The 70,608-nt window shown below is 46.1% G+C and overlaps 2 protein-coding genes and 2 long non-coding RNA genes across 5 annotated transcripts in view; 3 read left to right on the plus strand and 1 right to left on the minus strand.

The window, feature by feature from the left end:
* Positions 1–3,348, minus strand: part of LGALSL (galectin like) — a 6,803-nt gene extending 3,455 nt beyond the window's left edge. The window contains exons 1-3 of the mRNA XM_026844695.1: positions 3,324–3,348; positions 3,049–3,248; positions 1–378 (exon numbers count right to left, since the gene is read on the minus strand). The exon at positions 1–378 is cut by the window's left edge and continues 3,455 nt beyond it. Coding sequence (XP_026700496.1) covers positions 235–378; positions 3,049–3,248; positions 3,324–3,348 — 369 coding nt within the window. The 3' untranslated portion in view covers positions 1–234. The remainder of the gene's footprint in view (positions 379–3,048; positions 3,249–3,323) is intronic.
* A 7,560-nt stretch (positions 3,349–10,908) lies between these two features.
* Positions 10,909–12,229, plus strand: LOC113478035. Its single transcript, XR_003397995.1, has 3 exons — positions 10,909–11,036; positions 11,507–11,599; positions 11,685–12,229. It is a non-coding gene; the product is annotated as an uncharacterized LOC113478035 (long non-coding RNA).
* Positions 12,230–31,354: 19,125 nt separating this feature from the next.
* LOC113478832 lies at positions 31,355–48,911 on the plus strand. Its single transcript, XR_003398146.1, has 3 exons — positions 31,355–31,369; positions 32,904–32,905; positions 48,066–48,911. It is a non-coding gene; the product is annotated as an uncharacterized LOC113478832 (long non-coding RNA).
* LOC113478831 lies at positions 33,519–47,464 on the plus strand. Of its 2 annotated transcripts, XM_026846335.1 has the most exons (10): positions 33,519–33,591; positions 35,591–35,670; positions 37,840–37,912; positions 39,896–40,007; positions 40,650–40,794; positions 41,827–41,940; positions 42,511–42,655; positions 44,374–44,522; positions 44,977–45,116; positions 46,999–47,464. In XM_026846335.1, the coding sequence occupies exons 4-10, from the start codon at positions 39,902–39,904 to the stop codon at positions 47,118–47,120; spliced, it is 921 nt and encodes a 306-aa protein (XP_026702136.1). In that variant the 5' UTR covers positions 33,519–33,591; positions 35,591–35,670; positions 37,840–37,912; positions 39,896–39,901; the 3' UTR covers positions 47,121–47,464. The 2 variants fall into 2 exon arrangements, with proteins under 2 accessions (XP_026702136.1, XP_026702135.1); XM_026846334.1 differs by lacking the exons at positions 33,519–33,591; positions 35,591–35,670 and having other exon boundaries at positions 37,593–37,912.
* Positions 48,912–70,608: the final 21,697 nt, after the last annotated feature.

Here is a 70,608-nt window from a genome sequence, read left to right on the forward strand (position 1 = left end):
TTATCCAGCACAGGTGGGCTATTTTGATCCAAGAAAAATGGCTCAATGTCTATTAACCAACGATGTTCTTTATCCTAATGAAGAACAGCCCGGTTCATCGGCACAGGAGGAAGAACTGCATGCGGAAAAGGAACAGGGCAGCCCTCCTACCATAGCTGTGTCCAGAGATGGCTGTCACTTCTCCAAACGGATGATGGCACCTGAGCCGGTTTGGAATCTGCAGTCCTAACAAGCTCAGCCAAGTTTTGTAAGCTGAAGATCTCCATTTATCTTTATCGTGTCAATTGCTGACAGTGTTTCAATACGGTGGTAAAAATCAAAGAGCTGATGTCCGTCCACAAATACTCTAAAACGGGGATGCTCGCAAAGTATCTCAACCTGTAAAAAATAAAAATGATGAAGCACGTTGTTCACAGTGTAACCAGGAAGTTATTTCATAGAATACAAAAAGCACTCCATTAGCCTTTCAGTAGTGTTGGTGTGGTTACAAGTTTTACTACTTCTGTGCCATGTAGCAGCCCGAGCTGAGGCCAGTTTGCCCACATGAGACCAGTGCCACTATGATGGATCTCCTCTGACTTCGCAGGGACACTAATCCAATCTCACACTGCTGTGGTGCGAAGGACTTTGGAACCCAGTCCCACTGGCATCAGGAGGGTTTTGCCTCTTGGAATAATGCCAGAAACAGGCTCAAACTGCTCATTACAGGGGGAAAAAATTCTATCTCCAACTCAAATCTTGCATTCCTTGCTACATAATTTTTTTTGCTGCAGAATGAGGGGGCAGTTCCCTCTGCAATGCTTTCCATGCTTCCGTTAATTTACTGGAAGGGAGCGAACACGAGAGGAGGGATAGGTTTGCCCTCCCCTCCCACATATACTCACAGAGCTGCTGCAAAACTAAAAAGCCTTCACTGTTGTGGCTGCAGACAGCCCAGGACTCCTTGTTGGGCCAGACTCCATACTGGGGCTGCAGTGATGGTAACATGGTGCAGTATGGCTTGAATTCTGCTAGACAGTTCGCACAAGGCACAAACAAGATCAGGGAGGGACACAGCTCATCCCTCCTCCTCCAAGCCCTGCAGAAATGCTCTGGAAAAGCAACAAAACCTGAACAAGCCTGGACAGGTTGGGAGATTCCTGATGTTAGGGGTGGCTTGAGAGGATGCCCTGTAGTCAAGCTCTGCTGGAGCTGCCCCGGCAAGAAGCAGGGATATGAGGGCACAGAACATGCGCTTCTTGTACAGGCCCTCAGAGACTCCAGGTCCGGGCAGGCTAAGAAGAAAATCTGCAGGGAAGCCACATGTAAATCCTGTGTCACTTCAAGAGGCTGGTAGTCTGGAGTGAAGTGCTGCTTCCAGGCACTTCACTCTGCTGCTATTACAGCATATAAAAATGGGAACGGGGCCAGTGACAAACTGACTAAACCGAAACCCGACTGACTTGGGGGGCACGTTGTGCTGGGAGAAGTGGCAGCTGACGGTCCAGGAGAGCTGAAGCTCCTGGGGACCTGGTAGTGCACCACGTAGCAGGGAAGTGCCTGTGCTGCCACATAGCTCCTGTGTCACTGCAGCAGGTGCATCCAGCCTTAGGCCTTGTTATGTAAAAGATATGGTTAGCCTCAACGCTGCTTACGATCCATTTTTTTCAGATCACCCTGGGCCACGCCAGAACGATAATTGGACTGGATCACAAGTAATTGGCAAGAACACTTGTTGAATTTATTCACCAAGAGGGTGACCATCAAAGGTACAAAGTCAATTGGGAGCCTAAATTCCATTTGTGCATTTGGGAAAAAAGGAGGTGGAAAAAAAACCCCACAAACAAAAAACCTGCCTTTCTACAGTATCTTGTGCCAAAAGTGCAATATTGCTGTCCTCTAACATTAATTGTCATTAGTGGGACACCCACAGAACATGCTCTGGTTAATTTGTCTGGCTTGTCTGAGGGCCCAGCCACCACCCTCTCAGCCAGAGCAGCACCAAGCCTCCAAGACTTTTCAAGTGCACTTCCCACGTGCACCAAAGGGTGTTGCCAGTTCCAATGGGAGAGTTCGCAGAAGCAAGTAGAGCACAACCAATTTGTGAGAAACTCAGTCATAAACACCCTTTCAAAGCCCGAGCATCTGGGGAGACAGTGAGGTTTTGGGGTTGGGGGAGATTATCTTGGGGGCAAGAAGGATTAAGAGAGTTTGGCAGCTGGTCAGAGCATTGGCATTTAGCAGAGGGGCCAGCAAAGTTTCGTAAGAGGGGCGGGGAGAAGGAGGGTTTTTCTGGGTCAGCCGCATGGAGAAGGCATGCAGCCTTTTTTCCTCAACATTGTGAAGCCACTGAGAGAAGCGGTCCTCTGCAGCTGCATACTTTGTTAGCCCTGATTTGCAAAGACATCTTCACATAACCATAAACAATACAGATGGGAATCTGCTTCTAGGTCAACCCAGTCCACCCCTTGCACTAGAGCATTTCCACGTACACCATTTTCAAGCGACTACAGCCTTAAATTTGACAGGCAATTTAATCCCAGGGTTCAGAAAAGAATACCACTATTGCTTAACTGTTTAATCTGCTAACATGAAGGGCTACGGTCAACCTCAGTGTAACGTCCCTGGAGACAAAGGATGAACAAGATCCTTATTAGCTGCACTAAATTGCAAACAGTGTGTCCATTAAAAAAACCATCAAAACATATGGCAGTCCCAGAGTATTTACATTCTCCAGTAATAACTTGTAATGCACTAATAACACAGAAGTACTTTTTAATTTATAGCTATAAAACTAAGCTCAGGAAGTGCACTTCATCACATGGTATTACAACCTCCGACCTGTCATAGCACCCCGGTGAGGTATTCACAGCCCCGTCTGAACTGCCTGCAGCTGCACATAGCAGCGGGATCTCCGCGCAACTTCTGATCAATGGAAACAATCCAGCAACCCATGTCTCAACAAGAGAAGCACAGGCTATGCTGTGATTTCACGAGAGGCAAGTCAGGTGCTGCTGTGACACTGATCATATTATACATGGTGCATGCCACTGTCATCCTGGTACTCACCCGAAAAGGCTGGTCCGGTATAAATGGAAAATAAGGAATAGATGATTGCTCTTCCCCCCATTCTCCAGCTACACAAGAGTTTCTGACAAACTGTCTGTCTGTAAACACAGCTTTCAGTTCAATAGCTACATCCGCAGGAGGATCTTCTGACTCCCCACAAGTCAGACTGATGCCAAAGCTGTAACACAAACAGAACGGCTCTCATTCAGCCAGAAACAAGCAAATAAGCCCCAAATGCCGCAGTTCTCATTTGTCAGCTTATTAAAGCCATTGACGGTATAGCAGCTGTCTCTTATACATTTATTTCTGAGCTTGGACACCCCGGCGAAGAGGCCGAGCCGGGCACCTTGGGTCGCTTCCCTTCTCCAGAAGTGCAGAGGTGGCTCAGCGCCCCCAAAACAAAGCGTCACCCCACTCCCCTCTGTGCTGGGGTGCCCTGCCCCACGGCGTAGACCCTCGGCGGGTCGAGTCCCTGAGCGGGTGCTTTGATGGGACACATCTCCCTACTGAGTGAGGGGTGGCATGGCCTGTGGCAGTGGGTGGCTGCTGAACGTGCCACTGGGTGAAATTGCAGCCTCTTGGCCAAGTCAGGCAGCAGCTCCTTTGAAATCCTCCCCACCAACCTCCTAATGAGAGGCGGTAATTGCATAAGTCGGTTGTCTGTTGATGGCTTGTTACGGAGCAGGAGCTCCTATTTACATGAAGTGGCCGTGGTTATGCAACATGGTGGTGTCCGTGGGTGTCCCGCTCTGCTGAGAGCATGGCAAACCTCTGACTGAGGCCACCAGCCCCGCTCACAGCTCCCGTGCAATGCCAGGAATCCCTCGCCTTCACCACAGCACGAGTGACTTGTCCCGGCAAGCATGCTGTAATGATCCTGTTGATGGCTTCAGGGTCCGGGGGTGGGGTGGGGAGTTGAGGAAGGCTTTCTTCTCACTTCCTCACCCCTGGGATTTGGTGGCATAACACCTGTTTAGGAACGTGACACAGCGACTGGGCTTGGCTGCCCTGCTGCAGGACCTCGCACGGATCGCTTGGCTTTTCATGCCTCTGATGTGCACATTGGGCTGGGTTGGGGAATGTCACTGTCCTTCCTCCTCCGAGGTGCTGTGAGGATTAATTACTCACCTTGAGTAAAGTGGAGTGGAAGAAGCTAAGTCACAGCAATATTGAGGGTTTCAATATCACAGTGTGTATCCGTTGGGAAACGCAATCAGTAGGTGATGCCATTTGAGAAATCAAGAGCTACGGAGAAGTAAAGATTGTGCAAGTGTCCAGATGCTTGGTTACTTTTTCAGTAGTGCCTACTAATTTGGGGGTGTTTTCATCTCTGGATACCCACCTGGAGATGGCTCATAGAAGATTATGTTTGTGCAAACACCTCTGCTGGAAGTCGCATACTGATGTCATGGCTTCTTCAGTTGTATCAGCACAGCTGGACGCAAAGGCAGCCAGCGGGCATCCCTGTGGCCCAAATCTCAGCATGGGAAAACCACTGGACTGTTTTCTTCATGCCAGAACATTGGGTGTCAGTCATCACCACATGGAAAAGCACCTTCCTCAAATACTGCCAGGAGACTGAATTCATAAACAATGCAGTAACATGAATCCATCACACATTAGAAACAGTTGGCTTTTGAGTGGTGAGTTCAGTGTGTTCACAAGTTCACCACAAAGAGGAACTAGAGTTAGCTTGATGGTTTTGTCAGCTCATGTCTCTTCTCACCTCACCAATGCCAATACCAGCTGTGTTATCCTTTTTTTCTCTTGGCCTAAGAGAGAACAGAAATTGCCCTAAGCTTTTTATTTTTATTTAGTGGTACAGTGTTACATGATGCCCAAAGAGCTCTTTTAAGAACACCTCATATTTTCCTCTACTCTACAGGGAGCCACTTTATGGGATAAGATTAAATTTATTGGACATAAAATCAGGCCAGCCAGTTGTTTGTGCCAAAGTGTGAATTCTTATGAGGAGAGAGGTCATCATTATGCCTTTGTTTTGTAGCTGGTTTTAATTGAACTTTTTCATTTTAAATAGCAAGACTTGGCCATTTGGCTAGCTTCTTCACCTTGTGTTTGTCTTCTTTGGCATGTTTTCCAAAAACTAGCACAAATGCAACATTTGTTTTGTTGGCCATGGAAAGATTGACTGGAACAACCTGCTTTGTGAAATTATGATGGGGGAGGACATTCCCGTTTTTTAAGGCATTGCTGGTCTGTGCCTTTCTGTTTGTGTGCCACATTCTCCTCTCACCCCATAACAATCCAGTAGCACATTGAAAATCCTGCTTGCACCACAAATAAGGTGAGGCAGCCAAAGCAGGAGCTTTGCCTCTGTGTGCCACTGTCCTGCCTGTGTGATGACTGCTCCTGTGGTTTCTCACAGAGAGGTATTCTCTAGCAGAAGAGGACTACCTACCTCTGCACTGCCCAGCAGTCCGTGGAGTAGGGTTGTGTTTCTGGGCAGCACTGTGCCTTCCACCCACAGAGGAGCTTCTTTGAGACCCAGCTTCTCAGCAGGTTCCTCTCTGCAAAGGGCTGCAGGGGGAGTGCTGCCATTTAAGATCCTGCATTTGTTCTGAAAAAGGGAAAGGTCTGAGCCAGATCTGTTCCTTCACTCATGAAGTCCTTGTTAAATCATCTGCACAAAATGGGCCCCATTCAGTATATTTACCAGCCTCCTCAACAGGAAAGTTCTTGAGATTTCGTGCTTGAGGGCCTGAGCTTGCAGACGTTGTGGTAGTAGCTGGAGCAACATGATGAATATTTGTGCTCCACTGAAATAATGCTGAAGTACAAGTTACTGAACTTGACTGGCTGACCAAGTACAAAAATATTGTGGATAGGTATTGTCTTCTGTTTCTGGGTTTGTACAGCCCTTTGCTCAGTGGGAGCCTAGAACTCTTGAAATACTGAGAACTGTATAAAGATTAAACGGAAGTGGCGTGGTGTGAACACCATTTAGGAACAGTTAATGACATGCCCAGCCCAGCCACCAAAGCCGTTGCTGAGAACTGGCAAACCCAGAACTTCATCTTAATCCCAGCACCTTGTATCTTGCAGCCACTCCCTTTGATGATTTAAAAAGGTGTATCTAATTCTTAGCCGGCCTTCACTGGAGAGGAATGCAGCATGGTTGCAATTTTGGTGTGGTATAATTACCCTGCCTTTCTTGCCCCATTACCACTGACACTGCTCTCCTCATGCCTGGGTTTATAGGCTGACTTGTACAACCTTTCTGGTTTGTTTTGCTTCTTTAATGACATTGGTGAGAAGATGGGAGGTGTTTGCTGGTTTCATGGAAGCTTCCTTTGGTTTCTGGGTGGCAAAGCACCAAAGTCGTGGTTTTTGTAAGACTCGGAAAAAGCTGAGTAATGCAATAAAGGAGAAAGTCTGGGAATAAGTTTGATTCGGTGGTTGGATCCAAGTGCATAATAGTTCAGAGGAATTCCTCTTCAGAATTACAGCAGTAAAACTGCAGTGCTGATAAACAATTATTTGGATTGGGTGTTTTTTTTGACCTTTGTAGCTTCACCACTGCAAATCCTCAGGCAGAGGTCTGGGAGACCAAACCCAGCCTTGCATAAATTTGCTCTGGGTGGGTGCCTGAGGCAGGGTTTGGGAGAGGATAGTGCTGAGGATGTGTCGTGAGGGGCTGGAGAGCAGAGTAGGAGATGTTGTACTTGCCCTTTTGCTGTGTGGCTTCAGAGTGTCCCGAGGACAGATTCCCCTGGCTCTGTGTACTGAGGCTGAAATGCAGGGTGCCGTGTACCTGTGGAAACGTTCATAAATCTGCTCGCCCATGCTCATCCGTGGGAAAGACAAATGACAGTTACCGGTACAGACAGTGCGGGGAGGGTGTTTAGCACACCTGTGTGCTTTCACAAGCTAGTGCTGTCACATCTTCATGGGCAGAGGAGGGAATCCAGGGCCAGTAGCAGCACCCCCCTCTTGACATTTATTTCATGTGGCTTCCTTGCTTCTTGTTGCCCCCTGAATTATTCTTGGTCTGAGTCTTTCCCCTAGGGGGTCAAGCTCTGGCTGTGCATGAATCCAGTGGAGAATTCAGTTTTCTGGGGCTCTTATTAACAGAGGCTGTATAAACTGGTGTTTAAGGAAATGGTCCTGGTAAGTGAGTCATTTAGTTACACACAGAACCACTGTGTGTCTGGTGCAGAGCACGTGCGTATCAGAAATATTTGTCTTTACAATTGTTTATTGGAGTCTGCACCAGGAACCAAGGGCACGTACATAAAGGCATGTCAGATAAGGCATTACTTGCTGCTATTTGAAGGCTGTTCACATTCAGGATCTTTCAGTCCTTTCTGCAGAAGATTGATGTCCAAATGCATCAGAGGCTGATCTTTCCTACTGTGCTTATTTGAGACTTTCTTGGTATTATCATATCTCAACAATTTTATCATGAATCTCATAATGTTGGTTCTTTTGTCTTTCAGTTTCAGATTTGATATCTTTGTCCTTTCACAAATACCTGGGGTTTTTTTGGTTTTTTTTTTCTTTTAGAGGCAGTTTCTAGTAATTTGAGAATCTGGCTCCTTTCCTAACAACTAAGTCTAGCAGCAAATAAAAAGGACCATTTTATACATATATTTAAAAATCTTGTGATTTTCCGTCCAACCTCATGATTTTAAAGATGGATATTCATGCCCATGATGCATCATGCCTGCATCACACCTACCATAGGATGTGGAAAAAGACTGCTAAAGGGCTTTTACCCACAAGTATCAGCATGTCAAAAGGCATTCTATGTCTATTTTAAATTATTAGTGACTGATGTTTATCCTCTTTCTCCCTGTCCCCTAATAACAGGTGGCCTTCACATTTTGGAAAAAGATGCACTTGTAATCCTCATCGCAGTGGCCCAGGGATACCTGCAGATATAGGGAGGGACTGACTGAACCAAGAATGGGCATGGGGAATCCAGGGAAAGCCAGACACAGCCCTGACCAAGGCACAATGGTTTGGGACCTCCTTGCTAAGCAGGTGGCAGCACCACATTGCTGCTGCTGGAAACCCAGCCACTGCTCCCCGCTAAACTGCTGACGGAGAAGTGAAAACTGTAGCTGTTGAGTACTACAAGGCAAAGGACACAGCAGTGAAAGTGATTGCGATGCTGAGTTCCACATGGCCACATGGCCACCATCATATGGTGACATTTTTAGGGAGTTATTTTTCTTCCTTTTAAAACTCTATAGAACTTCGCTAGGCTGCTGCCAGTGCTTCAGGCTGGCCTAGGTTCTGCCAGTCCTCCTGGGGCACAACGGCCCCGGCAATGTGGAGCAGGAGCCCTGTCCGCTGGCCAAGAGAGAGAGCACCTGGAAAGCTGCATAATGCAGCCGCTGGTTCCTACCTGCCTTGGGTGAGCCTGGGGGACAACTACTGGCAATGTCTGCTTTATTCACCTGGTGCTGTTCCCTCAGGGTGGCTGAGAAGTTGCCTGCGGCCAATCTCCTCCTCCTGAAGTGGCTGCTGTCCCTCCTCTGGCACATCAGCCACCACGCTGCCACCAGCAGGATGAGCTGCAGCAACCCGGCCGTCTGCATTGGGCCAAACCTGCTGAAAGGGAATGAAAGGGCTCAAACAAATGAATTTGTGACAATTATTAAGACTAAATTGTGATGTGATGTATGAAAGCTTTGCTTGTGCTTTGCTCCATTTATTTCAAAGGTTTGCTTGTGCTTTGGTTCATTTGTTTCTCAAAGATTCCTGATTCCTCAACTGGTTCCTGAGGTCTCTTTGTCTCTTTAGGTAAGGTTGAAATGCTCCTTAGGCTCGCTATGGAAATCACTGATAGCAGACTCAAGGCTTCCAACAGACACTTGGGCAACTCCTCTAATGAGATAGGGGGGGCTTGAACAAATAGACACAGAGACCCTATTATAGGGAAACTGTTTTCCGATTTAGGAGGGAGTCACCTGGACTTTACTTCACAGTGTACGCTCTGGAAAGAGGGTCAACTGCTTCACAAACACTGCTTGCTTCCTCCCTCAACCACCAAAGACCATCACCCTATTTTCACTACGCATGCTCGGACTATGTAAATACATTCTGGGAACTCATTATCATAAGGCACACCTTTGTAGGAAATCTAATGAATATGTATGATTTGCACGCATGTGTGTGTGTGTGTGTGTGTGTGTGTGTAAACTGATGTCCCTCGCTAATTCTTGGGAGCCCTTATGGTGGAGAATCCCCAGGGTGACCCCAGAGCTGCCAATAAAAGAATACCTGCTTAAAAATTATATTGGATTCTGACTGTTAATTTCTTTGTTTTACTGCAGAGCCCAGTCCACGAGGACCTGCTGTCACTGGAGGCCATGCTGGAGGCCACTGGCAAGGTTGGCTGTATTGCCCCGTGGTCCACAGCTGTCCCGGCCCATCAGAGCTCGGCTGTGCAGAGGTCTGTACAGGCCTCCTCCCGGTGAAAATGCTGGCGGGGTGGCTGCCTGCCACCGCAACCCTCCATGCGGAAGCAAGGCCCGAGCCTTGGGAAGGGCTGCTTGGTCTGGGTTCAGGTAACTGGCTTGAGACCAAGGGTTTGGTGTGTGCAAGGGAAGGTGCTGGTGGAATTTCTGGTGGAGAACTGCAGGGAATTCTTTGGGCAGGAGACAACTGACCTTCCCTGCCCGGCAGCCAAGGAGTTGCCAGCTGTTGCATTTAAGGTGATGAATCGATTTAGTAAGAAATAAATCCCCTTGTGTTCTAGCTGGTCCTCAGAGATTAGAGGGGCTAGGGGCAGCTGGACCTGTCTCTTAATAGGTAGGTATGCCAACTGAGGCCATGACTATAGGCCTGGCACTGGATGCACAAACAGCCCATGTGCTGTAGGGACAGTTGCATTCAAGAGAAGCAGTCAGGTTCCTGAATAGTATGGTTTCTTTTTACGCAACATCTACAGATTCTCTAAGATTGCCTGCAATAAATACACAAGCTACAGGTTGGCTGTATAGCACTACACAAGGAGAAAGACAACTGCAATCACACACACTTAATTCCTGAGTAATCACTCAGCATAGCCAAGGGCTCAAATCTTACCAAAAGGCATCCCTTCTGAGGGGGGCATGGGGCACAAACACATCAATCTGTCCCTCCAATTTGGTGTTGGATTATCGTCCCTCCAACTCAGACACAAACTCAGGGTAGTATTTATCTAAGTATGTATGTGTGAGTGGGTGGGACTGTGGTCAAGCCATTATCTTTTGAGTAATGACGCAGTACATTCCACAGTACATTCCTTGGTGCGAGGGGTACGCTGTTTTTTGTGGGAAAAGAGGGAGGATAAGAGACAAGGTGGGCAGGCTACTGCAAAAACTGTACTTGGGATAAGTGAAAGAACAGGACCATGTGGCCTCCACCTCGCTTCACATTCCTCCTTGGCACCATGACAAACACAATTCACTGGACCTCCATCCTGTCCTGTGTTTGTTCTGGGCACCTTGTGTCAAGGAAATGTGTGTTTTACAGATTTTATTGCTGTTTTGCTCTTCCCACACTTCCAACACCAGCCCCCACAGAAAGAACCCGAGGTAAGAAGAGGGGTGGAGGGTTGCCACAGGCTGGGGCTTGGGATGCCAGAAACCTCAGCCTTGTTTCTGGTGGAGCTGGGCATCGAGTGTTGTCCTGTCAGCCCCACTTGCCCTGTGGACTCCATTGGGGCATGGCCTCTCAGGGCATGAACGGTTTGCTCTGCACAATGAGCTGAAGCCTGCAGGCAGGGCATCAGAAGGCTGAAAAGAGAAGCGGTTTAGGGCTTCGGGTGGGTTTGGCTTGAGCTGTTTGTTACTTCCAAGAAGTCCCCTTGCTGCACACACTTTTTCTTTCTAGCTCTGTGTTTGGGAGAACAAAGTGTCCCTGCAGCCACAGCAGACAACGAGCCTTGAGCAGAAGCTTTGCCGCATGCACCCCTCTCTTCACTCAACAAACCTGGAGGGGATGCGGATGTGGTGGTGGAGTCTGAAAGGGGAGAGGTAGGTTAGGTCCCCAAACATGGTGGCAGTGTGTCTGGTGTAGGAGGGCAGTTTCTGATGAGGCCAAGTTGCTGCTATGCCTCTGCCTGGCCATATTGCTGGTGTGTGTTTATGTTATTCCTGCATCCCCTTCCAACCCAGGTGCTATGTAGTGAGGGAAACTGGTAAGGTAGTTTCTCAAATGTATTAAGCATGTGCTGAGTCAAACCAAATGCCTACAAAGTACCTAAAAAAAGCTAGAGGGGAGTAGCTGTCAACTTCAGAGGGGTTTTCCGCAGGTCCTACTTCATCAGAGCTTTGTCAGACCTATTTTGGGGTTGGGGGGAGTGGTTTGGGGTGACTGGATGAAATGTGATGCAAAGCTGCAGAAGGGATCTCCTCTGGAGAGCTGAGGTAGCAATTTGGCAAACAGTAGCTGACCCTTCCAGGTCTCCTCTTGCCACCTGCCAACTCTGGCATTTCTGTTTTAGGCACTTCCAGGCTTTGGCTCCAACCAGCCCTGAGAACTCAGCAGACTCCCTGGGGCGCCCAGAAGAGCTGATGGGTCTTTCGGGGGACAGAAGGTAAAATAAGCTTGCTTGGTTAAAATCAGAAGTGCCTCCAGTGGATCATGGCTTCCCTTAACTAGTCCCGCTGTGGGATGGGAAGGTTTGCAGGCTCTCCCTAGGACAAGAACAGAAGATAGCGAAAGAGAAAAGAGGCCTGAGGAGAGGAGAGTGAAACCTGGATGGAAAAGAGGAGGAGGAAGAGAAGAGAAGAGAAGAAGGAGGTGGAGATGGACCTGTGAGAAGCTGCAGGAAGGTGCAGAAGGTCAGGAAATCCAGGTGTGTGTCAGGCTCAACTGTTCATCCTTCCCAACTTGCACACTGTTCTAAGTCAGTGCAACTGGATGGCAAGGGGCGGTGAGGGATGGTGCTCCCCAGGGCTTGGAAGGCAATCCATGGCAGCTCCTCAGACCCCCATCGAGCCCTGCTGTGTGGCACAGGGGCACAGTGCACCTCTGCAGGGACACGCACAGGACATTCCCCATGGGGATAAGGCGTCAGAGCCACCCTGGAGCCAGTATCAGCAGTAGCTCTCTCCTCTGGGCCATAAACAGTTCCTCATCAATGGTGTTCCCCAAAGAAAGGGGAACAAAATCCTGCCTCTTTCTGCCTTGATGGATTTCTCACAGCTTTCTGACTCTATTGTTGCACCAGCTGAGCTGCTGGGACTGCTGGGCATCCACAGCTGATGTCCCCAATAAATTGATCTTTTCTTTCTTCTGTCTGTGTCTGCCTTAGGCTGTTCTGTTGTAGGGAGATGTTGTTTTGTGATGGATCCTCAGGGAGGAGTTTGGGACCATCCCTTGTCCCCACATCCCTTCCAGCGGGCATCAGGTCTGAGTTGAGGTGCTTTAGGAGGGACACCAGCCCACAGGGTCACACAAGAGGGTGGGGGTTGGAAGGGGCCTGTGGAGGTCACCTGGTCCAAATTCAGCTCAAGCAGGCTCTTCCAGAGCAGGCTGCCCAGCACCATGTCCTGGTGTGTTTTGGGTATCTCCTAGAAGCAGCACCATGAGGCCAGAGTGAGGGCAAGACGTGGGCAGGCATGGTGGCCAGGAAAGGCTGAGGGTCCGTATTCAGCCACCATCAACAGCAGCTTGCTGTCCCCTGCAGCCATCCTCCCTGCACACTGACTGGTGGGCAGTTTCCTCAAGACACCCCTCACTCGTAGCAATGTCAGACATAAACTTCCATGCTGGGTGTTGGAATAAACGTGTGGGCTCACCCAAAAAGCTTCAGAAGCGGCTCCAAGAGCAGCCAGACTGCTGTGGCTTTCGTTTGTCCCGGTGTGGTACAGGGGCTGCCTGCATCCTGACAGAGGAGGAAGGATGAGCACGCTCGCCATCATCTCAGGAACTATTTTGCTCACAAGTGCACATGATGAGTTATGAGTTACAGATTGAGAGTTATGAAGTAGAGAATTTGCGAGTTTGATACCTGATAAATTATGTGGTGGAATGAGTGAATTCATGTGTTAGAATAGTCCGTACAAAGGGGATTGAACTCTTGTTTGCTTTCTTTTTTGTTTTCCTAATGTTTCATAAAATATAATTGAATTTATAGAGTTGTCCTGTAAATGTGAGAGATCCAAACAGATCATGACACTGCTCAGTCCAGAAGACTCTTCCTGTTTCTTCACATGGTCTTCAGGACAGTGTGCGTGCTGGTTTGTATTTTGAGAAGCTGCACAGAAAATAATCTGTAACTTACATGACCTGCCTTAATATTTCTGTTTTTACAGTGCTTTCTGCAAATAAAATGTGGAACGTGGGAATCACATCTTTAGATTTTAATTGCCAGCCCTGGCAGTTAAAATTATATGCAGAGAAAATTCTGCACTCAATCCTGTGTGGGCAATGCAGTGCCTCCATAGATTTGCTGGACATCACTGGTTGGTCCAAACTGCTGTGATGGTTTTGGAGCATTTGGAGCAGAGTCAGCATCTGACTGAGTCCCAAACATCTGCAGGTACAGCATAAGACTGTCTCATGATTTAAACACAGTCAACAGCCAAACCCCTTGCTCACCCTCCCCTGCCCCGAGGGATGGGGAGAGGATTGGAGGGGTAAAGGTAAGGAGACTCATAGGTTGAGATAAAAACAGTTTAATAATTTAAAAGAAAATAATAATATTTTTTAAAAATAGAGAATACAAATAGGTAATGCACAGTGTGATTGCTCACCACTTGCTAACTGATACCCAGCCCATTTCCGGCTAGTGATCCCAGAGAAACCAAGATCCCAAAACCACAATCCTGGAAGCGAGTGCCCCTGCTTCCTGGCCAACCCTCCTCTATATACTGAGCATGACATTGTATGGTATGGAATATTCCGTTGGCCAATTTGGGTCTGTTGCTCTGGTTCTGCTTTCTCCCAGCTTCTTGTACACCCACATATGGGCAGGACAGGGGAAGCTGAAAAGTCCTTAATTTCTTAGCAATAACTGAAAACATCAGTGTATTATCAACATTCTTCTCACACCAAATCCCATACTGAATCCAAAACACAGCACTATTCTATCTACTAAGAAGAGAAATGGGCTCTATCCCAGCCAAAACAAAGACAGAGTGACAACAGCCCTTCATTCTCCAACAGGGCCTTCAGAAGACCCAGCTGAGTTGGCATATCTGCCCAGGCAGGTAACAAGGCCATTCCTGAGAAGAAAAGGAGAAATGGAAACTGCTCTGGGTGGCTGATCAAGCCTAGGTTTCACTGCCTGTGCACATCACTCTCACGTGCTATATTCTCATTCAAGACTTGCTGCAGTCTGAACTCCTCATCCCATTTGGATCACACAAGGTATCCTCCATTAGTGACACTTCACAGGCATCTTGCTGTGCATTGCAGCAGTTCTGAGCTACATAATTTATTTTGGAGGCACATTTTGTATATGACTTAGAAAATGGGAGGGAACAGGAATATTGCAACAGTGAACTGTGGAGTGGACAAATACATTCTTGCCCTACAGTTTCTAAGCATTGCACTGCCATCCATTGTTTCAAAACTGTTTTCTCTCCCATAATTATCTTCAAAAGAGAAGGCTGATCCAAAGTGTTGTTGGTTTGTTGGTTTTTTTTCAGGGTGGTTCATTGATTTCCATTTTTAATAATAAAGGTGAATAAACAAAGGAAAAGAAAAAAACATGACAATATATTACCTACCACTTAAAATAGAACACGCATATGTGCCACAGCACACTTCATCTGTGGACATCAAAGTGTCTCACAGAGGTCATAATCCTCATTTCAAAGATGAGGAAACAGAGGTGCTAAGAGGGAAAGTGGCTTAGCAGGTCAGTGGCAAAGTGGGGCAAGAGTCTCCTGAGCCTGTACTGCAGGCAGAGATGAGGGTGCAGAGGAGAACAAACCTGTCCTCAACTAAAACAGGTCCCAAGTGCAGTGAAGGCACAGCGAGACTGCAGGGAGAGCAGCAAACCATGCCACAAGCCATGGAGCCAGCGAAGCCTGGTTTCCTTCTGGTTTGTGTCTGAAGGGTAGTTGGGGAATTATCTGATACTGGCCTTTAATGGTGCAATCATGGGGTGGCACTGTGGCCTTTCCCTCACGAAGGGCACTGGTAAAGTCTGACTCCTCAGCTTTGTTGTCTGTTTTTCAGAAAGTTTTGGGTACTTGAGAATTTTGGAGCTTTTGTGTCAGGTGTGATCATGGTGAGCCAGTGGAGTCACAGAGAACATGTCCTTGCGTGCACACACACAGACATGTTTGTCTTGATATTGTAATATAGGGGGTACTTTATCCTATGGAACTATTCAATCAGTCAACATTTTAATATTGTAGATCTGCAGTTTTGAACTTTTTTTCTCTGTAACAGAGTTCTGAAGGTGGATAAAGGGTGGTACAGTGAGGATGTTCATGATGTTCGTTCAGTAGCCACTATTATTTAATCTTACAGAAATATGCTTCCCAAGGGGAGACACAAAATTGGACTTCTAACTCTGTAGATGCATGTTATTTGAGCCCTGAGTGACTTGCTATGAAGTGAGACTCATCTAGGTTATTCATTTGATGAATAACTTGAGTGAGAAGACTTTCTTATGCCTGCAGCCATGCTGCCTTGGGTCATGGTCCTGTCATATCTCATTACCGAGAGAGAGGTTGAATGGGAGTTTTGGTGTGAAATTCTGAAGTAGTGATTTTCAAGCTTTCTTGATTTGACAACTCTGAAAATACTTTGGGAGGTTGTTCAGCCTCCTTGATGGTAAATTGAAACCTACTGATAAGAGGTTGGTTTTCTTAGCTTTAACGGACCCGTTAAAGGAAGGCCATGGATGCCACAGGTCTGCTGGCCAAAAGTTGAAAACAATTGCTCTGAAGAACACCCCTGGTATTTCAGAGTGCTTCTCACGGTTCAAGAGAGAGCATATTTCCCTCTGAGGAACAGAAGACAGCCACTCCATGAGTCTATAGGGTTTCATGGCATGATGTGGCTATGAGTTAACTGAAGATCTTGGAGTGTTTTTCATTAAAGCATTTGCCTCTGAAAGGTAAACACAATTTGGGGGATTCTCCCTCTCTTACTCATATTGTTGGAAGCAGCAAAATCAATAGGAGCCAGGACCCAAGATCCTGTCTCTCTCTGTAGGAGAGCATCCATGCTCTGGTTGTGCCTGCATGCAGACGTCTGTCTGGGCTCACCCCTCATGTCTGTATGTGTGCAGGGTGCTGTTGGCCCTGCTGTCCTCGGGAGGTCAGCTCTTGGCTCAGGGAACAGACTGTTGACCTTTGTTGCACTCTGTGCTACACAACTGGTAACTACTAATCATGATAACTGCTTTGAAATGGCTTGCAGTGTAACCTTCTGATTAACAATGCATCACTGTCTGCTTTCTGCTTCTTCAAACGAGAGTTACAAAAGATGGGTAGTAGGGGTAAGTTGTCTAGCTTGACATTCACCCTCTTTGACCTTCAACTCTTTGTTCTTGATGAAGTCCATGTTACCCATCAATTAAAAAGACACAGCATTGTGTTCTTAGCCCACAGGAGGGTTGTGAGGGTTTTAATAATAAACTCTTCTAGATCATCAAGTGAAATGTGCTATATAAATGCAGATTAATGTTACCAGAAAGCCTGCAGGTTCTTTAACTTGTGTGTCTCTTCTGTGGTGTCTGCCAGCAGACCTGAATACATTTGCTGCTCAGATTACTAATCTCAGATGTAATATATCAACTGAACAGACTTTTGTTCCTTATGTTTTACATATTATAGTGCATTGTATCATGCAACCTATGGTAATACTGTTTAGCATCTCTGTTATTAGAGCATCTCTTCATTCTTTTGTTGTTACAGGTCCCAGAGGTATCGTGTATGGGCAGACCTCAAAGACCTAGTAGTACTTCAGTTTTCCAGATAGGAAAACTGAGGCCCATTTTCCAAGAAAAAACTCTTGAGCCAGTGGTGTAGAAACTGGGTTGTCTTCTACCTCTCACATGCTTTCTCTCCAAGCACTGAGAAACTGCTTTCAAAAGCACTGAAGACTATAAATTACAGGACCTAGACATGGAGTTTTCAAGTGAAAGTACGTTTGCTAAACAGAATTTTTTCTCCCTTCGTGTGCTGTTAGAGACATTGCCACTGGGAGCTGCAGTGGGTGAGATTCTGTGTGTCTGGTTACCCTTGGCATGATGATTTATCTGAAGGGGGAAGCCCTCACCGATTAGCAATGACTCCTATTCTACTGGTTGGATATTGAATGTTTTGCATCCCCAGGTGCTTTACTAATATTCTTCTCTTAACACTGAGCCTTTTCGCTGTTTACCAGTATGTTCCTCAGAGAAGCAAGGCTTTACAGGCTGCTGTTCAAAGAGAGTTATTTGGAGAACATACACAAATGGTGGTGGAGAAGGGATATCTGAAGATCCCTCTTCTTCACACCTTACTAGGAAAATACCCTTATTGCTGGGCTAGGTGGTCATGGTCGTCCATCTTTTCTTTCATGAACTTAACATTCTTCTCTGCTCAGTGGTCTGATGTCAAGAAGAGCCAAGAAATATTCGCTCCCTCCAGCCAATGAGGGTGCTTCAAAAGGAGGAGTTGACTTGATCTCTGTTAGACTGAAGATGGAAATTCCATGTCTGCCTTGCCTTTGGTGAGTGTCCTGGTCCCCTTTGGCTGATGCATGGCAGTGTGAGAGGTAAAGCAAGGAAAAATCCTCTTTTGTGCCCACATACTGGTGGGATTCAAAATCCACCTCAAGGAGGCAGGGGACTAAATTCCTAAGTTTTCTTATTGGCTATTTTAGATGTTAATTGCAACTACCTAGCAATTATGGCACCTCATATTGGAGGTGTAGCTGAATAGCTGGGTTTGGGCATTTCACTGCTGGAACCAGGCACCTGAAAGGGAGGTGTAGGAGTTGCTGTCACCACACCTAAACCCTTTCCCATTCTGGGGCCAGAGTGCCCAAGGTGAGTAATTGTTATTGATGGAGGAGCCGCCTCGTTTGTCCACGGAATAAATAAAGCAAGATTTTCCAGCTGTTCCCTCCTCCAAGTCTCTCCCAGCTCCTTCCAACTTCCCTACATCACTCCCTTTTCCTAATCTCCCCATCTTTTCTCTGTGGCTTCCTCCTGCAGTTTCAGCTCTGGCAGGCAACTCCCAAGGTGGTATGGACTTCCCAACTGGCAAGAGCTTTCCAAGGGCAAGCTGAACATCCCGAATGGTTACCTGTACAACCCTCTTCCCGAAATCATCTGTGTCAAAAAGTGATGTTTTTGCCTTGTGTTGCAATGATAATATTTAATTGTTAGTTAAATATGGAGGTCACCAGCCACTCCTAATCCTAAAGAAGCACTATGCCTTTTAAGTGAGCAGTGCTGGAGGGCAAGGGCATTTACTGACCATCTGCAGAAGAGCTGATCTTTCCATTTGCCCTTGAAAGCAAAGGTTGCCTTTTTTTCCCCGAGTCAGTGATGTGAACAGCAAGTTAGGGTTCTGCTAGGGTCCTGGTACTGAGGTGCCCATGTTGCCTGCCACTTGTTTCAGTAATTGCAATGATTTCAGCATCCTTATGAGAAACAATTCAGACAATCCATGGATCTTTCCAAGAAATCAGCATGAGGAGACACACTGTGGTGGTGAAATTCTCACCCCTCCCTGCCCTCCTTGTTGGGCTGCTTGGTGCCAGGTGTGATTCCATCCACATTCCCCCAAGCCATACACCAATCCGTGGAGATAAGGACTGATAACCTTGAGGAGCCTGGCTCCTGCCCCCCCCAGTTGCTTGGAAAAGGTTATAATGGCCCATCATCTCCTGATGGCCTGACACACCTGTGCCCCGGATGTGATCAGATGGAACAAGAACAGGGTTGCATGTTATTCAGATTCTTGTGCAACTGCCCGAAGGCACCAGATAGTATTTGACAAAAGTCAATTCTCTTGGATCCTATAAACTGCGACCACCAGAGAGACCCTTTGAGCTCTCCTGGATTGCAGCGGGCCTGTGACCAGCATCTCCCCTGAGCTGGGACGCCTCTCAGGTACCAAAACCCTTAAGGTGTCGTCTGCTCCAGACGGAAGGCCAGGGCGAAGTCCACCCGCTCGAGTCTCAATTATCGCCCGTTAAGGAATGCCAAGACATTGTGAGTATTTGCTCTAAACTCGAGAGGGAAATTTTCTTTGAGCTAGCTTCTATTTCACCTGTTTATTGGGGTGTGTGTGTGGGGGGGTGGGTATGTACCCTTACCCATGTTCCTGTGTGCTTGTCCCTTTTGTGTTCATTTTACCGAATCCAAACCCCTTTGTTTCTGTATGTATATGTCTGGTTTGTGTATGCGCATGTACATATGTGTATAAATTAAGGTACCGTTAAGTAAGTTAGAGTGAATATTGTCATTTTAGAACCTGAATAAGTCACTTTTCTTTCTGAGTTATTTTGTATTGACAAATAGTTGTTAGTTATTAATAAAAATTATTTTTCTAAATCATTACCGTGTCAATACTTTCATCCGCGACACACACCAAAACCCATTTTGAAAGCAGTACACTAGTTAAACGGACAGGCCCTGTGAACATTCTGGGTCAATATACAATAACAACAGTGCTGTACAAAGCTTTTATTCCATCGTAGCAGCTCTATCACATTGATTTGTGCCAGAGAATAGCTGAGTAGCTTTTTTATATGTAAATCCGCTTCCTAACCTGGCAGGCTTTACACCACAAAAGTGTCAGTGAGATATTGGTGCTTATTTCTTCCAGGTGTTCTGACAGGGATATGTATCCGGACTTCTTTTCTGAGGGTACAGCTCCTTTAGAAATGCTTTTTGTGGGAGAGCTTTACTCGGAGAAAGAGTTATTTTTAATGACAGTTTTATGCCATTCAAATGTTAAAGTCTTTGCATAGCAGAGGCACATGTGGTTATTCTAGCATAAAAATGCATATGTTTGCATGGTTCTGGGAATTGGTATAAATTATGCCAGCATGAACATGGTTTTTGTTTATATGTTGGGAAAGCTGGTACTGTAATTGAATATAACTCTAAACAAAATGAGCCTGGTGCTATTATTCATTCACAGGCCACCCAGTTGAAATATATCCTCACCATCACCATATCAATAAGGGCAGCTGTGAGGGGTCAAGTGAGTCAGAACCAGACTCATCCCACCACCTTCAGCTTTCCAACTCCTGCACCAAAACCTTGATAGCAGAGACCCTCTGTATAAAGGAATTTAGGATGGGATGAACCATGGTCTACAATAACCTCTTTCTATCTGCTGGGTTATAAAGGACCACAGATCTGCCACTCACAGTATAAATATCCAGTATCGGCTAGATAAATCCCACGTTTGAGCCCTGAGATCCTCAGTAGGTCTCCAGACTGCCAGTCTCACCTCCCACTCACCTGGGCACAGGGCCCACTGCAGGTATACGGCACCAGTCCCTGCTCAGGCTGCTGTCATTAAAAACAGCTTTATTATCTGATAGGTACCAACAGAATATAACCCCTGACACAGAAGGCTCCTGCCCTGAGGATGTTTTCCGGTAAACAGATGGCAAGCAGAAAACATGCCAGAAAAGCTCTGCCTTGGAAGGCTTGTGATTCCTTTCCCCTTCAGATGTAGCATCACTGCTGGCTGATGCAGGCTTCAGTTACAGAAGGGGTTTTCAAGGCTAAGGCAGTGTGGAAAGCCTGCAAGGGAAACCAAGGGAGGGAAAAAGATCCAACCAATTAGTATTCACCAGTGGGGATTTTATTACAGCCCATCCCTCTCTTACTGCTTAGCACACAGTACCTATACACCATGTAGGAGAGCAGCTCTGCCCAGGGAGACAGCATCCACACAAGCTGGAGAAGGGGTGGGGGACAGCACATGCTCAGCTTAATTTTACAGACTTGAAACAGATTTTGCCAGCTGACATCATGACTTGTACAAGGTTGGTGGGGATGTCAGCGGCAGAGGCGGTAATTAAACCCCCGGCATTCCAGCCAGAGGCACGGTCATGTCCTGCTTTGTCTGAAGCAGAGTTGGTCTGACACAGCAGAAGCCTTACATAACTAGACCAGATTTTTCATTTTTGGAGCAACAGTCTGAGAAGAACTACATATGAAGGATTTTTCACTATTTATAAGCTGGAGAACGAGCATACCTCTGTCCCCTCCTGTCTCACACTTCATTAGGTGACATGCACATCGGGGGAACAAGGGCTCGTCTTCCAGCTAAGTATGCAATGCTTTTGCTTGCATTCCCTCTTGTTTTGTGTTGGGATAGCAAAGGTTTGCACTGGCATGCAAGACATCTTCTTATTGCTCATCTACAACCACAGTCATATTTCAGAAGCATTTTGGCACATTGCCCTGCTGGCAGCCAATGACTGCAGTAGCAGCTTCTCTGGCTGAAATGTTTTTCTTGCAATGCATTAGCCCATCTCTGTTATTGCACAAGCTTTTCTTTTTTCCTCTCATCTCTTTTGGCCATATCAGAAAGTTTGAACTCTTTTCAAAGGATCTTTAATCTTTTTCAACATTTGGAGTGGTCTCAAATAAACACTCTGTTAGGGAAAAACTTAATGGGAAGGACTTAGTGTGTTTCTTGGCTTCTTATTCCAGCTGACACAATCTCTTGCAGATGCAGGATTACAATAGCAACAGTGCAGCAATATGCTTTACAATAGCATGGTGCATGCAAACCATGTTTTTTTGTAGTGGGAAGAATCACCCTGATGTACTTACCAGCCCCTGATGTGTTCATTGCCTATATATGAGAGGGCTTCCCTTGTAGACATACTCACCGTGTGGTTTCCTGGAAAATAGAGGCTTAAAACTGATAGGCATTTTCTATGACCATTGAATAACACTTAAAACCATGGGATAATTAAGGTTGAATGCTTTAATTCATTGGTTACCTTTTCAGGTAAAACTATTAATTCAACCAGAGTAAGGACAATAGATGACTACCTGTGAGTTCATCAGCCGTAAATCTAGGGTGTAAAGTAAAATAAACACATCATAACATTTCTGCCCTGTTTCTTCCCACCTATTCTTTAGACTATTCATCTATTTTGGGAAACTCATTAGTTCAAGACTTTAAAATCACAGACTACACACGAAGAGCAAGTACGATACGTACATGGAGAGGACTGAGGTCTTGGTCTAAAGCAGGGGTGGGAAAGGCAAGACGTTGGCATCCTTGGTGAGGAATGAAGCAAGCTAGAGAGTAGTAAGCTGGAGGTGTGGGGGGGTGCATGCGTGTTCTGGGAATCACTACCCAGCTTCAAAGCACTTATGCATATACTTGCCTGTAATTATGTATTTAAACCCAGACCCAAAGCAGTTAAATACCTGCACAAACGTAAAACTTGTGTCACCTAAACATGTGGCTCCGTGCATTGCTGAATGAAAGCCTCCAGAGTGAGGTGAGTTGTGCCAAGAGGATTTCTGTCTTCAGGCTTACACTGGCTGAGGCCAGCATGTCAGAGCTGGACTATTTTGGAGAAACTCAGCTAGGAATGTCAAAGTCTGTCAAATCGGTGTCCAATTAACACCTTTAATCTTACTATCTCAAGCCTTTTATCTTCAAATTTTCTTGGCTGTTTGTTTGTTTTCTTTACATCTGTTTACATATACGGAACTGAGAGTTTTTCTGGAAATGCTGGTATGGCTTTTAACTGTAAAAATGATTCACTGAGAATAATTAATTCAAAGATCTTGGCATCTCTTCCTTGTAATCTGTTGGTGGATATTCTGTGATTTTCTTGGAAGGTTTTTCCCCCTGAATGTGCATGTTTACACTCACACCCACATAGACTCACACACATTTGCAAATGCAGACACTTCCCTCTTCTTCTTTTGGAGCTTTTAAGTTCTGGAGCAGTACATCTGATCTGTATGATTAACCCTTTCTGCTATGTATTGCCTTTATTTGTGTCCAAAAGCATGACATAGGTTTTTGTCGACACCATAAACCCCTCTAAACTTCCAGCACAGAGCAGGCACACACAAACCACGCTTCCAGAAAGGTCTGTGCTCTGTGCTAATGCCTGCAATTGTTCAGGCTCCGTCTGGGAGACTGCTGGCTGGCCTGGGTCAAACCAGGCATTTTTCTAAGGAATTAAACAGCACAGATCTTCTCCCAGGGCCCAGGATTGTTCCCCGGTGTTAATTTATTAAATATTGTTGCTGATAGAGAGGTTATAGCTTGCTCACACTTCAGTATCTATTAGCAGCAGAAGCAGTGAGTTCTGTCTCAGAATTTGTAAGTCCTTGGGTGTATAATTTATGTAGAAAATTAAGCCCAGACCTTGCAGTCTGTGAAACAAGCTCATACAGACCATAAGGGGTAAGATTTCCCCACTGGCCCTGTACATGAAACTTCTCATGAAACTTGGAGTGGCTCATCACTGTAAACATCAGTATTACTTGAACTATTTGCTTTGTAAAGCTCGAGGTTTCACTTGAAATTTAGCACCTAAAGAGAAATCAGGGTGCTAAACACCTTTGAAGAGCACTACCTTATTTTTTTCCCTTGTTCTGAAAAAGGTCATTTATGCAATGCCAGAATCCCTGTGGCTTAGTACTTTGCACTGTTATTTCAGAAGTTAAAAGCTCTTATGGTGCTTTTTAATCACCAGCACAGCAGGACAAAAAACCTAGTTGCTTTGCAGTGACGGTCATATCATTCAATACTGACAGCTCCCTTAGGACCTGTGCAAGGTAACTAGCAGGCTGTAGGTGAGCTGGGTTTAGTCAAATGTAAGGAGCCTGCAGCAGAATATGGAGTCACTCTGTAATTATGCTCCTGGGTTTTCTGCCTTGTCTATGAAACAGTCACAGGAACAGGACAACTTTATAAATTCAGGGAGGGCCAAGATTATTATAACTAACTATAACAACACTTGGCTCTTTGAGAGCTTTTATCCAAGTGTCTCCAAGCCCTTGCTCTTCACAAAGAGAGATAAATGTAATTATCACAGTTGTAAAATGGGGAAAGCTGAGGTTTAATTAACTACTCATGGATATACAGCAAGCCAGTAGCAAAGATGGGAATAGAAACCAGTTTTCCTGACTCCATGACCGAGTCACTGGATCCTGATCCCATCTCTATCGGGTAGCAACCACAGTGGGATAAACAAGACAAAAAGTCCCAAAGCTGAGGGTGGCCCAAAGAGCAGCCAGACAGCCCCATGGCCAGCTGAAATGTCTCTGGGATACACCTATTGCCTACGGTGTGGCATTTCGTGAACCCAGACCAGCACTGGGAACCTGCACTTTTTATGTCTGAGAGACCAGTTTGTTTCTCATAGTTTTGTCCTTATAATAATCCTGAAGTTTGTTTGTAGGAAAGGGCTCCTTCTGTGGCATCACCCACCCAGCTGCTCTCTGCCTCTCCACCACTGCAGCTGTGCTAACCTGGGACTCCTGGCTTTATCCCAGTTGGGAAAGGCAGTGGCCTAGGATGAAGCCATAGCAATGTACACTCTACGCCATCCACTTATGCTTCTTTCTTTCCAGCCTGCATTGTTTTTGTTGGGATCTGCCCCCCACCATCCATGCAGGCTCAGCCAGGACCTGTGGCCACTGAGACCAGCGCTGGGCTACTCCTTGTTCTCAAAAGCCAAACTACACACCTGGAAGAAGAGGCTGTACTAAGAGGTGCAGAGATGAGATAAACCAGGCACTGATTCTTCATTTAGCCACTGTTCTCCCAGAAGGCTGAGGATGGAGGATAGCCTTAAAATTTTCTGTTCTGAACAAACAGTGCCAAAGCAGAGGATGGGATCTCTCTTTCACCCCTCTTGCTGACTCTGGGCCAGCTACATTAAAAGTCTCTGTTTCCTCAATGCCTACACAGCCTGGATGCAGAGCTGCGCCGAGCTGTGTCCTCCTTCTGTACCACCAGCTATCAAAACAGCTCTAGAAGTCAAGGTGCTGGTGGCATCTCCACAGGCTCTCTGGAGGTCTCTCCACCCATATGACTTATGCTTTTTATTCCCTGCAGTCGTGACAGAAGTTGTCTCAGCAGATGAGAATTCATTGCTACACAAGCGACATCCCTTTCCTGTTTTGGGTCAAAATGTAACCTTGAGCTTTTGCAAGAGATCAGACTTCTCTCCCTGTGGCTCCCTAAGCACAGTGGAGTATGTCTGCAGTCATTTATCTAACTCCAGGAAGCAAATCAAGTTAAAATGCCCAAAATGAGATTTTTTTTCTAGCATTTACTGATGACTTACTATATTGCAGCAGTGAGGCTTTCAAAACAGGAAGGTGTTTCTACTCCAAGCTGAAATAACATGCTTTAGCACAGCCAGCAGCTAGCTTGCTGCTCACACCCTGGGCAATACCTGCTTTTGCTCAGAGTAGAAGGGGTGACTCTGATGGCAGAGAGAAACCTGTAAATAGCAATCATCATTTTTGCTTCCAGACACAAGCAGAAGACCTATTTAGCATTTGCTCAGCTTACTACAGGACTATGTAGTTGTCATTTTTATCCCACTAAAGTTCAGGGGTGAGCAAGGATGGGGCTCCAGCCAGGCACTGTCTGCAGGAGAAACGTGGGATGGGGCAAAGGAATTAGCAGGAGCATAACAATATGAGGGCAGAAAATATGCAAAATATGCTGCTGTGCAGGGAATCACAAAGTGATAGAAAAGAAGGGAACTGGCTGTCTGTAGCGACTGGAAAAAAAGTCAAAGGAGGGCTGGAGCTGAGGCTCAGGTTAGAAAGGAAGTTCTCCGAGGCCACATCTATTCTAGTAAATTAATCACACCCAGGGCCTTTCTCCTGTGTTGAGGTCAGCCAGGAGAGAAGAGCTTGTGTCCATACCATCAAACTCTCTCAGCTGTCAAAAGATGATGGCTGATTCCACTCGGTTTCCTGGGAGCTCTCCCTGGCTTTTTCTAATACCCAAGCCATGCCCAGAAACCTTCTGGAGGACCATTAATTTGCACGAGCCAGAAACCTGACCGGAACAGCCCTAACAGTTGAATTTCAGTGCCCAGGTCTCGTACTGGTCTATGCTCGCGCAGCCAGTCTTTGCTTGGCCTTTGCTGTGGCTTCCCTTGCCTGGATCTGATTAACTCCTTCCTGTGGGCAGCTGCCAGCCCTCTGAGCCACCAGCTATGGGAAGAGGCACCGCAGGGATGCCTGTCTTGAGAGAAGCATGGGTTGGTTGCAGAAATGCACACAGCTGAGAGGGGTCTCCCTGTGTAGCTCCAGCAAGGGAGGGCTTCTGACATTACGAAAGGGTGGACTTGGCCAGAACAAGTATTGCATGTGGGCTGCTCATTGCAGCAGACTGACAGAGAGCAATCATGAGCCCTGGAAGCCATAATGGCTGGTGCTGGTGCTGGTGCTGTTGACAGCAAGGTAAAGTTGCCCTTTCCTGCAGCAACAGGCACTCCCCTCTGCCCATTTCACCAGCCAAAGCATCAAGCCAAGCTTTTACGGGTTTTCCATCCCAGTCCCTCCTCTTGCTCCTGGCCAGATCCCAAAGGCAGCAATGATCAGTTCTGCCTCTATGGCCAACAAGTCATGAGCTGTGGCTGGTTATGACACTGTCATGTGTTCTCCGGGACAGAAAGGCATGTGGTGGACACTTCTTCTGTTTCTGGTTTAAACGTACCTTTGAAAACTTATTGTCTTAACTAGGTTGAGCTGAAGTGGTCAATGACATTTTTGGATGCTACTCACATATACATGCATGTACCTGCATATATCTTCTATTTAAGAGTCTCCAGTATGACTATATTCACAGCTTTCAGTTCAGATGGCACTCCAAGACACCCACATGCTGGTTTTTTGCCTCAAGTGCTTAAAGAGAGAAATGGAGGCTCCAGCTCCTTGTTCTGGTGGCAACCTTCTTCAGATGAGAAACCTCCAAAGAGAGGAGCTTCAGGAGCAACGTCCAGTAAAGGTGCTTAGTTGTGTAAAACAGACTGAAGACTGGAGGAAGGTGGCAGCTGTCATCTGAAGGTGTTGTAAGTGGAGATGCCACTGCAGACCCCTGCATCCCTGTGCAGATGCCAAAGGCCGTAAGAGGAGCCCTGAGTGTAGCCCAGGTTTCAGTGGTATCTCTGAATCCAGAAGCTATTCTTGGACACCACCTACTGGCATTTTCCCTATTAACTATTCTCCAGATGAGCAGTTGTACAGGGTGTCAGTGACTTCCCAAGCTTGGAAGAAGAGACAAATTTGGCCTTCCTTGACCTTTCCAGTGAATGTCCTGCTTATTTTTCTGAGAGGGGAGCAGCCCTGGGGCCTTATGAAAGGCTCTGTTATGTAAGGAAGAGGTTTTTACAACTAGGAAAGGGGATGTCAGTGCCAAAAGAAGTACTGTGAATGGAGGTGGGTGAAAGAAACAAACAAAAAAAATTTAGAAAATAACGGAAAAATGTCTGCAGTCACTAGTGTGGAATAAACTGGAGTTCTCACTACCACAGCTCTGGAGGTGGGGGCATTTTATACCCATCAAGTACCAGTTTAGATTGCTTTTCAAGACACAGAGCATATAAGTCCATGATTTTTCTTTTCTCATCAAGGTTTACGTGCCACTGAGGAAAAGAAAAAAAAAAAGCTTTTTAGTTTTTTGGCTGCAACATTTTAAAACAGAAATGAAGAGGAGGTACAGCCTCTGACTGCTCTGCTTTTCGGCACCAATACCAAAAGCCATAGTGCTGATGCTTATAATTCCTGACATGACGATAAAAAAAAAAAAAAAGAGCAAAAGCCTATGGTGGTCAGTCGTCCTCGTCTGCACAGCAGACAAGGGCTGTGCTCAACCTCTGCACATGCCGTGGCATGCAATGGGAAGAAGACTCGCAGCTGTAATGGCTCCTCATGGAAAGAGGAGGCAATCCTGCGCTCCCTCCAGCTTTCTGTCTGTGACCTGCCACAGCTGTGGGTTTTCAGCAAAGCAACCCAAGCTCCTAGTGCACCCATGGGTCCTAATTGCTCTGAACAGCCTCAGCGGGGGCCTCCACCCATACCCTCTGCCCAGCAGCACTATTTAAGCCCAACCTTGGGCTGCATTGTATGTGGCTTGGTTTTTAGTTTTTTTTGACTGGTTTGGGGTTGATGAGTTATAGCTTGTCTCCAGCCTGTTTCATCTAACTGCAACCCCTGGACTTAGTGCACCCATTGACTGTGTCTGGGGCTGATGACAGAAGCTGCTGTCAGTACCCAGCTCCGCTCAGGTACTGCGGGATTGTGCTTGTGTGTGAGGGCACTGCCTGTGCTGGGGGTCTCCTTGTCCTTCTTTGCATGGCACTGCTGCTCCCTGATGTAGGTAAAAGCTATTACTACTCTTCCACTTCTTGTCACTCATGCAACTATCTCCTCCAGGGTTTTTCAATGCAAGTTTCTCTTGCTACATGTATGGTTTTTAATCCTGTTTATATTTGTCTCAAAAGCCACATTGTCTTCTCTGGGGATCAAGTCTAGATTTAAAATCATAAACTGATTTATCTTCCCATGAGAAGATGGAGAAGGCTGTCATGCCACCATCTGCCCAAGGCCTGTTGAGACTCCATGTTGCCTACCACAGGGTTCCTGAGCCTGTTCACCTCCTTGCTCCCTGCTAGGTTTTTGCCCACAGCCTGGTTTTTGCTTTCAGTTAGATGAAGACTTAAGCTCACTGATTTATTTTTTTTTTACATCTATATTCCTCTTTTGTTCTCAGAATGGTCTTGCAGGTTTTCTTCTTTTAAGTTCTGTGGATGAGATGGTTTCTCTGAAACATCTCTGCAAACTGTATTGACTGAGGATAAACTCTTGCTGTCTGTGACTGTCATGAAAGAGTAGTTTTGAGCAATAAGCTCTAGCCTTATCCAAGGCACAAAGATCCCCCAGATAGTCTACCTGTGAGGTCTTAACTAAGCACTCATCCTTCTGGCATGGTCAGAGCTCTTTTCCAAGCATTCTTACTTTAAAAGACCAGTGACCTTTTGGGCATGTCTGACTCTGACTTACAGTTGGGAAGGCAGAAATGTAGCAGGGCTGTTTTGGTGCTGTGCATCCAGGGGTCTGAGTCAACCATTAGTACCTGCAGAGAGAGTGGTGTAGGTAGGAGGGTCTACTGGGACTTTGAGGGTTTATTTTGCCTTTGAATACTCATCTGCTTTTCTGTTAGATGTGGAAGTTGATGTATAAAAGAGGTATGGTCAAGCAGCCTTTGGAAGTGGAGCTTCTTCAGTATGGTGTACGTGGGGTGTGAACCCATAAACATAATGGCTTCTAATATAAGGAACTTTATGAAATGATTATGATGCCTCTTCCTCCAGCAAAACTGGAATTATCTTCCTTCAAACACTTCTACTTTCTGTTGTATGGCATATTGCAAAAGAAGGCTTTCACTCCTGTGCCATATCACCCAGGGCTCTCCTTTCAGATGAGTCTTGCCAAGTGAGAGATGTGTTCCTGGAAAACACTTACAAGTCCTGAGAGCATGTCTCTGGCTGAACAGCTTTCTCTGATTGGGCAAGTACTCTTTTTATGGCAAGTAAAATCAGAGGAGACTTACAGCCTACACTGATATAATGTGATCTAGCCATGCCATACAGTCCTTTCATTATAATGAATGATGGATCTAGTTGTTATTACTTTGTTTTATTACTGTAACAGGTTTGAACTGCACTTGCTGCAAAGGATGAATGCATTAGGAAGGAAAACACTGGAACTCTTGTGGTTCAAACCCACTTAAGGAAAACTGTGCATGCCAGGCATGGACTAATACACTGTTGGAAAAAACCTTGCTGCTGGGGTTTGCTCTCTTCAGTGTGCATTTCCTAATTTTAAAGATGGAATTCATGTGTTATACTTCTCACCTTATTGATAAGGTCTCTGAGAAGGTATCTGTGGTCAGAACAAGTCTTTTCATAATTAATACTAGCCCTTGATTCCCAGTTGCTTACAGGTAGTTGTTTAAAGTAGATCTTGTATCTGCTGGTGTTTAGACTCAGGAGCTTTGCAGGGCCCTGTGGTAGACTGGCAGATTATATAGCCTATAGATAATCTGTTTGGCAGCAGTAACCTTTCTGTGTCTTAAACAAAAATATGCTATGAGAATGATGCTGTGTAGGTCTATAGGACCTGACTCTAACTTCCATAGACCTTAAAACAAGTCATAATATGCCTCAACTTGTGTGACAGTCTGAGTTTCTAATGCTGATGAAAGAGGTGTGAGGAGTAGGGATTGACCAGCCAGCCACCTGTATTAAGTATGGCCTATATTACATGACAGTAGGGTGCCTTAGACTCTAAGACTGCCAAAGCCCTGTGATCAAGGTGCTTCCAGATAATTGGGAAGCTGTAATGCAGAAAAGGATGTCTTATGATCCAGAGAGCTGACAGTTCAGCTTGCTCTTGTGCCTGGGAAGATGGCTTGCAGTGATGACACTACTGAGGCTTTGTGGATTTTGACTGTAGACAAGCCTCAACAGAATAACCAGATCAAAACTGCCAACACCATAAGTTTCACTAAAAATTAATTAGTAGGAAAGAAGAAAAGGAGGAAGGGCAGGCCCTGCTTTGAAGACTGAGTTGCAAATGGTAAAACCATGATAACCCTGAAGGGTGTTTGGACTAGGACAACATAGGTTTTTGGTATTCAGTGAAAAATATGGTAAGAGGCAGATGTTGCGGAGTTGAAGCTATCTCTTCAAGGTGCACAGGGCTGGGACTCTCGTTGGCTCCCTGACACTAGGAGCTCAGTCCTCGTCAATCTGCTGCTAGTGGTTTTCAAAAGAAGTGGCTGACCTTGCTGCTGACCTTTCTGGATGCCTGTTCTTTAGACACCTTCTGATGTTCCTTGAGAAAGGAATTATAGTCCCTCCAAAGAACAAGCCTCTTCTAAGGCATCTCAAGTCCAGAAGAGGTTACCCTAAATCACCATATGCACTGGGAGTAGGTCCTCATCTGCACCTGCAGGAGTGGACAGGACTCAAGTAGTTTGAGACAGGGCCTCGGAACCATAGACAAAAAGCTTCTGTAAGAAGCTGTGTTTTCCTTTCTTGAGAGGTAAAGCCCTTGTCTTCTGCCAGCTTTCCATGGGCACAGTTGGTACCTATCTTGAACGAGAGAAATCTACTGCATGACCCTGGAGAGGCTGGTAAGTGCTCTGAAGGAGGATCTAGATAGATGGGTGTGCACACTGCAGTTATTGCTTCCTTATGCTTTCTGTAGAGCTTCCTTTCTTCACTTCTGAGTAAACCAAAATTTCTTGTTTGGATGTAGTTTTTCCTTGTTGCCATTTTCCATTGTTTCTTGCTTGCCTCAGGCTTAGCTTGCTTCTGAGAAGTTATAGTACAAAAGGTCTTTCTTGTTTGGAAGGAAACATGTTTTGTTTTAAACTTCTGGCTGAAATAGCTGTTTGATAGTTTTAACACTTCTGTGTTCTGAAAGGCAGCCTGGAAATTCAGTTGGAAGATCAACCTGGAGCAAAGGGTGTGCTTTTTTTTGCCTTTGAAAATTAGCCATATAATTCTGAGCTATAGGTCTGAAAATACTTATTCACATCCTTGTTGTGGGAGGGGAGAGGGTAGAAGCTGGCAGAAACAGCCTTTAGAAATTATGTTTTTCCCTAAGAAGGGGACGAGACAGTTGTGTGGAATAATGGGAACTGAGGTGAGCAGATGGAGAAGCAAGGATGAGGGATGTGGGGAAGAGTGTGAATGAAGTTTGTATGGTAACATAAACACAAGAGAACCAGTTAGAGGGACTGCTGTCTAAAATTTGCCACAATATACAGAAAATGTCAGCCTTTGCATTTCTGTATGGCCAGCTGAAAGCTGTGTAACTTGCTGCAAAGGTTGTTCCCTGCCCTGGTCCACAGAGTTGACAGCTTTCTACTTGTATTAGCTGTGCCAGGATCTCACATGGTTAAGACCTGCCTGATGTGCATGTTTTTAACAAATACTAATATCAGTGTGAATGTAAATGCATGGCTGAAGACACCAGAAAAACAGCAGATGAAGGGTTAAGGGAGTGGCATGTATTAATTGCTTCAGAGCCACCCATGTGTTTTATGCAAATAACCAGAGGACAAAAAAAACAGGCAGCCTTAGATAAGGTGACTAGATGACCAAAGGTACTGAAGCTGTGAAATACCCAGATAGACTCAATTTGCCTGAAACTATTGAGGGGTGAGGCACAAGGTCGTAGTACCCACTGCTAAAGGGTATGAAAGATACATCCAGAAACAGAGGAGCCTAGGAGATGCAGTGAGGCTGCGATGGTGTTATCCCATGTGCTTCCTGCTGCACACAGGTGATCCTGGCCAGACTGATGGATACAGCTCTGTGCATGTGAGTATGGGGGACTGGTGTGGGATTGGGTAAAATCAACTTATTTGATTCTTGTTAATAAAAACTGCCTTTCCCTGTCTGTAAGGTCTTGCAGTGAGTTTTGTTCCACAGGGATGGAACTAAATGTTCCAGTTCTGCTAATGATTCATGTAGGAGGTGATATATATCCATGTGATGGCATTTTATATATACTCCAGTTGCTGTTAAGAAAATACCTAGATCATTAGATTGCTATGTTAAAGGGGTATTCACTGTAAAGTCAGGCACTCAAATGCTGCAAATCAAAGTTGTCTGTTTAAGCTTCATGCTGCCCACTTGTAGGGAAGCTACTGCAATCAAAATGCTTGCTGTGTTTCTCATTTTCTAAATGCTCAGCTCCAGCTGCATGTTGCCCATTTGTGAGATGCTGTCAATTATTGGTGACACCACTGCATTTAAGCATATAAAGTGCCACAAAAATGCCATAAAGAAAATCAGGCCACCCGAGTTTCAAAGCAGGCTTTCTGCATGAGAGGTTCTTGCTGACCTGGATGCTGCGGCTATAAAATGAAGGCAGCTCTCTGCTCTCACAGAAGTCAAGATTGTGCTCTGACTGCAGTCCAGGTGCCTTTTCTCCCTTCCTATCCATTTCTGTTCCTGACTGTGCTGAGTGGTCCTATGGGCTCTGCAAAATGGCTGTCTACATCCACTGAGGGTTTATAGACTGCTGTGCTACTGTCAGTGCAAGGGGCTTGTTTTCTGGATGCTTTTTGCTCTTTCTCATGGAGTTGTGGGGAGAAAAATTGTAAATACTTGTGTTGCATTCAGGGGTGATAGTGGTGAGGGTGGAGAAAAGCTACCTAGGAGGCCAATATTTCTGTATTCCTGAAATCAGTAAGGATACAGAAGTGATGCTGGCCAAACAAAGTACTGAATGGATCATTTTGGTCGTGTGTTACGCCTTCAGTGACAGAGGAGGACATGGGGGAGCCCTGTGAGCAGCAGTGGTGCCATGTGACTGAATAAAATTTGACAAAACAAAGGTATCTGGCCATGTAAATGTGTCCTTGTTCATTCCTGCTTAACTTTGCTGTTTTCATCATCTCTTCAGTCATCCTATTTGAAGGGGTGGGTTGCACTGGTGAGTTTCTAGTTTCTTGCACCAGTACTCCTCCTGCCAGCTCCAGAAAGTGCTGCCTGTTCCTGGTCTGATGCTGCCTGACAGACACTACTGCAGACTCTTGGGCTGCCCTTGAAGGTAAACTTACCAATGCTTAACCAGTAAGTGAGAGCATCTGGGGAGAATGTTTTCTGTTGTTTGTCTCATGAAACTTAGCTTAGAAGTCTATTGTCTTTTTTCCCCTCTTTCTCTTACAAGAGTGGAGCAAAGTTTATTTTTTTGAGTTATTTAAATGCTTACAGCAATGTCCTTAGAGTTCAGTGAAAAGGTTTGGGGATCAGTCAACGAATGTTAGCATGGTAGCTGCCTTAGTCTGGTTGAAAATAAGTGGGTAGTGGATTTCTATGACTATTCTTGCTCCCTTAAACCCAGGGAGATTTCTCTGCTGCAAAAGGGTGGATCTGTTCCCCAACAACAAAAAGCAGATTTTCCTTAAAATACCCAAAGGGTATTGCTAACATAGATCCTCTTCACTGTGTGCCTGTCAAATCCCAGCCCCTCTAGCAGCGTGGAAAATCTAATCCCTGGCATTGAAGGCATCCAGATTAACCCACTGCAGGATTAGGATGTTTGATCTGTTAGATTAGTGTAGTTGGTTGTCAACATTTGCTGAACTTGGCCTGAAAATGATTTGCAGTGAGGTTGCTGACGCTTGGGTGCCAGCTTGGCTGGCACATTAGGCAAGGCTGGAGTCAAAGGCTGTAAAGATTAAACTGGGGCTCTGAGTGTGCAGAATGCATTCTGGATTTAAACCCATCATTACTGATGGGGACAAAAGGCTTTGGCAGCCTGGTGTGGAGTTGCTGAGCTCCTGCCTTGCTAGGGAGGTGTTCAGGATAGCTGTGATGGCTGCGTTCCAGTTCAGTGTGTGTCAGGGCAAGGAGGATTTCTGATTTGACTCGGGGATTCCTGCTGGTGGCTGCATCTGGGACAAGGAGTTGTACCAGTTGTCTCACATCTGCATTTGGGACTTAGAGCTTCAGGTCAGCTCTTCCCTGCCTGTGCACATCCTTTGATGCTGCAAGCTTCTTTTCATAGGCTATTTTACTGAGTTGCCTGGCTGGAAGTGAATATAACTATTACCCTGGCGCTAGTTTTGTTCAATTATTTCTGCTAGTCTCCAGGTAAGAGATAAACACCACTGTCCTAGATGAAATTAGAGTCTGTCTTGGTGTGGAAAAGTGGATTCTCTGGTGCTTTGCTTTCTGGTAATGATGGTGTGTGCCATTAAGTGGGTGAGCTGCCCACAGATGAACTTGTCTCAGTTCCTTCACAGTGCAAAATGAGCTTGAGGGCAGGGTCTCCACAGTGGTATCTTTTAGGCAAAAAGCAATTGACTTCCACTTTATGTGCTGGGACTCAAGACATTATGAGCACAGTCAGTTTATTTCAGCTACTAGCAGGGGGATTCATGTTTAAAAAAATCTCCCTCCTGTCAGCAGGGTGTTAATTCCAGTGTAATTCCAGTCTGCTCATGCTAACTCAGCACCTTGTAAATGCTTACAGTGCTTTTAGTACACAGGGGAGTGACAGCAGAGCTGTGGTTCCATTGCAACCAGTCCTGCTACTGTGTGTGAATGGGTGTCTGAAGTGCACTGACGCTGGTGGAACACACCATTGTGCTGCAGGGAGTGTGTATGGGGATGGATGGGCATGGTAGATCTCTTCTTGAAAAGCATCTTTTTTCCTATTTTTTCCTCTGGGAAATTACAAATGAGGGCTCTAAAGATAAACTCTTCAATGATTTTTTTTCTTGGTAATGCAGCAAGAGCATGTATATTCCTCTGCTTATCAGTGGAAAACTGCCATGATGGTAAAATAACTGTTTGCTGGAAACTTTTTCTTCCATCATGACCCAGGTGAATGCAAACTTGCATTTGATTCAAAGCAGCTTGTCTTGAAAATACTAAACACTGGCTGTGTTGTGGAATTGGTTCCAGTGATTTCATTCAGTGTTGTCGCTGAATATTTCTATTTCAAGGCACATCATTTAGTGAATGTGAATTGTATCATGCTTCCCGTTGTGCATACAAACATCAACAGCCATTTCTTGACTGAAATGTATATAAGTGCAACAATACAATTTTTCTTTCTCAACAGGCCAGCAAAGAGATTCAGCTGGAACCCATATGAAAGACATAAGTCTCTAAAAGTTCTTTCAGTGAAGATCCACTAGAAAGGTAGGGCCTTTCCATAAATGCTTGCTTTGAGTTTGACACTGGTATCTTAGAGCTATAGCTGTCCTGAGCATTCCCACTTCTGGCAGTGCTGTGCAGCCTAGTGAAGCCCATGCTGTTCATTTTTTAACACACTTACAAGCACTAAGTATGTTCCTCTGTGCTTTGTGAACATACTTTAGGGGATTTCTATAGAGCTGCATGATAAAATTTTAAATATTTTATCCAAGGCCTGTGTTGCAACTTATTCTGAAAAAATAATTTCTGAAACCCAGAACATGGGCCTGAAGCTTCAGCCTGGCTTACTGCAGCAAGCAGACAAGGCCACTGCTATGCTGGCATCGCTTCCAGTCGTCTCACTGCAACAGCATAGGTGCATTACGAAATAACCAGCAAGAACATGGGACGGCAAAGTGTGTTTCTCCTACTTGGCCAGTGCTTCTTGTATGGAGAATTGCCCTGAATTTAGATCAGCATGGACCTAGCTGATCAGCTCTCCCTGACAGATGTGTGTAAGATAAAGTTGTCTGTATTAAGTGAAGAATTTCAGACTACCCATTTGTTGGATGAAACTGTAATGTCTGTGTTGAGGTTGTTTAGACTATTTGAGTAAAAACGTATATGCATATATATGCTATATATAGTGGGCCATAAATAACACAGTCCAGTGTGGAAAAAGTGCGTTATAGATTTTAATATACTAGGAAGAGAGGGCTGTGATATGTGTAATGGTTCTTGCTTGTATTTCGGTCCATACTCACTGTAATAGCACTTACAAAACTGTATGTGAAGGTAGCTTCTAGGACATATTGTACTTAAGCCACTGGTTTCCTCCTCAGAATACTTTCAAAGGGTGGGCCTCAGATCTACACGGATAGGGTAGGCAATGGCAGTGCTGGCTGGGTGCCTTGCCCTTTGCTGTAGCTAGCAAATCTATGTTCGTGTAGGCTTTGTACCCCTATCCTGAAAGTCAGGGAAGCCCCAGCAGTGTTCGTTCCCAGCCCCGTGATGTTGCTTCGAATGGGTGAGGATAGGTGCTAGCTTATTCATTGCCTTTACTTGACATGGGGGAGTCCCCAGCAAGACTGTCTGCCTGGTATAGGCACTGTAGTTGCACAAGGTAAATAACATTTTGATGCTGAAGCATATCTTTAATTGGCTATAATAGCTTCAATTTTAGGGGAAACATGTAGAAAATATAAAATCAAAGGTGTGGATGTGGTGAGACTGCAGTCCTGTAGCAGGCAGAGGTGCAGGTGGAGACTGATCACCTAGTGTGCCTTGCTCTGCTTCTGTGGGACTGGCTTGCAGGGCAGGAGCCTTTTCTGTATCTGGGAACAAAAATTTACTTGTGCAATATGCTTGAAACCAATCTCTAAAAAAAAATCCTGGAAAAATCCATTAATCCATTTTGCACTTAAAGTTTGGGGTTATCTTCTCAGCTGTCCTTTTGGTTCAGATATAAGGAATCATCCCTGGAGGAGAGTCCTTCAGATCTAGAAATTACTTAAAGCCCAGCTTTGAGGCCAGGTTAGAGGATTTTTCAACAGTTTGTGTTAAACTGCAAGGAATAGATATGAAGTATAAAATGCAGGTTTACTATACATCATTGCTGTGTGTAAGAGAAGCTACTCTTATCTATACGATGTTTAACACTATAGAACGTCCCTTGAATGCCAGGTCTGAAGGAGCTCAGCTTTCAGCTGCCTCTGGGGCTATAGGAAGATGTGTAGCTCCTCACAGGATCCAGACCTTGCTATGTGTTAATCTCCATCTTCCCCAAACACCAAATTCAGGCGCTTTTTTTTTTTTTTTTTTTTTTTTTTTTTTCCCATACAGGAGGGCTGCCCTAGCTAGGATTTTGAGAACAATAATTCGCACTGGGGTGCTCCGTTTCCCTCCTTGTGGCAGACAAGAAAGGATGAAGCAGGCGAGAGCCCATGAGGATGCACTCATTAGCTGTCGTCTGCCAGCAAGTTGGGAGTGTGTGTTGCTGAGGCTGTTATAAAAGGCAGTCGTTAAGTAATCGCATTTCTCTTGCATAAGTACTTGTTTTTAGGAGACTTTAGCCAACTGGAGGCTGCAGCTCACAGACAGAAAGCACGTTGTACTACCCTGATTTTTAAATGCATGATTATTAATCCGCTGGAAGTTGTATAAAAATCTCTTTAGGTAAGGTTAAGTGGCAGAGACTCTTCGGTGCTGATGGTAGCTGTAAGACACTGCTAACAACCTGTGGAGCCTTGTAAGTAATATTTCTGATTCTCCTAAAGTGTGCTTGTGACTGAACTGCAGGCAGGGAAAAATATTGGGGATGTTTATTGCTGGCAATAAACTAGAGGGAGTAAGGAGGTGAGAGACAGTAGTGAAACTAGTGACTAGTTTTAAAATAAGGCTTCCTGCCTAGAATTCTGTGAGGACGTATGGGTTTCTCTGAAGCTGTGTGATCAAATATATTCTAAATATGCAAATCAAGTGTGGTGAAGTCAATTACAGGACTGTCCAGAGAACAAAGATTTGGCCTGAGGGTGAGATCAAAGGACTATCTAGTCCCATGTGCTGGCTTGGAGTGGCCAGAAATCAGTGTTACAGAAAATAAGAATAGAAGTATACAGTGATATTTCCTGTCCTACATTTATCCTAGCTTGCAGAAATCTGCAGGTCAGTTGTTTTTTTTTTTCCTGAGTCAGAAATGTTATCTTTAATAGTATAAGTGTTTTTTTCTTTTTAGAATTTACTAATTCCATATATCTGAAGACAATATGTTTTAGGATTTGACTGCCATAAATCTAATTGGGATTTGATATCTTGTTACATGAGTTCTTCCACATAGGGCCTTAATTTAAAAAAAAAAAAAAAAGGGGGTTTTCTGTTTAGATGAAACTGAAAGGGGAAAGCTTGTATAGATTTACAGAAAAGAGAATTGCACTTCCTATTTCCTTGTCATGTGTCTGGATGCAGCTCAGTCCACAAACAAAGCCTGCAACTATAAAATCATCCACTGAAGTGGGAACTGGAATTTATTGTTCCAAGCTGAGCGGCTTGGAACAACTAGGTTGTTATTCCTGCCAACCCTGAAAGGCATTGAAGTGCCATTGTGTAGAGAAGGCAGCTCAAGTACTGAGCTGTGAGGGGAAATAAAGCTGCCCATAGTGTGGATGCATGTATGCTTGCTCTTACAGGTGGCACAACGCTTTTTTTATGATAGAATAAATGCTGGACTAATTGATATCACTTGAGAGAGCTCAAGCCACTACTTGTAAACCTTGGAAAAATGTAGTATGGAGATTTTACAATCTGTAAAGTTTGAGGCCTGCTAAAGCATTTAAATCTTATTTGCAGCCAGTAGATTAGGAGGTAATACCACCAAGAGAAGCTATTTTGTAGGAGTTACAGGATTAGAGAGGTAAATGTGAAAATCTATCTTGAACTAAAAGGTGCTTGGCTGCAAAGCCAAGACTTTAACATTTTATTATTTCTTTCCTAAAGTAGGCAAAACTAATAGGCCTGTCTGCTTCAGTAAGACTGTAATAGTGATGTAAGGCAAGCTGGAATCACTCTTACACTTGCTTGCTAATTATTTAGACATTAAAAAACTTTGCGATACACTTGAGATATGTGTCTTGCACTATGCCAGTAAGGGAGAGGAGGTGGTGGAGCAGACTGCTTGCTGGGCCCTCCATGGTTTTCTGCTTCAGCTCTGCAACCTAGCAAGGTCTCTGCTACTGTGGGTCAGGGTTGTCCAGAACCCAGGCAGTCTTCCTGGGTGTCTGTAGTGTTTGTTCTTCATCCAGAACTTGTATGGGGGTCTTTAGCCATTACAGTGCTGGTGGCTGGCCAAGGTTGGTAAACTTCTGAGACAGGTTTTTCTCCAAGATCATTAGATTACTTAATGGATTTGGAGAGTTTACAGTCTTAAATCCATGAGAAATTATTGAAGACACAACTACTAGATATCCTTGAGCTGTTGGAAGGGTATTCTGGGGACGTATCAGTTGCTTGCCCTGATTTTGGGCTATTTTCTGGGCTGCTGAAACTGCTGTCAAGAGAATGCTAGTTCAAAGATGCTCCCAGCCTACGTAAGGCCTTTTCCATTCTTATGAAAACAGCACAAATAAGTCAGTGGTTAACTGTGGAATTTGCAATGTTATTTCTAAAACAGTCTCTAGGACATGGAACAAACAGTCATATGCTAGGACAGCCGAACAATATTGCTAATTTGTTACAGGGTAAAATGGATGCTATGCACAAGCTGAAGATTTTGGTGATGTTTCTGTCTCTGGCTACTTTCATGGTCATGGTGATACTGAATGCTGGAAATGCCACTGGGATTTTCAAAGGTAATGCAAGCAAATTGTTCAGAGGTGGATTTCATGCATTCTATCATTTAATTATACAAGGTGCCTCAGATGGGATAGATCTGCTTGTTACCTCATTCTCTAAATATACCTTGATCTGTGAAAGACAGAAGTAGCTGGTGCATCTTCCAGGTGTTACAGCCAGGTGCCTGAGCTTTCTCCAGTCCTTTAAAATCCAAGTAAATGGTCTTGTCCCTGGTGAACCTGGGCAGGTAAAAGGCAGTCTTTGCATATGCTGCCCTTGTATCCCTGGTGGAAACTGTTCAGGCTGCTTCTGTGGGTCTATACAGGGCGGTGGTGCTTGAGTTTGAACATTACCCAGCTGAGTCTGACAGAAATGGGCACTGTGCCTCTCTGGCTTTCACATGCAACTGGATTTTCTGGCTCTGTATAAGAGGGAAGGTGCTCAAGGGTTCCCACAGGGACAGTGATCCCATAATGGGTGTCTAAAGGCAACCCAACTGCAGCACATGGCTTGTTTTCATCAAGGGCATCCTCTTATCTGCAGGTCCACTGAGGTGTGGACTAAGCCTTGAGGAAGATTGCAGGGTGAGGGAAATCAGCAGTCTTTCCCCACCCTTAGTATGTAGTAACACTTGCCTGCAATAACATTTCCCACCACAGGTCTGTTCAGAACAACCCCTGGAAACATCTCAGCGAAGTACAACACTGACTTCACACCAGCTGGCTGGACTTTCCTCATCTGGAATGTCATCTATGCTTGGCATCTTGTCTGGCTTCTCTACGCCTTGTCAGGGATCTGTCGAAGGTATATTTTCCCTGCTTACAGTATAAATGAGGGACAGTGGCTCTTCCCTTCTGTAGCTCAGTCTTACCCACTTTTCTGGGGTTTCCGGTCAGAGTAAGTCCACTGCCATTCCTCTTGACTTGACATGCTGAAGCTCTGCTGCTGGAACATCTTAAGTTAGCATCCAAAGCTGGGAAGCAGTTCCAGAAGAGGAACTGCTCTAACATGTGGACAGGTCACAAAGCACAAACTGTTCTGTGAGGCCTGGTTTCCACTGATTCGTGTGATTTACCCAGTAGCTGCACTTATCCACTAGTAGAATCCCCCTGATGTGGGAAAAAAATTATGGAGCTAATGATTTTAACAGTTCACTGTTATGGATCAGAGAATCAGCATTGGGAAGCCCCTTGGGTTGTTGAACTGGACTTGAAACTCTTCCTGGGGCTGTGAGATCAATAACTGCTTCATGCAGTACTGTGTAATAATCTGTGATGTCTTCTGTGGGATAGACTTACACTGAAGCACTTAGTTTGTCTTGTGTATCTGCTATTTTTCCCATGACTTGTAAGAAGTTGCTCAGTTGATACTGACCAATGCTGAAGGTTGAGGGAAGCATGAAGTATGTGTTTGTATGAGTGATCAAGCCTATACACATGGATGTGTATATATATGCACTCAAACTATGATCCCATAAGCTTTTTTCCTTGGGAACCAAGCTAAAATCCCATGACCATACCATTGCTACCACCACCAGTGGCACAAGCTTTGCAACATCTGTGGAGCAGTCCTTAGTACCTGCTAAATCTGAGATGGTACGGTAGTGGTGCAGAGACAAGCAATAATTTCTTGTACCATGGAACAATGTCTTGATAGAGAGAGCCACAAGGACTGTATTGTGTCAGAGAAGGATGCAGAGAGTCTGATTCAAGCTTGAAATATTTAACTCCACTGTAGAGCCCCTTCCTTGTTAGTATGAGGAAAATGAGGCCAGGAAAGCTTGGTTGGTCAATGCAGACATTGTTTTCCTTTTTCCATATCCACTTTTCCTGGCAGGAATGAACTTGGATGTGTCTACATAAAGCCAGACTTGCTGCCAATACCTTTTTATGTGGTGTGGATTCTGAATAACAGCCTCAATGTTGGATGGCTGTTTCTGTGGGACCGAGAGTAAGTTGCCTTTTGTTACAAATGCCTTCTAACCCTCTTGTTGGGACTGCCCAATACTTCATTTTGCCTTTTCCAACTATGTATGAAGACTTAATCACAGCTGTAAAATGTTGTGGCAGGCCTTGGCAAAAGGTAGCCTTCACTAAAAGTTGAGGGCTCTTACAATATGTTTTCATCTTGCTTGTGAGGTGCATTGGTTATTGAAGTCTAAGATCTCCTCAAAGCTGCTGTTCTTCCATGTGTTTTCTTTCACAGGTAAGAGGAGCCATGCTTCTCTTCATAAATACGATTAAGCTCCGTGCCTTGGATTGTTTTCATAATCATGGTCACATGAAGGGCTTATAATAGCACCACTGCCAAGAGGTGAAGAAATCAGTTGCAGTCAGGAAAACAACTGCATGCTTAACAGAGTAAAGCAGCAGTATGTCAAAATGAGGGCTACATGTAGTGATTACCTTTATTAAAGGCTGGTTAACTTAAAGTCAGTAAAGGATGACTGTGAATTAGAGCATTGTGACACCACTGGAAAAATGTATTGTCTATTGTGTGTGTGCATTTTCTTTGTCCTAGATACCTCCTCCCAGCCCTGGTGTTCCTGGCAGCCCTCACTTTTACCACATGTGCCTGCCTCTTCATTTCGCACCAAGCCTTGAGCATGCATTCCTCTTGGCTTGTGAAGGGTCACAAAGCTGAGCTCTGGCTCATCCGCATCCTGGTAAGTGGCATTTGGGAAGCTGTGCTGTTGGTAAATGCTTAAAAACATCTGTGCAGTGCTGAATGTATCAAGAATGAAAGGTTCAGTTGTAGGAGATATAGATAAGGGAAGATTTATTTTTTTCCTAACTTGTGCCTGCTGCAGGTGCACACAGGCTTAATTGCATCTGTTTCCAATCAGACATCATGGGAATGATTCAGAGCAAGGTATATCCCTTGTACTTCTTCAGCTGCTACAGACTGAAATTTTCAGTGAAGTATGAAAACTTCAGCCCAGACTTATGTTTTGGAGTGGGAAGAATGTTTCTTGCAGAGGGAGAAGCCATTGCTAAGGGTGGCCTCTGTTTCTATAGCTGATGATGTCCCTGGTATCTGACTACAAAATTACATATTTCTTATATGGGGAAGTGTACACTGCTCAAAGCTTCAAATGCAGCAGTTTTTGCCAAATTCTGGAAGAAAACTATTTTTCTGCTGTGCCTGAGAAGAGTAGGCGTTTAGCTAACTGCACAGAGAAAATAAGATAAACATACTCCATCACTCCTTGGTCTTCCTCCCTGTGCCTCTCCCTGCAGCGGACGGAGGAAGCAAGCAGCTGATTCAATCTGAATGATAGAGCAAGCTTCAACTTTATTGAAAGAAATCACACCTTATATAAGCACTCTACAATAATCATGCATACCACTCACAAATCTATTGGATACATGTAAAAGGCTACATTATAATATCCCAGCCCTTTGTGGCATCTCAGGCATGTCACAACACCTTCCCTCCTCTGGCCTGCTTTCTTTCCCAAGGCCGTTCCTTTATCATACACAAGGCCATTGTGTACCTCAGTTTCTCTCTTTGTTAACATAACAGTCCTTTGTTAGCATAACTGTACCCTGGGTTTTTTCCTTTGTTTACCTCAGATGGCTGCAATCAGCTTGTGCAGAGACCCATGGCCTTGCTCTCTGCAAGCCATTCTCCAACATCTCTCCTAGCTCAGACTCCACACCCAGGACACACTGCAGTTCCTCCCATGGCAGCTGTGTGTGCTTTAACCACCTTTGGTTCCTTTGCTTGATGTTGATGTTGCTGTTAGAAAGTGAGTCAGCTGAAAAAGCCCATCCAAGGATCTAGAGGGTTTTCTGTAGAGGGGGAATGTGCAAAGCTGAGAGGCTCTGCACAGAAAAGTTCCTACTGACCCTGATGGCAATGTGTCTACATCTCTTGGCATAAACTGGGAGCAGGATGGTGTTCTTTACACCCTTGTATTGCATTTCCTGAGGCACCAGTATAACACAGGGAAAGGGGAAGAGCTGAGTTCCCCATCCTCACTTAAGAGTTATTCCAGCCCTTGATATTGCCTGCTGCAGGCTCCATGTAGCAAAGATGTTTGCTGGAACGTGGTTGAGATTCAAAAAAAACTTGTTCTCTCTGCCTGTTACAGCAGCCTGGAACAACTGTGATGGGCAGCCAGGCAGGCTGTGCTTTGGGGTGTGGGTGGGGAGTCCCCGCTGGTGTTGCTAGCACAGGGAATTCTGCAGCTGCCACTGAGATGGATCTCTGGGGTGCTTTGGGGACTCCAAGGCTTCAACTCCTTCTCCACATTGAGAGACATTCCCTGTAGTGAGGTCTAGAAGGCTGGTTTGACTGCCCCAGGACCTATGGCTCACAAAAGACAAGCAGAAGTTACCTTTTTTTAATCACTGCTTGTCATCTTGTGTGTTGTGGCAGGTCCAGAATGGGCTGGCACTGTATGCAACATGGACCAGCATTGCCACTCTGCTGAACTTTGCAGTTGTGTTGATCTACAAGTGGAATGCCTCCAATGAGACAGCAACAACAGCTTCCCTAAGCATCCTTGCTCTTGTCCTGGTAATATGGTAAGCAACCTCATGGATTCCCACCAAGCCTGAAGGACCCTTTCCACATCTCACAAATAGGTTGGATTGTCTGTCCCTGTACCAACACTGAGTTCAAAGGGCTCTGGCACAACGCATAACAGATGAACAGGGAGCCTGGGCAGAGCTTTTCTTCCCCAACCCTCAGCAATGCAGATAAGCATATGCTGTGAGCCTGGAACAGGTTGCATGAGCCCAACCTGCCCTAGGTTTGCAGGTAAAGGCTTGATATGGAAAGCATATGAAATGTGGCTTTATTTCCCTAAACTTACCTTTGATAAATTTTCTATTGGTCTTAGGAGTTTTAGTAAATGAACAGTTTTGGACTGTAGCTCAAACTTGCATGAAAAACAGTTTGTCCATTTCCATTCTTAAATCTTTCTATGGAAAAAAATACAGAGAAAAGGCTTACTTTGGTCACTTTTTTTCTTCACAGGTTTTATCTAGAAAATTTCTTTCTTGACAAGCATGTCCGCTATAACCTTACAATCTACCCAGTGGTCATAATAGCTCTGACTGGTAGCACATGCAAGAACTTCTCATTTTCATCCCCAACAACGAATAGCATTTTTATAGGTGAGTCTTCTGGAATGCTTCCGACTTTTATAAAAGAAGGCCAGTTAACACTTCCACATCTTTCCTGTGTATTAGAGGCAGGAAGACAGACTTGTCTCTTGAAAAGTAACCTTTATAAAAAGCAGAACTGGGATTTATTTGAAGGTATTAATTTTGCAAAGTAAAAAGAAGAGCAAAAGTCATTGCTATGAGCCTTTGGACTGGATTCAAACCTTGTATTGTCTGAAGTACACTTCCTGGTACAATGTTTGCCTTGCCACTCTCCATTCAGTTGAGTCCTCTGCTGGTAGCTCCATCTGTAGTGTAGGCCAAAGGAAGAGCAGGTCTGGCATGAAGGCTGTGGACTTCCATTTGCCCTATATCATTTGGGATTTAGGAGCAGTGCATAAAACCCCACCTGCAAGTGCTGTGTTCAGCTCTCAGGATCCCAACATAAGGAGGACATGGACTTGCTTGAGCAGGTCCAGAGGAGGCCACAAAGATGATTGGGGGGCTGGAGCACCTACCCTGTGAGGACAGGCTGAGAGAGTTGGGGCTTTTCAGACTGGAGAAAAAGTTCTGAGGTGACCTTGTAGTGGCCTTTCAGAACTTAAAGGGGACCTATAGGGCAGATGGGGAGGGACTCTTTATTTTGGAGTGTAGCGATAGAATGAGGGGTCACAGTTTTAAACTGAAAGAGGGTAGATTTAGATCAGATATGAGTAGGAAATTCTTTACTGTGAGGGGGGTGAGGCACTGGCACAGGTTGTGCAGAGAAGCTGTGGCTGCCCCCTCCCTGACAGTGTTCAAGGCCAGGTTGGACGGGGCTTTGAGCAACCTGGGCTAGTGGGAGGTGTCCCTACCCATGGCGGGGGGTTGGAACTTGACTGTCTTTAAGGTCTCTTCCACCCCAAACCATCCCATGAATCTACAACTCTGTTTCTGACCCAAGGAGGGGGCCTGTATCTAAACTTTCCAATGCAAAACTCTCTGCGTGCTCCTCTCCTACACAAAGCTCAGGCTAGCCTTAACAAGTTTTTCCTGGGATTATTTGGTTGCTGCAGGCCACTGTAGCCAAGTAGTCATCCATTGTAAAAGGGCTTAAGCTGTCTGAATACTGTACAATCAGTCTGACAAAAGCTATGCCATTATGAGTAGCTTTATTCTGGCATGAAAGGGACTGAGCTATGTGAACTCTGAATCCTGCTGTAGCAGTTTGAGATGCTTATTCCCACCATAGGGTCAGCAGAAAGGAGCATGTTCTTAGCCTTTAGCCTTCCCACTGCCACATACCAGCGGCTACAGCTAATTTCTAGACTGACACCACCATTGCAGCCATTCCAGTATGTGTTCCCTTTTGCTGTAAGGGCAGCTAGAGCATCATAAAACCTGAAAACACCCAGCAGGGCTTAGCAGAGCTTGTCTGCCAAAAGTATGAGGGCACTGGAGACTCACCTCCTGATAGTTATGGCCACCAGGAATGTGAAGGTATGTGTGATCTCTGGCAGACAGCTGTGTTCCTGCAGTAGGTGCATTTCTACCAGCAACACTTCTTTCTTAGTGGTTCAGCTTGTTTGGTGGGTAGGACAAGAATGTGCTTTTCCCAGACTAGTGCATGTTTCTTTATATAGTTCAACTATTCTTAGAGTGTTTTGTTAATGTAATACCCTTTTATTCCTGTGTCCATAAAGCCTTGACTTTTAAAAATGCCTGACCTGGAAGCACTGGGCAAGTTTAACTCTGAACTCTGAAATATAACTGATGGGAGGGGTGGGTAATGGCTCCTTTTTGGGGGGGCTATCTTTCTCTTTCCCTGAATGCCCTCTTATGTTGGGAGCTGGGGTATGGCAAGAGGCATTGACTTTCTCTCATGCACTAACGTGCTCCTGTGTTTCTTTTCTAGTTGTTCTGCTGGCAATTACTTGCTTGATCTTTGCTGTTCGGCTGGGACTAATCATATGGAGACACTGTAAGAGACCACTGGAAGTGTCAGAAACCCTAGACCCATCAGGCACTGTGGCCTGAGACATCTGGCATGTTGTGGCAGATACTTTTAAAGGGAGAAAAAAGAATTTTGGCATCTACTGATCTGTCCTTCCATTATCAGTTGCCTTGTGCTCTTCTGTTTCTTTCCATTTGAAATGTGGATGGCTTGTGTTTGAAAACCTGTCCTGCACCCATATTCCTTCAGATAAGCTACTCACAGCCCCACCTTGAATCTGCATCCTCCTTCATTTGCTCAGTGCAGGAAAAGGTCTTTCAGCTGAACAACTCTCTGCACCTTTGTGACAACTGAGCTGTGGTGCTCTGGCCCTGCCACTGCAATGAGGGCTAACAGGCACTTGGCATGCTTGCACAGACATTCCTATGTATGATTTAGACTGCACTTTAAGTTTAAGTGAGCTGTACCTGGGAGTCAAGGTGAGCAGTGGGAGGTCTAGCATTCCTTTGGCCATGCAGGGTATCTGCAGGCAGCGATGGCTCCTGTTCCTGCTTCTCTTCACCCTGATGGGGACAGATACTACAACTCTAGAGATCTACCTTTGTTGGTGTCAGTTCTGATGTTTGTCCAAGGTGAGGAGGAGGAGTGACTGAATACTTCTGGCACAATTACAAGCCTTCAACCTATTTCAGCTTGTAGCTCTGGAAACTGAAGACACATTCACTTTTCAGCATACAGTAAGGTAGTTGGGTGTCTGCCCTCTTTTTTTCCTGACTTTCTCAGCTAAGTTAGTCACTGTCAGCACCCCTGTGGACCCATAATAACAGCAGATGTATGTAGTTCCTGCTCTGCCTGTAAGACAGAGGAGACTTGGGTCAGGCAGGAGCAGTGGGTTGCCTTTCCCTGAGCTGTGGGGAGTGAGAAGCTTGCAGTTTGTGCTGGAGGGTGGTTTGTAGCCACTCTGGCAGGAGGTAAGATGTACAGATGAGGTGATACCTGATCTGGGGTAAAGCCTGCTGTTTAAGGAGGGAAAAAAAAATTATTTGAACCAGTAGTGTGAGTTCATCCTGGATCAGTGTTTTCTCATGTGGCTTCACCACTTCTGAGTTGGTATTAGGAAGCCTAAAAGTGGATTAACTGAACTGTTGGACCACTGCCTATTTCCTGTGCCTATTTGATAATTGGTGATGCACCACTGGTGCCTGGAAAGTGTTTCTATATAACAGGTGCTTTCAGAAGCTGAATATCTTGCAATATTATTACAAAGGTAGATTCTTCTAAAAGAACCTTTTGTTTACAATTTAACAAATAACAAACATAATTCTTTATATTTACAAAGAACAAAATTGGTGTAATGCAATTCCTGTTGTAATTCTCTTGTGTTGTCTTATTTTCAAATAAATCAGCTCATTCCATCACTCTTCTGCTAACTCTGTAAATCACCTAAAGCAGCTGTCCTGGCTCTGACCTCACTTGCGTCCTGTGTCTTCCTGTGACCCTGGTTCCTTGCTTGAGCTGGCTTCATTACTGCAATGCTCCTGGATGTAGCTGCTTCCACTGATTGTGCCTTCATCAACTGTAGAGGCAAAGACTTGGGTGATGCAGATTACGATGTATGATTTAAACTCCTCTGCCTAGCACCTTGATCATTAAACTTCTATTCCATAAACTCTGCCTTGCAAAAGCCCAGCTGGTAAATTCCCAGCAGCCTCTCCCTAAGTTGCTGCCTTTAATACAGTGGTATTAAATCCATGGGTGTGTGGATTAAGGGGCAAGGCAAGTAGTTGGTGTGAGGCTGTGCAGCTCTGGAAGGTTTTTGCATCCTCGGAAGATTTGTAAACAGCTCCTGGACCAGGGCAGCTGCACTACCTTTCTACAGGATATTAAAGCTTTCAGGGACTGTCTTGGTGTCTCTACTAGTCAAGCGACTAGAAACTATACCACAGGATAAAATTAATGTATTAATAAGCTGAGGAGAGTCAGTGGGGCTTTTGTAGAGGGAAGCAATGTCTCAAACCTCTGAGTTCTCTGAAGCACTCAAAAAGCACATAGGTAAGGGTGAACTGTTTTATATTGCCCCTGGCTCAAGAGCTGTGGCATAGCAGGCAATGTCCTTCCATAGGTGATTAAAGTGGGAAAATAGAGGGGGTGTTTCTCTCCAGCAAGGGAGGTTGTTGGTGGCATGTGTCTTCAGACCTGGGCTGGATAATGTAGTCAGTAAAACCAAGGGGTTATTTGATAGTTATTTAGGATGCTGAAAGAGAAGATTTGTTGGGGAGTTGCAAAACTCTTATGAAACTGAAATCTTATAGTATGGGTGAAAGTTATTGTAGGTATGTGCCAAAAGATGCCTAAGGGGAAAAATGAGGCTGTGCTTTGCCTTACAAGGGCTGTGCTCTGATCTGGCCTGCCAGTCCTGCACAAGACTTGGAACTATGGTAGCCATTCTCACCCAAATATTTCCACATCTGGCAAACCATATATTAGGGATGGTTAGGAAAGGAGTAAAATTGAGAACACACTTGTGCCTCTCTAAAGCTACTGTATGCTCACATCTTGAGGGCTTTGTGTAGTTCTGGTCCTTGCACTTCCAGGAGACGATTAAGGGTTTGGGAGAGGTTTGGAGAAAAGCCATGGCATCAGGGAGCGAGACATCTTCCTGACCCTCTGTGCACCCCAGAGCTGAGGAGCAGCTTGGACAAGGGGTATGTGAGCCCCTTGCCTGGGGCCACCTTACTGTGCAGGGCACAGGGCTGACTGCTGCTCTTCACCCTGCTCTTGCCGCTTCTAAATGAGCTGCGAAGAAAGCCTCAAAGGTCTTTTTCTGAGTGGTGATGAGGTGCTGTAGCAGGATCTAGTTAATCTTTTGTAGACCTCCCTGGGAGAAAGCCCCATCGACTGCCCTGAAATGATTAGGCTGTGCTTGCCCCAACCCCATTTGGCCACCCATAAATAGGCTCCTGATACCCAAAACACCCTCCAAAGCACTGTTTCCTCAGAGCTGAGGCAGGCAGAGGTTCTCACAGCTGTCCCAGCATGCAGACCTCCAGCCAGCTTTGGGAAAAGTAGCTTTCCTTGCATCTGCAGTAGAAATATGAGCCTAAAAATATTCTGCCTGCCCCTTTTTCTTTCAGCTGGGATGGAGGGAAACAGATGAAAAATAAGTGTGAACCTTCCTCTTCCAGCCTTGGGCTAAATATAGCCTCAAGTCTATTTTTAAAGGCCTTTTAATTTTTTTTTTTCTGAAACGCCTTATTTTCATTTGTTTTCAAAAACCACTGATACACATTTTTGCACACAAGAGGTTTTTCTTTCAGCGAAGCTGCATTTTGTGAAGCTGGAAACCTGCCAGCTTTTTAGCAAAAAGATTCCGTTCAGCTTTTGTTTCCATGAGTGATTATAGGATTTGGGTGAATTTTACCAGATTTAAAATTTCTTGGAAAGCTGGGGGCTGTAAGCACCTAAAGCTGAAAAATTAGTTTTGTTTCTGAAAAAGTCCTAGAAAATGCTTTTGTGTCTTATAGTTCAGCCTGGGATCTAACCTTGTCCTCTGGGCTACCTTGCCTCCCCAGGGGGCTGGGAGACAGAAGGGCCTGGCATGTTTCCAGGCCTTGGTTTCTGATACCAGAAGCTGGATTTACACTTGGCATCCTCTGAAGGGATTCACTCCATGGCTAAATGGGAGGATAGAGAAAAGCAGGGCGATCTGTAAAGTACCACTGTGTGAACAGCCCCAGGGCCAAGTCCAGGGATGCTCAGGGATGTCTCCTTCTACCAGCTTGGGCCAGCTCCTGCCCAGGCTCCCTCCTGCTCTGTGCCTGGAAGCCTCCATCCAAGAGTAACCTATCAGTTTAGCAATATTTTATCCAGAGGGCTGTATCAGCTGGGCTGGATGTTGCTGAAGCTGTGAGGCAGTTGTTTTCAGTAAAAGTTCCTGGGAAAATCTGATTTGGAAAAATGTTGCATGGAAGAAGTTGTGGGTCAGGGGAAATACGCATTTGAACTGAGAGAGCAAATGTGTTAATTCAAAAGGAATTTTAAAAAAAATGGAGTTATAAGCCCCTTGATCAGGCTCTTATTAAAGTCTATGCAGCTTCAAAACATGTCTTACTTCTTTGATTAGGGCTCAGCCAGCTTTCCCTCAGACACCGTGAGAGTGGAGATTCTGGGATCAGGGCAGGCTTCCCTTTGACACCTCCCACCAGCAACAGTATGCTCTGGGCTGTGCTCCTGGAGCCTGCCCTGCTTAGAGCCCCAGGGCACTGCACTCCTCTCGGGATGCTCTGGGCTGCAGAGCTCAGGCAGAGTGCAGGCAGGAGCCTCTCCTGCTGGGCTTCCAAAAACCAGAGCACCCAGGCAGAGGAGATGTTGTGTTACGGTGTCATTTGATCTTGGCTTGATGCTACCCTCAATACTAATTACTTTATATTAAAACATCTGTGAAAAGGAATAATAAATAAATAAAATTGAGCTTGCTGGAGAGAAGAGATGCTACACTGTGGTGTAAAGCACCAAAGCAGAAAGCAAGATTGCCTTTCATCTGCAATGGGGAGCAATTTTGCAAACCCATCCAGCTGCAACCAGGGATGATGGATGTAACAAGAAACAGGCAGCAATGCTGAGATATGAGTGCAAGTGGCACTGGCATGGCAACACTGGCCACCACCACCAGTAGCAGGAAAGGATGGGTGAGACTCTTGCTGGTGCCTTGTCACTTCTCAAGGCATCTCATCGGAGGCGCATTGGCCTTGGAGAGGAAACATAAAGTAGGGTGGCTCAAAACATGGTACCCTGAACGCTCATCCTCTGGAGTTGGAGCAAATCCAGCCCTTGCTGGCTGCGCCTCTGTTTCCTTATCTGTAAAGCAGAAATGAACAGGACAAGCCTCTCTGTAGCAGACTGTGAAGATCTCCAGATAGATGTGACGAATATATACAACAATGATTAAAGGCATCGGCACCCTTTACTATGCATACAGTCTAAACATGCTCAGGCCATCCCAGGCTCTTTGAAAACTGTTAGATGTTTTCAAGCTAAATATTTATTTTATCAGCGTAGAGCCAGGACTGCCCCATGTTGGGAGATTAGCTCAGCTCTGTCTGTCAAAGACATCTCGGCAAAGAGTTATGGGCTCAGGCAGGGCTCATGCATGGACTGAACACATGGGAAAAAATTCTGGAGCAGCCCAAGAGCCTGACCCCGCTCCCAGCAGAGCCAGGATGCCAGCTGGAGCACGCATTGTCCACGTGATAGCATGATGGACATTCCTTGCTCTGAAGTTTGACCCAAAACCCTTGAATAGCCACACAAGGATGCTGTGTTTTCTCCCTCTTCTTTGAGAAGAAGGTGTCTAGAAGACCTTTGCCCAAGCAGCTGGTGAAATATGACATTTAACCAACCAAGAAGTGATGTTGCCCGCTCAGGATGGGACCGATTAGTGTTAGAGAGCACTGGAAGCAACAGTGACATTAGCTGGGAACTTGGTTTATCTCGTTGTTCTAATAAAAACTTGAGCTTAAAAAAAAATGGTCATTACTGGAAAGTATTTAGCTTAAGTGACCCATGGCACGAATTATATTCTTCCAAGAGAGAAAAAAAAAGTGTGTGCGTGTGTGTGTGTGTATGTTAATGCCTGTAGTTACTATTGCTTTCCCCAGCAAAAACGCATATTTTGCCACACGTTTTGCAGGAACAGAATAAAGGAATAATTTGCTATGAGATGTCCCCAGGGCTGAGAGAGGAGCAGAGGGATGACAGAGAGCTGTGCCAGACTGGCACAGGAGCTAGAACCTGGTTTTCTTCACTCCGATGCTTTACCTTAAACCCATTTAAAATTGCGTGGAGAAAACATTTGTGGGCTGTCGTTGCTTTGGGCTGTGGTCCCTGCCAAAAATGCAGCCTCCTGGGAGACCCACTGCATGTCCCCTCATTCAGGGGGTACCTTACCCCCTGCAAACCTGTTTCTGTACCCTCCTACTATCCTTGGTGTGAGAAAATTCCCGCCAGGCATGGTGATGGTCTCAGTATGAAAAGTCCCATTGGAAAAAAGCTCATCCTGGATGCCTTTAAAGAAGACTAGAAATCATAAGGAGACACCCACTGCGTGTCTGATAACAACAGCAGGGACAAATTCACAGTCCATTTCCAGCATGCCCTTATATTTGTTATCCTTGTGAACTGGGAGTGCTGGAAGAGAGCAGTATGATGGGTTTTGTCCGTATCTCCCATCAGGGTCAGGAGATGGTCACCACCACGGTCACCACATAGCCACGGGTCTGTGGGAGTCGGTGATAGGCTTGGGGGGTTCTGATGCTCTGTGAGGTCTCTAGAGCAGAAGTGCAGGATTGTCCCCGTTCACAGGAGGGTTGCGTGGCTTTGCACTGGGAGCCCAGGAGTAGCGCAGGCATAGATATGCAGTCTTAAAAGTGTGATGAGTGCTAAAGAGTTGCTCCCTGCTTTTGCATGAGCTGCGAGCACACCTTGAGTGAGAGCACTACATCACCTTCACTTAAAGGGCAAGACAAGGAGAGCAGGAAAACACACTGAGAGCACACACTAAGCGAAGTGTGGAGGAGCTGTGGTGGTTGTTGAAGTACAGTGACTGCTGCTGTCAGAGGCATTGGCTACGGCACCAACTGTGCCCTCTTCCCTAGCTGCACCAATCCCCATCCCCAGGGCAGCCCCTTCCTGCACCACACTTTCACACCAGATGGCAAAATGCTCTGTATGGGGAAAAGAATTTTTACTTAATTTATTGCCAACTAACGCAAACTTCTAATCTTTGGTTTGATAACAAGAAAACAAGTAATTACATGCTCAGGTAAACAGTCATGCATGAGCTGATCAGACACCCATGCATGGACTGAGTGCTCATGTCTGACTCAAGTGGGTACTTAAGCACGATCAGAGAGGGTGCTCAGGCATGTGTGGGTTGGGCACTAATGCATTAACTCCTCAAGCATCCATGCTTGAATTAATGGCTCGCTCATGCTTGAGTTGTTTGGGTGCTCATGCATGAATTAATTGAGCAATCATGCATAAATTAATTGGGTGCTTATGCATTAACTATTTGGGCTCTTGTGCATAAATTAATTGGGCATTCATGCGTAGATTAAATAGGTGCTCATGCATGTACTACTTGAGCGCTCATGCATAAATTAATTGAGCACTCATGCAAGGACTAATTGTCAACTCACAGGTGAGTGCAACAAACCCCACAGTTCATGCCCAATATGTCACTAACCTGCAGTGGCCAGACTGACTTAGGACTACACGTGTCCTCCATCACCCCCTGAGATGTTGCATGGGGTGTTACTATCTGATTGCTCCTTGATACCCAGGACAGGCCCTGCACACCAGGGATGCTGTGGACATTTCTACACCTACACAAGAAGCTGCTCTTTGAGTGCTTCTGATGTCTCCTTTGGAGGACACCTCCCCATCTGCTTTGGAATATGGTATTTATGTATCTCATGCTATCACTCCATCAGGTACACCAGTTCTCTGACAGGGAGCACTGGGTTCACCTAACCAAAAGCTGATGGGCAGGGACAGGCATAGTGTCCTCATATATAACACTAGCCAGAAGAATGCATCCTACTCAAAATAGTAGGAAGAAAAGCTGCTGTTGTGGTTTACAAGGATGGCTGGAAAAAACAGGAAAAACACTGTTGTGGTTCCTCAGACGAGAACATCTTGTTCAGCCAAATGCAAAGGCGGCCCTTGAGGACTCCTGCAGAGACAAGGAGACGGGGTGATGGCAATAACGTTGATGCCTGGCTGGGAAAATGGGAAGGAAGCATTCGATAATTATTACAGTGTTACCACAAACCACATGCAGGCAGCTCAGCAATGAGGTCAGGACTCCTACAGTATCTGATCCTTCTCCTTTCCATCCAGCACCAGCACTGCAAGGAAGAGGGGCAGGAAGATGGTGGCTGAGAGCACTGAGCAACGCGATGCTCCTGCCTGAATCCTGAGCTGGAGCCAGAGGATCCCTGCTGCCCTTTGTGATATTTGACCTCACAGCTGCCACCAGCCCAAGGTGTTCCCAGTGCTGGAGCAGCTCCAGCCCACAGTGGCAGTGGAGGACATTGATGCCAGGCAGCAGTTGCTGCCTGATCCTGCAGCAAAACCAAATCCTGCAGTGCCAGCGTGGCTGCTTGTGGATTTCTCTGCTCTCTGCAGCAAGTTTTTGAGTGCAATATTGGTTCCATGTTATCAGCTTATATATGGAAGAGCCAAAGCAAAACAAACAGCCATCCCAAAAATGTCCATGATACAGCAGTGATGCAGCAGTTCATGCTGCTGAGCTGCCCTGGCGATCCAATTCAGATGCTCATGCCCATGTCCTTGCGTGGGATGCCAGCCCTGCTCACCACCCTGTTTTCTGCCTGCAAACATGTCTAGAGGGCATATTCCAGGCAGAGATGTTGCTGCATTACAAATGTGCAGGTCTTAAGGAGCCTGGAATTGCAACCTGGGCCTTGGGGTGCATGTGCCAAACATCACCCTGTGGAGCCTGCATTAAAATCCTGCCAGGTTTTAATGTGCTGGCTGCATATTGAGGGCGACTTGCATGTGGACATGCACTCATGGGTGCAGAGAGCTTGCTGCAGTCAGTCGAGATTATTTGAATTGGCATGATGATGCAGTGAGATGGGTTTATTTTTTCAGTATTAACGAACCCTTACACATTTCATGTCTGTTAAATGAAAGGTAGCAAGCGGCATGAGGTGTCCTGGGGCTGGCTCACACCAGCCCTCCCTCACACTACATGAAACTCAAGCACTGGTGAGATTTTTAGTTCCACCTAAAACCTTCAGCATTAAGTTAAAAAGTGATTTCCTCCCCCTCACCTTGGGGAACACAGATGTGTTGGTGGGACGGGCAGGCATCGGTGCTGCAACACCTTCACTGGCTCAGTCGAGTTGATGGGATTTCTGATGCCTGAGGTCAGGGAAACAACTCCCAGCAAGCTTTGGACCCCGGCTGGCATAAAAGGAGTCCTCACCAGGAAAGACCTAGAGCATCTCTAGGATCAGACCAACTTGTGGGGTTTTCTCTGACATCTTTGATGTGTAGACCAGAGAAGCCCATGGGGGAAAAGGTGCTTCTACCTCCCACCCTCTTCCACTGATGATGTCCGCATACAGAAGTGGTTGAGCCTCTCAGAAGATGTAGGACTTGGCATAAAGGGTTTGGATAGCTTCCTCACTGGCCCCATCAGCTTCCTGAAGGCTATTTCCTCATTACTCATCTCCTTACATACCTCTGTAATCCTCTTGATCTTCAAATGTCTCTCAAAAGGCAAATATACTTGGTGTCAGACACGACTGGAACAGTGCCAGCATACTACCTTCCATGGTGTTGGCATGGAGATGGTTAGGGAAATTAGTCCAACTCAACTGGTGAAGCAAGTATTTATTTGTTTTTTCCTTTTCCTTCCTCTGATAGAAAGGCAGGTCTCTTCCTCAACCATGATGGGATCTCCCATCTTTCACACCATTTGATCACAAATCAAAGCAATGCTAGGTCTTCAGCTTCTGGAATAGCACTTGTTGCTGTTGGTTGCTGTGAGTGGCATCTCTAGTGGTCATTATCAATATTCTGTAAATTGGCTCTGCACCAGATCCCAGAATCTGTTCTGGGTTGAGCCTGGTGTCTGAACAAAGCTGGATCACAGCCTGTAACCCTGACTGTGGTTCCCAAGCCTTGTTTGCTTCTCCTCCGTGTGCCCAGGAAATTATTTTTTTGGAGGCCTAAACAGTACCAAGACTTGAAGGGAGTGCACAGAGAGACATGGTCAGCCCAGGAAAAATGTGGGACCTGTTGCCTCAGAAGAAAGACCTACCTGAAACCTTGCAGACACAACCCCATTCCCCCATGGCAGCAAGGCTTAAGATGCAGTTTGAGATGTCTTTAAGTCTGGGCCCAATTATTTTGTTACATCGACATTATTCTAACGAAAGTTGGGAAGGTGGCAGTGCCTGAAACCCCATGTCTGAGCAGAGGACTGGCTTTTGACTCTTGAAAAGCCAATCTGCTTGCTTAAGCTTTCTCAGCCAGAGTATGTAGAGCAATAAAGAGCCTCTTGAAAGCTCTTGACAGCTTGTCAAAGGACACATCTTACACTGTGTATGCTGAAGGTATTTATGGCACGGAGTACATGCAGCCTCTCTGGGGGGTTTGTCCTGCAAAACTGGCTTTCAGGGAAGGCTTGTTGTTGGGCAGTGTTTTCTATCTTCCCCATGGGGGCTTGAACAGGCTTCAAAAAGGGCAATAAATGTAAAAAACGTTGACCTGTGGTTTGGAGGTTTCAAGATGAGGAACCCTCTTTGGCAAAAGAAACACAGGAGATGGCAACCAGGCAAGAAAACTCATCATTTAAACCTTGACAATCATTTTCCCACCCAAAGCAGCCCCATTTCTGTTGCTGGGTAGCTCTCTTGCACAGTCAGAAAGCCTCTTCACTTCCACACTATACATAAACACATGTCGTATTCCCTATCAAAGGGTGATAAACACACTCTAAGTGTGTTTATCTGTTGGCTGACAATCTCTGCTTAAGAGCTTAGTTGGTAAGCTTGAAAGAGTCATCCTCTCTCACTGCACGCCAGTTGGCTCACCAGGCTGATGCCAGGAGGGTGCTGGAGAGTGTCTAGTGCTCCTGAGGGACAGAGCCTGTCACTGAGCCCACATAGTGCTTCAGCTCTCTGAAGTTCCACGAGCTGAGACAGCAAAGGTTGCATTTTATTTGATACGACAACCTGTCCGAGCCCACGGCTTTGGCTGGGGGAGGGAGGGCTGGCACTTGGGTTTTCCAGTGGGGAGGGAGGAGACACACAAGCACTGTGGTCTTCTGCTGTGACCAGAGGCGCTGAAGCTCCCAGGACACATTTGGAAGAAGCTGCCCACAAACTGTGTGCCCACAGCCATGGATGGAGAGGGGTAAAGTGTCCTCCTTCAGCTAAGTTCTGATCAGGACAAGTTAGGATGTACTCTGCCAGGATGTATTTCCTCTGTGGAGGGCAAATCCATGCAAACCAGGAACTTCCAGGCCCGGAATAAATGGCCTTACCCTTCGCCCTGTCTGCTCGACCTCCTCTTCCTCTAAGCATTTCCCATTGCGTTTCAACACAACCTGAGAGACGGCTGCTTCTCCAGATCCCACTGCCACCGTGAACTGTGCTTTGCCTCTGCAGAAAACATCCCCTGAAGAGCCCTTTCTCCTCCCACCTAAGACTGCAGCTGAAAATGCAGCACAGGAGAAACACACTCCGGCTGCCAAGGGGCTTTCAAGGGAGGGTGTAGGGCACCATCTAGTGAAGGTTAACGAGAAAACCATCAGCGGCAAACCGTGAGGAGCTGCTGCTCCTGGGGGGCCTGTGGCACATCAGGCTGGTGCAAGCTGGGTCCCGCTCGTCTTCTCCCAGTGTTTTCGTAGGGGAAAGTAGTCCCAGCAACAGAGCAGGTGAAAATCAGAAGAGGGTGCAATTTCTTGTGGCTCTTCTTTTTCTAGCTTTCCCCTCTCCCTCCAGAGTGAACCGGACAGCTGGGACTCATATGCAGATCAACAACTCAGAGTTTTGGTCATCTTTCAGATAGACACCACCTCCTCTGGCTTCACCACAGCTGAGCAGACTCTTCTGTGAAAGGGCCTGGGGAGAATTTCAGGAGTCCTACTACTTCATGTGTTTGGACCTCAGATTGTAGGGGAGGTTTTATTTTATGAGACCTTAGAAGCACCCAAGCCCTCTTTCCCAGAGCAATTTTTTTATGCTCGACCTCTCTCTATCTGCAACTTTGGTCCAAGCAGCCGGAGAGGAGAGCCGAGATCCCCTCTCAAAGGCTATGAGATGCTGCAGACTTTCCTACCTGCCACCTACAGTCACTCTAATTAAAGCCTCGAGGATGAGTTAACATGTCTCTTTTATTTTATGGATGTGTTTGAAGTGTCTCATTGCTTTGGGCAGTCTGTGCTATAATGAAGTTATTAGCAATGAAACTTAAGCTTTACGATCACCCTTTATGACAAAATATCTCAGAGGGTTGTCAAGCTGGTTTGTTAGAAAGTGAAAACGCCTTCTGATGCAAGAGCAGCCATAGATGTCTGAGGACAAGTCAGTAACGGTACATTGCTGTCTCTGCTCCCAGCCAGGAGCAGACTGGACAGTGATGAACTGCACTGTATGTTGCTGGCTGGGTCATGCTCCCAGCCTGCTCCTTCATGGCAGCACAGCACCACTCTGATGGTAAGTTTATCCTGGTGTCTAAAACTGGGAGCTTCCTGTGAGATGTGTCTCCTGGTATAAGCCCCTGCTCTGAGTCTCATTGCCCATGGAAGACTTCCTCCCCCGGAGGCACAGGCCAGCTGCCTTTAGAGACATCTCCTGGTTGTAGCTGAGCTTCTCTGACCTCAGAACATGGTGCTTGGCCCTCAATCATTCCAACCCCTTGACAGGATCTCCAAGCAGAGAGACTCTGCCTGCACCAATGAAGCAAAGCCACTCCCATCAGCCCTCTTCCCAAATCCTACTTGGCTTAAGCAATCAATGTAAACAACCTTCTTGCAAGCCCAAATGACACATGGCTCCCAGATACTTCATCTCTAAGGCTCCTCTGTCTCTGGCTGACCAGAAGCACCATGGCACCAGTGCTGTCAGTGCCACAGCCTTTGTGAGGGACAAACTGCAGGTCACACTCTTGTGCAGCCCCAAGGCCTGTTGGCAACTGGGCTCTGTGCTGGCAAATGCCAAGACTGGAGGCAGAACCAGGGACATGCTGGATCTCTGCCTCTGCCATCCTCCTTGGCAGAGCTTAAGATGCTCGCGTTGGATCGGGGCAATTTGGGAATGCTCTTAACGCCACCCTATCCAAAGCAGGACCTCAGAGAAAGGAAGAACTGTGCTCTGGGGTCCCACCCCCTCCCCAGAGCCATGGCGTGGCCATTTGCTGGCAGTGCAAAACCCTCTAGAGGGAGCCCCGATCCCAGACATCGCTGACCAAGGCCCCACAAGGCCACGAAGATGCTGTTTGGGTGTCCAGATGTAGGTTTTGTGGGGTTGGTTTTGGATTTTTTTGTTGTTTTTTTTTTAAGCCTTCACACTACCTTAATGGTTTCACCCGCCACAGCTACAGGTTCACTTACCCTCCCTGAACATTTCTGCACGTTCCTGCCTCCCCAAGCACCTCCTCATCTACCTCCAGCATCCCCCTCCTTCAGACATTGCTGAAGGAGGTGAAGCCTTCGGCAAAGGTGGACGCTGCCCTCGCACAGGGAAACCTCCTCCCATGATGGCCTCCAAGGGCGCTATGCTTGTAGAGGGCTAGCTCCGTGCTGCCCTGGCCCCAAAAGCCATCCATGGTGGTTGCAGCATCTTCAGCAACCAGCTGGATGCTGCTGAGCATGCAAAGTCCCCCACATGGCACCAGGCCAAGGGGAGCCACGTGCATTCGGGGTGTCTGTTTACCAGGCTGTTTCTCTAGATTGCGTATCAGGGGGCCTCCCAGAACCTAACCTCAGAGTGAGGGGAGGTGAAGGAGATTTCCTCTGCCCTGAAGGTAACAGGCACTGAAGCTCTCTGGTCCCTACAGCCCTGAGCACAACCACAACTGGACCTCTGGAGAGGTCCACCAACTCTGACCCATGCATGACATCCCCTCTTGCTGTCTGTGGAGTTCAGTGGCACTGAAATAGCCTGAGAAACACTTTTTCTCTGCTCACTGGCCATTTAGCTGAGCCCCCACACCCAAAGCTTTGCTCTATTCCATGTTCTTCCCCTCCTAGGCCCAGCAGCAAACGGCATCAAATCCTCTGGTCTGCTTAAAGGTGGGTTTTTTCCTCTTGAGCCTTATTCTACCTTTAATGAATTGCAGCTTCTTATGTGGTGTTATCACTTCAGGGAGACCATAGGCACAAAGTAAATCCCATTAGGACCAAATTGCATTTTCTAAGTGTCTGTGCTTTTCCCATTTCCCTTTCCTGCCTCCAAAGCATCCAGGATCCTCTCTGGAAGGAGACATGTTCCTGTGCAAGCTTTGACCTGAGGAAAAGCTGAGCTAAACATCCTCCTTGTAAGCACAACCTCTCCTCAGGGCTCTGCCGTAGCAGATTTCCCTATGGGACCCCACGACCAGAGGATGAACAAAGGAGGCTGCAAATCTTAAATGCTTTCTTAGATGTGATCCTTCCTCACTGCTTATTTGTTTGCAATAGCCAAGAGATTCAGCTTTAAAAGCTGGATGCAGTGGTATATTTTGGGGAAGGAAGATGGATGAGGAGCACTCTGCTAAATAGCAAGACTGGGTGCTGTGCAACAAATCCAATGCTGTTGAGCTTGCTTGGATTTCTTCCCACCAGACAGCGTGGGGTAGAACACAACACACTGTGGAGCACAAGTGCTCATCGTGGCTGTGTGCTTCCTGCGACCAAGGATGCTGTTGAAGCCATTACATCTTTAATCTTGTAGATCCTGGAAGCTGGTGTTTTGGGGGTGCCCATGCCTGTGGTCAGGGTTCTCATAACTTCTTGTATTGGCAGATCTGGCCTAAAATATATTTGTCTAATTTGTGCTAGGGTTCTCCCCAGAAAGATGGAAGACCTCTGCTTTGCAGAAACAATGACCCTCACCCTGCACTCAGATGCTAATGACAGAGGGTGCATGTGGCCATGACACGCACAGGGTGGAGGTGGCAGGAAACGATCAACATGGAAAACGCTCCAGCAAGCAGGAGATGTGACCCCTATCTCATGCCAGTGTGGGATTTGGAGCATTTTGGGGCAGCAGACATCCTTATCAGTATTTATAGCTCTTTGCACAGCAGGGCCCTGGTCCATGGCTGGCTATTAGGAAGCCCTTCAGTGCTCCTGTGCAAGAGGCATGGCTTTGTTTCCTTACAAAAAGGGGCCCTGCAGATCCCAGAGCAGTGGCTGCGTTCCCAGCCCGTGCTGACAGCCAGCCCAAGGCAAGCAGGAATGAGCTTCCCACGGCAAGTTGCTGAGAAATGGCAAGGACCAGCCTGTTTTCCCTGCCTGGCAGGCAGAGCACAATACATGAAAAAGGATGCTCTGAACGCTGTGTTTCCAACCACTGCTAACCCTTGGAACTGCTCGCTCAATCCAGTGATGAGTTGCTGTGGACCACTTCAGCCGCTAACGCAGGAGCGGGTGTGAGGCAAGTCCCGTCCGTGTGTTCAGCCAAGAGCATTTGTGAGTAGTTTCGGGCTGAAGTCTCTAAGCTTCTTGTTTGAGACAAGGCTTACAAAGGTTTCTTTAGCTGTCCCTGCTGCTTCTTGTACCAGCTTCACCTTTTACCAGATGTGTGCAAACAGGAGGGCCCGAGTGAGATGCTGGATCTAGTGCTATCCCAAGCAAAACAACCAGGCCAGGACTTGTGTGTGCAATGTGTATAATGAAGGCACAGGCATGGACAACTTCTTCCATTAATCTTAGCTTGAGTACCATGGTCTGCCTGCACACCGAACGGCAAAATCTGCTCCATCTCTGAAGGCAGCTGTGTGCCCATCGTGCTGCAAGCTGTCTCGAGGCAGTGTCCCATCTCTTCCGCCATCCCTCTGTCTTCCTCCTACCACTCTGGGCTTCAGGGTCATCCACCAGATACCCTGGCATACCCAGGCAGTGCATCTGAGCAGCATCTGGGTGAACTAGGAATAGCAACAGATGCTGTTCAGTGCTACTGGAGCGGCTGTCCTTACCAGCTGGCCTCTGCCCATGGTAGCCCATAGTACAAATGAGGCTTGCAATGACTTTCTTCCCCATTCTCATGTCTCCCTCTTCCTCCTTAGCTGCTCACAACATCAAAGCTCTGAAGTCTCCACTCCTCCTTTCTTAGATATGGTTTGGCCATCAGTGAAGGATTTACATAGTGATAGGAAGCTCACTGCTGCCTGCAGGAATCGGTCTCATGGATATTAACCATATTGGGATCAAGACCCTGCTGGATTGCCTCCTCCAGCCCGGCTGGATCTTCCCTCTTTTCCTGTCCAGTCCTTTATAATTTACAAGTTCTGTGAAGTCCCAAGGCAACGTCTGATTTCCATCCACTTGGACAGTAAACTGACATTTTTCTCACGGTCTCTGTGCTCTTGTGCTTTGGGTCTCTGCCAAGCACTCCACATCTTTAACTTGCCTCTTTTTTTTTCTTTCAGACGGAGTTGTCCCAGTCCTCCCTCCCTCCTGCCCCCCAGCCTTTAAAGGAAGTAAAATAAAAGGTCTACAAGAAGAGCTGGGCTCCTTCCAGGACTTCCCAGGGACGAACCCGCTCCCTCACCCTCTGTGCCAAGTGGCACCAAAATGCTTTCCTACAGTCCAGGTGGTGGTAGCTGCTCAACTCTCTGCTCCAAAAGCAGCAAGTGTAGCAGCTGATGCTGGTAAAAAGGGTGGCTCTCCCTGTTCCTCCCATTTTGCTAAGGGCTCTGCTGCTGCTCAGTCACAAGTCGCTGCCCCCAGTCACTTCTCAATGCCAGACAGACACACAGATATGCTGTATGTCATTTCTGCTTCCCAAAATTCTGGATAATTGCTCTCATTTTAGAGGCAAGTGAGTGCTCCTCTTCCCACAGTGCAGCAGGCAGTGGCATTTTGCGGCTTGTCCACTTCCAGCTATCATGGGAAAGCAGTGAATGCAATGTATACCCTCCCTTCCTTTCCCACAGCCCTGTGTCTTTTTGCTTTCTGTTCTGTTGGCTGGCAGGGTGGGAAGGAGAGAGGAACACATGCTGCTTTCCTCCTCCCCAAACCTCTTTCTCCCTAGTACATCATCCATTCGACACCCATCCAGCCAGCTATGGATAGGGGCATGCCAGCAGAGATGCTGACCCAATCACCAAAGTGGTAGCCCCGGTAACCCAAACACCAGGGTGGTAGAAACTAGTGCTCATAGCAAAGCCTTGCAGCTGGCTGAAGGCAGCAGAATCTAAGGCAGCTTCCCCAAAATAGCCTGCAGTATCTTAGAAAAACAACCAACCACAAGAGCATCCTCCACTCCCGCTATCTGCTGGCATTCAGAAGTACCATGGCTACATTGGTGGTTGGGGCTACGCTCATGATTCGCACTGAATTGCAGTGCTGTGAGGGCTTTCTTCTGCCTGGAGACAACCTTGAAACAGAGTAAATCTGAAGTTGTGATGAAAATGTCTTTCTGATTCAGCTGCTGCATTTGGGCAGGTACCATGGCTGCTTGGAGTGACTCTCTTTCATGCCCAGTGAGAAGACATCAAAGTGAAGAGGAACCAGCACAAGCATTTGCTGGCTTCTTCCTCTGACATCTGCCATGCTGCTGCATCACTGTCTTATCACTTCAAGTATAATGTAATTATTAAGTACTGCTGACTGCTACTTGCGTGCCAAATTCATTTAGCCAGTGAAAATCGAGCTTTGTTAGCTGCCCTGCCGTTCTCCTTAGCATTTCTCCAGTCCCGCACGGATGAGTCACTCCTAAACCCACAGCTGATGCAGAAGTCATTAGAAATGACTAAGCACTTTAGGAGATGAGCCCTCTGGTTTCTCAGGAGGCAATTTTAGCTGTGCTCTAACATCCCAACACTCATCTGCCATCACAGTGGTGGAGTAGCAGGGCTGTGCGTCCCCTCCTCGTGCACAGGATGTGTGTGCAAATTTGCTCTTGTGCAAAGACTTATTTTGACCCCAGTGAACTTTGATCCTTCTTGATTTTCTCTGGAGGAAGCAAACTCCCTTGGGTCAAAAGGGCTCCCTGTTTTACGCAAAGGAAGTCTTATGGCAGCATAGATACACAGCTTTGCCTTCCAGACCCGACTGATTTTTCTAGGAAAAATGATTGATTTTTGAATTGCGTCATGATTTGAAACATCAATAGGAGTCTTTATGTAAGCAGTCAAATGCTAAGCTTGCCCTCAAGTTTTTATTAAGGGCATGATGAATCTCATCAGTCAGTAATGATTTAATACAGGCTGCTTGCTTCTTTAGGTGATACATTTTCAGCTCCTGCTCATAAAGACGTCTATTTGAAGCCAGGCACTTGCAGAAATGTCTGTCATGTTATAAACCAGCAAAAGACCTGCTTAATTTTTCTTTTAAACTGGATTATTTGATTTCTGTATCCTAGAGGTCAACAGGAACCTGCTAAGGCAGCAACATGTACATTTTAATGAAATTAAAAAGCATTATTTTCTCATTTTCTTAACTGACAAAAACTCTTAAATGTGCTGGATATATGACTTTACCTCTTCTCCTTACCCCAAGCTGTCTCCTTACAGTTGGGATAAGTTTGTGGAGGGCCACTGTGACACCCTTGCCCCAGCCTTTGCCTTGGTCAGTCTTGCTACCACATTGAACAGATTGCTCTCAAGAGTTTCCTTTATTTTAGGCAAAATTGCAAATACAGCAGGTTTCATCCCATCCACGAACACGTCCTGGTAGCAGAGGTGCAAGCCTTTCAGGAGATGCTGTTGAACTTGCACATGATGGTCAAAGAATCGTTTAAGACTCTTAAGCCTGACTTGTTTCTTTTTTCTCTCTCTCATAGATCAGTTTTACTGTTTTTTTTTTTTTGCTGTGGTGCATGAAATTGCTGTTTTTTCCAGACAAGAGGGCTGAACTTTATGCAGACATCTGGGCACTTGAGCACTTGCACTGCAGTATGTGGGACCTTGGTGCCTACCTGGGCAGTTGGCTCCTGCACAGCACCTTGGGCCATATATCATCAGTGTTATTTGATGTCTTCTGATTTTAACACATCATCAGAAAAGTCTTCTGGCTGTGTCCTGTGGAGACTGAAGGGAAAGGCTGTGTGGGTTACGCTGGAGGAACATTGCTTCCCACCTGGGCAGGTCGGTGCAAGGTGCTGGTGCAGCTTTGAGGTGCCAGATTACCATGGTTTAACAATGACTGCTTAATTACTGGGACATTTATAGGGAGATGAGTCTGTCCCTTCACCTCCTTTACCTGTTATCCTCCTTTTGTGAACATCCACGGAATCTAGACAGGGCTGGGACACACACATACGGCTTCACCTCACTTTTAGCTGTCTGGATGAAAGCTGTGAGAGCTCCATGACTCACCCTGATCCCTTGCATAGGAGGAAACTAATTTCTTCCCTCTGTTATACCTTCTTCATGCAAAATGTGTCCTACTAGAATGCACCAAATCCCTCTTTCAGGGGATTTGGTGCATGGGGCAGCCCCCAAGCTTTGCTGTGTTGTACCTGATGGGGACACCAGGCAGCTCTCCCTTTTTCCATCTTTTTTTCCTGCCCTTGCATCTGTGCCACATCTCTGCTCCACGAGGGCACCTGGAGGCCATGTCATGGCTCCAGTGTGGCTGGAGTTCAGTTTACATCTGAAATGGAAATAATAATAGTAGTAATAACAACAACAATAATAGTTGTTGTTGATAGTAATAATTGAAGGAGAAGGAGAAGGAGAAGGAGAAGGAGAAGGAGAAGGAGAAGGAGAAGGAGAAGGAGAAGGAGAAGGAAGAAGACAAGAGAAGGACCTGGAGTGAAATTCTGGAGGAACGTGGTGCGTTAGGGTGAAGTTGCATTTCAGCCCCTCTCTATTTATCCTCCATCGTTTTTATTAGTGATCTTGGAAAGAAAATGGAGTAGAATGTAGTATGAATCTGAGCTTGAGATGCTTTTAAGTAGTGACCTGCTCAGTTTACCTAAAAGTTTAGTTTTCAAGAGCTCTCTCATGTGGATTCTGTGATACCTGATATGAGCTGGGCTGACCTACAGTCTTTCCCACAGTGGAGCTATCAGTAGGGTTATTTTTTAATTTAATAATCACCCACTGGTCTCTGTGAAAACCTGTGGAGCCTTAATAACAATCTGGGAGAGTGCTACCCTCTGCAGTGGCTTGCTGAATTTAGGCAAGAAGTGCTCCAACTTAATGGGGACAGCAGGACCATGGCAGCAGGTACATGTCAGGCAAGACATAACTCTGAAAAGAAGCCTTTGCAACCAAAAATGAAGGCTGAGGCTGATGTTTCCCTGGACTTGAAGCCCTGCAAAACAGTGAGTGATGTGGTCCCTCCTAAGACAGGTAGAATAAGAATCAAAACCTCTGGGGTTTGGGGATAGAGGTGGTTTCAGCCACAAGCTGATCCCTGATACTCTTTACAACTTTAAATCAGTGCTTTAAAAATAGGTCCTGTGGTGATGGAGCACACTGTCAGGAAATGTCACTCATCGTGTGATGCAGCAGATGAGATTTATGTGGTATCACATTATGATTTTAATGGGTTCTGCCTAAAATGGGATTTGGTGCTAAAAATCAAACTGTACAAGGTTACATTGAGTGCCGGACTCCCTCCATGAGAGCCTTGAGTGTGGAAGAGATTCATCTCAACAACAGCAGTGAGGCATTGCAGTGGTAAAAGCACATTCCCAAAACACAACATGTGACTTTGCAAGAAAGACTGGGCAGGATGGGCCCATGGCACCATGAGGGTCTGGCCTGGGAATGCATATGGCTCCCATCCCGTGAGTGATATTATGAAAAAGGGGTTAAGAAAAGGCTTATTTTGGTTTCAGACAAACAGCTAGCAACTGAAAATAAACAGGGAAGACATTCAGCTCCCACTGAGCTTTAAATAAAATGCAGGATTTTGAAAAAAATAGATGTTTGATTCAAGACCATCTTCAAGGAAGGTAGAAAAACCTTTGATCTCCTGAGCCTCTCTGCAGAGCAGCTTTCAGTTTCAGGTGTCTGTCTTGCTGGGCATAGATCATAATATAGTTATTTTCTTATGTGCTCGATGCAAAAAAAACAAACCACCAAACCTGGCCTGCCTCATCTATAATAACAGCCGAGATTTGATTTGATATATTTAATTATGGCGGACAGCACAACAAATTCCTTAGTCGCTAATAAATGTATGAGGAACATATGAATAAATGAACTATTACACTAAAAATGTCCAGCCCTGAGAAAGTATCAGAACGAAGATGAAAGTCTTTCCTAAGGCACTTGTGTGGCACTCATAACATGGGAGGAACAGCCTCACTGCAGGTCACGGCTTTGGTGCAAGACATGTGCGTACCAAGAGCTTGGGAGGTGATGGAGGTAGTGATCCAGCAGCACCCAGGAAGTTTTCCTTTGAGGGATGTTGCTTCATCCCTACCTATCTGCTGTGCAATTCCTAATGCCTTGGCAAGCTGCAGCCTCCCATAAATGTGAGCCCTGACACCTCCAAGATCTGAATTTTAGAGGAGGGACAATAGGGATGGATGTTTTTTCCAAAAATACTTTTGGTTCAATATAATACCACGAAGCAATATGATCGTTTTGAGCTCTGTTTTCTCTTATTCTTCCTGAGTCTCTGATTTCAAAGCCCTTTTTTTTTTTTTTTTTTTTTCCCCTTTAAGCATACATAGATTGCTTTAAAGATAGAGTGGCATTTCCCTGCTCAGCTAATTAAAGCCCAAAATTTTGTGTTCACTGTGTTAATGCAATAGGCTTCTCTGATCCTTAATGCGCGCAGAGCTAAGTCCGTGTCTCAGTGCTTTGATCATGCTTGGCCACCTCTGCAGTGGCGGCACCAGCTCCCACTGCCCTGGCACAGGTCCAGGCAAGGAGAGAGAACTCCCACAGAGGGACAGCACCTCCGGCCCCCAAAATGGACCCTGCCTTGGTTAAAGGGTGCTGCAGATGTGAGTCCTCCTACACAGCAGGTCTCAGCCAGAATACCCCCAAACCAAGGCTGCACCATCCCTGTTCCCCTTTTTTTCTACCAACCCATCTGTGCATGGTTTCTGCCTGCTGTTTCTACTCTTAAATACACGTCCTAACTCTTCATGTGAATTTTGGGGGTGACACCCTTGGGAAAAGGGTTCAGGATGTATATCAATGACATCCGTAACTGTACAACTGAGAGCCACCAACAGGATTAGACCATGACGCTTGGGCTTTCTGGGCAGGAAACTTTACTGGGGAGAAGAGGGGTATGTAGAGGAAGGAGAAGAGTGAGCAAATTGTTGTGTGAAAAGAAATGGATGGGAACAAATTCAATGTGGTCTGAAGAAGTCACCAAAAACTTTGTCCAAGTGAGGCTTGGGGAGGTGGGTGGGGAAAGGCAGGGAACACATTGCTGCTTGGGAGACTGCTGCAGAGGAGCCAGAAGCCTTGGGGGAAGCAGAACTTTAGCTTGCCCCTCTAAAAAATAAATTGCACTGAGTCCTTGCCCTCACTGGCTGTGCTGAGACTCCTGGTGTCCAGACAACTGCCTGGGTCAAAAGAACAAACAAGGTCCACAATCATCTCTCTTTCCTGCTGCTCCTCATGCATGCAACAGAACTGGGAAACTGCCCCAGTTTCCAGCCCCCAGTGGTTAATCCATCAGCCCCCAATGGTTAACTCATTCATCAGCCGTCGAGTTTTTTACCCTTGCTCGATCCCACCTCGACAGCAGCAAAGCAGAGCGCAGCTCCCCATCACCTCTTCCAGCTTTGCCTGCTCCAGCCCAATCTGTCTTGCATCGATGCAAGAAAAAAAGCTGCACAATGTTGTTTAGAAACAGGCCCCTCTGGTTATTTCCAGCTACTCCAAAGATGTTTGAAACCATACACCGAGACCTCCTGGTGCTGCTTTTTCCTTGCACTCCTATTTTTTTTATCCTTGCTTCCACCCCAGTGGCCTATTTCTACAGCCCACCAGTTGGATGAACTGCAGCTGTGCTGCACCCTGGCCATGCACCCGGAGCTGCTGGGAGGAGGCAGCACCCATTTTCAGCCCCCAGCTTCCCACCCAGCATCTTCCTGGCCAGGCTGCAGTACAAAAAGTCAAGCTCTGTAACAACAGTGCAGCAGAGTGGCAGCAGCAGTTGCTGTGTTGAAAAAAAAAATTAGCAAATTCCCTGCTGTGACAGATAATTTGCTCCCCCTGCTTGAACACTTCAGTCAGCTATAATAATTATATATTATTAATAATTATGAATATAATAATATTATTATGTCTAAGAATAATGTCACTTTGCCACTGCATCACTGCCTGTCACCTCTCAGCATCATGGTGTTACAGGTCCCTCTCCTGTGGACCACCTCTGCTGCAGCTGATGGATTCCAGGAGCTGGTTTTAGGGTGTCTAAGCTAAGAGCTGGCAGTGCCATGAGTGGAGCTTACTGGGCACCGACTTGCTGCTGTGCTTCAGGGACAGGCTGCTGTCTCCAGGGTCCCCATGGGGTGATTCACCTGTGTGCATGTGCTGGGGTTTAACATGCTCCAGTGACTGCAGCATGAGCCAGGCATCCAGAAGAAACCTTCACTGTTGGCTTTCTCTTTGCCTTTGAATGGCTGTAGCATGGTTTTCACCTCCCATCCTGTCATTGCATCTGAAAACTCAGCGGGAAAGCCCTAGCTGCTCACTAGCAGCTTGTGGCTCAGTGTCTGACAAATTCAGGTACTGGTCCAGCAGTGCTCGGGGACTTGCTTGTCTTGTGAGGAGTCCCAGAGTCTCCAAGTGGGGAAATGCTGTGTAATGCTGAGGGGTCTCCTTCCTTCACTAAGAAGTAGAAAAGCACTTATAAAAAACATATGTTTGATGTCTTTCCTGTAGGCATAAATTCTCCAGATG

This window comes from Athene cunicularia (assembly GCF_003259725.1).
Source record: "Athene cunicularia isolate RWA chromosome 3 unlocalized genomic scaffold, athCun1 chr3_part1, whole genome shotgun sequence".
NCBI classification, from domain to species: Eukaryota; Metazoa; Chordata; class Aves; order Strigiformes; family Strigidae; genus Athene; species Athene cunicularia.

What these genes read in the sequence shown, in the direction of transcription:
- LOC113478831 (XM_026846335.1), top strand. Translation starts at nt 39,902, where the DNA reads ATGGATGCTATGCACAAGCTGAAGATTTTGGTGATGTTTCTGTCTCTG. An exon ending in TTGTCAGGGATCTGTCGAAG is followed by an intron (nt 40,795 to 41,826) that starts GTATATTTTCCC and finishes TTTTCCTGGCAG; the next exon opens with GAATGAACTTGGATGTGTCT. An exon ending in TCTGGCTCATCCGCATCCTG is followed by an intron (nt 42,656 to 44,373) that starts GTAAGTGGCATT and finishes GTGTTGTGGCAG; the next exon opens with GTCCAGAATGGGCTGGCACT.